The sequence below is a fragment of the Daphnia pulicaria genome, chromosome 3 (assembly GCF_021234035.1).
Source record: "Daphnia pulicaria isolate SC F1-1A chromosome 3, SC_F0-13Bv2, whole genome shotgun sequence".
NCBI lineage: Eukaryota > Metazoa > Arthropoda > Branchiopoda > Diplostraca > Daphniidae > Daphnia > Daphnia pulicaria.
The window spans coordinates 10,013,403-10,076,068 of record NC_060915.1 but is presented as its reverse complement, the minus strand read 5'-3'; the positions used below and the strand labels follow the sequence as shown (position 1 = coordinate 10,076,068).

At 43.6% G+C, this 62,666-nt stretch overlaps 1 protein-coding gene across 3 annotated transcripts; it reads left to right on the top strand.

The window, feature by feature from the left end:
• The first annotated feature begins 4,416 nt into the window (after window positions 1–4,416).
• LOC124329330 (neuronal acetylcholine receptor subunit alpha-7-like) lies at window positions 4,417–61,872 on the top strand. 3 transcript variants are annotated; one of them, XM_046788370.1, is made up of 13 exons: window positions 4,417–6,369; window positions 10,113–10,380; window positions 48,545–48,684; window positions 49,475–49,519; window positions 50,232–50,341; window positions 51,254–51,434; window positions 51,778–51,853; window positions 53,588–53,782; window positions 55,432–55,518; window positions 58,489–58,598; window positions 58,691–58,991; window positions 59,088–59,367; window positions 59,423–61,872. In XM_046788370.1, exons 2-12 carry the CDS (start codon window positions 10,305–10,307, stop codon window positions 59,330–59,332), a joined length of 1,566 nt encoding a protein of 521 aa, XP_046644326.1. In that variant the 5' UTR covers window positions 4,417–6,369; window positions 10,113–10,304; the 3' UTR covers window positions 59,333–59,367; window positions 59,423–61,872. The 3 variants fall into 3 exon arrangements, with proteins under 3 accessions (XP_046644326.1, XP_046644327.1, XP_046644325.1); XM_046788371.1 differs by lacking the exon at window positions 55,432–55,518 and adding an exon at window positions 56,304–56,387 and having other exon boundaries at window positions 59,088–61,872; XM_046788369.1 differs by having other exon boundaries at window positions 59,088–61,872.
• Window positions 61,873–62,666: the final 794 nt, after the last annotated feature.

Here is a 62,666-nt window from a genome sequence, read left to right as displayed (position 1 = left end):
ATCGAAGTCCAGGCGCGATGTAAAAAAAAAAAAGGAAAAAAAAAAAAGAGAAAAGAAATAGAGAATAGAAAAATAAATCAATGATGGAGTAGAGCAGAAAGAGAGATGCCGGCCGGGGAGGAAAACTTTTATCAGCAACAGCAAAGGGCCATTTGTCATGTGCCGAACAGCGGGGAGGCCATTTACCGTCATTATATAACACGCCAAACCATGACACGCTGCAGCGCAAATGGGTGGAGGACATCAGCAGGAGATTGGTCCTCGGGGCCTTGGAAAAGAAAAAAAAAAGAATTGCCAAAGTTGGCCTGAAGCATCGGTTGAAGATGTACATTCAAGCGGCAAGAATGAACTGCTTTATGTAGATAATAATAACTCGTCATATCAGTGTGGGGGGGGGGGGGGGGGGGGAGGGGGTATAGAACTCCGAGGACCTGGAAAAATAAAATAAAAAAATAGGCCGGGAATATATTGCAGTATTGCTCGTTGGGCGTGACATTTTTATTTTTCCTTGTTTGCCGCTGCACCGGAATATTTGAATTTTGCGCGATTATTATTTATTGCGCTTTTACAGCAGTCTGTTTCCCCGCCCTCCCTCGCGAAATTGTCAGATTCATCGTTCGCTAAATACAGCTGCTGGTCTGTGTTTGCGTAACTGGCGCAGCTTTTACGCAATATTGACAGCCGTTGGCTGTTCAACTTATTAAAACTCGACGCTTTATTTTACTTGTACATTTATACAGCATCAAAAGTTGGGTGCAAAATGTGATGTAGAGCTGCACGTGTGCCAGGAGCCACGTACTGACATCCCCCCCCCCCCCATCCCAATATGGAAAAGCGAAAAGTTGCTGTCTGTAAGTCAATTTCATTATCCGGTCGGGTGGAAACAAACGGTTCATTTCCATTGACTTCATCAAACGGATGAACGGCAACTGTGTAGTAGTCTGGCCCTTTGCTCGCTGGAGTAGATCGCGGCAGTGTGCCCTGCAGCACTGCACGGGAGGACAGGGTCAAGCGGAACGAATTGGGAATTAGGTGCAGCCAGCACGAGTTACACATATATAGTCTAGTCTGTAGCTGTGTGTTCGCCGGACGAGCCCCAGCCCATGCCCAGCCCCAGCCCAGCCCCATTTGGCCCATGTCACAGTTATATAGCTCACGCTGTAGTGCACGCGAGCGGAATGCCAATCACGAAAAAAGGGGCGCAGGAGGAACACGGACGGGCGGCGAGTATATTTCTTTTCTTTTTCTTCAGGTGGCCAGCAGCTTCGCCGGGCCTCCGTTCCAATAGCGTGGTGCAGATAACGGGCAGGATCGAGCAGACAGACGGACGGGCGAGCGAAAGGCGTAACTTGTAATCAAGGGAAAGTGAGAAAGGAGGGGGGGGGGGGGCACCACGACCAACGGATCGGGAAAGAGTCACAGTGACAAGGACCCAGACAGTCCGAGGTACTACCAAAAGACTTTTTCTTTTATTGGTTTTCTCTCGGATGGCCTTTTATTTTTATTTTATTTTTTTCGAGCTTCTTTTCTCCTTCATCCGAGCGTTGGTCGCTGCAACTGCGAGGCGAGTCCGGCTCCATCGGCAGAAAGAAGGAAGCAGCGGTCCGTGTTGGTTGGCCATTACGTTTTTCCCTTTGCGTCGTTCTCCATTGCATTTCGTCCTTTTTTTCTTTCCTTCGTGCAAAAGAGACAAGCGAGGGCATTCGTGACTTCTATCCAAGTTTTTAGAGATATATCCCGTCGAGCAGCAGTAGAGCGGCGAAAGCCATGTATGTACAGCCAAGTATTACATGTCGTTTGATGATGGATGGAAATACAAAGGACGAAAACGGAAGAGGCTGCACGGAGACCGACGGAGACTCGACCGACTAAAACAAACAGCAGCGGCGCCTTGCATGGCTACAAATCCAACTGGACCGGGTCTCTGCAAACAGAGGCAGTGCCGAGTCGAGAGGCAGAGAGCCAGTCCTCTGTGTCTCTCCACATATAACAAACACAAGATGAAGAGAGAGAGACACACACACACACAAAACAAACAAACAAAAAAAAAACAATAATAAATATATGGAACAACAAGACACACGCCGAGCAAACAGGGGAGCGGCCGGAGAAATTTCGACGACGTCGTCGCTCCCCTAGAAACAGCGCAAATACTTCGACGTATATATTGACGGATCAAGAGGAAGGAAGGAAAGAAAGCAATATATATGGGATCTCTTCCTGTGTGAGTAAAAAATAAAATTGGTAAATCAAAACATCGGAATCGAATGACGGCAGTACAAGGGAAACGGAACAGACATTCAATTCCAACGTTTCTCTGGATAGCTAAATGCAAGTGCCATGTATGTAAACAGCCTATTTCTTTTTTTCCCCCTGTCCGTCTCTGTATTTATATAGTGGAATGCATTCAACTCTCAAATGGAAATACACAAAGAAGGGAGAAATTTCCAGGCGTGTCACATCCATATTCTATTCCCAGATTCTGGACGTGTTGAAAGTCGCAGGGAACGCGAGCGGAGATGGCGAGAGGACGACGCCTGGGCACGGCACCAACTATTATGATACATTACGTCAACAGCAGCACTTGCTTGTGTAGTGCGGTATGTGTTTCATGGAATACGTATGAGGCAGCCGAGGGAAAGTGGTGTGGACGAAATCAGCGGGAAAAAATGCCCTGCGCTCTACGGCGCTCGTGAGCGAAAAACACGCGCAGGGGAGTCGCGGGTAGAAACGAAGATGGAAACATGTATGTAGGCAGCAGCAGCAGCAGCAGCACAGATCCTGAAATATTGTTGTTTTCCTGCACTGCACGACGGTATTATCGTATGGGGAGCGCTGGTACTGTTCCCAGTTGACGGGATTGTAAATGGAACAAGTACAATCGAAGAATCAATACTACTCTTCAGTCTTCACCCCCCCACCCTCGTTTCTATTATTTTGTTTGTTTTTTTTTGTTTGTTTTGTTTTTTAAACAAATAAAAATCCGAAATCCGATATCTCTTATTATGTTATCCGACAGAGATTTAACGCGCACTATACACTCTATCGTTTGAATGTATGGAGAGTTTTCACGGTTTATTTCGGGAATCCATTAAAAGGCCTCTCGGCTTGTATTTAAATGAAATAGGGGATTGAACACTGCTATAGAAGTACATCGATATTCTTCGCCATCAGCTATTGTGTCCTTTTGTGTGCGTTTATACAGCGTTCCGCTCTCAGGTTCCATCTATTGTCAAAGTCTTTTGTGTTTCGTCTGTATTCAAATATAATAAACATATCACTGCAAGGAAGTATTTTTTTTTTCGGGGGAAGGGTCTTTCTCCCATTTCACCAAGAGATCACAAAAGTAACATGACATATCCCCGGGAGTCAAAATCTGCAATAACGTCCGTCTTGTTATGACCAGCAACTCTTGTAACTTTTCTTTAGAATTTGACCAGTTCTTTTTTATTTCTATTTCTTAAACTGTAGCTAAATCTATACTAATATGATTTAATGGCCAATCAAATAGATGCTGGTGAGATGACAAGCGATGGAGGTGGAACGAAACGGAGGTGTACAAGTGGTGATGGAACAATAAGAAATAAAGAAAAAGACGACCAACTCGGAGTATATCGTGTGGAGTGACGATTGGCGTGACACATGCGCAACACTCGACGACTCTCTCGTCTTCGGTGCCGAAAAAAAAAAACTATACGGTAGCTGCTGCTGGTCTGCTATACTGGCGCCGAACAATTCCGTGCCTCATCCAGTCCCCCCCAGGAGGATCTAAATGCTGAAACTCGTGGCTCGGGTCGCGGCGCGGCGAGGAAGCAGATGCGACGGCAGCGGACGAGCGCTGCCGTCTCATGGACGTCGTCAACGATCACGCCGGTCGCTGGCTCTGACTGCCATGGTGGTCGATGCTGCTGCTGCTGCCTGATGGTGGTGGTGATGATGGAAGAAGGGTAGAGGATAAAGGAAGGAAGGAAGGAAGGAGGAAGGAAGGAAGGAAGGATAGGTATAAAGGAGATCCTGGTAAAAGGGTGTGCGAGGAAAGGAACTCGGGTGCGGCATCGATTCGTCCCGCCGTGTACGTATGTGTGTGTGTGTGTACGTGTAGATATACACGGACTCCTCCTCTTTTCACTCCCATCCATCCATCCATCCCCACCCCGAGCAGCCTCCCTATATCTTCGTCTTCCCACCGCCGCCGCCGCCGCCACCTCCTACCCGCTCCTACCCCACCCAACTCCCGTTCTCTCTCTCTCCGCCCGTCGTAGTCTGACACACGCAACTCCGCGGGAAAAGAGGAGGGAGGAGAAGAAAAAAGAGAAGGAGGAGGAGGATCTGTCCGTCAGCTGCTGCCGGTGGCTGCCTGGGCTGGTGTTATATTTTCTATAGCAGGAGCAGATCGAGACCCGAATCCGGCCAGTTCTCTCCGCTCCTCTGCGGATAGCGAACGGTCCCGAACCATCACCCGACACCAACACCGGCCCGGACGCGGTGCTTGTGGGGGGATCTTCCAACCAGTATATCTCACACAATCAAACAGAGATTTTTCCTATTTGTCATTGACAAACAAATTCATTTCCATTTGCGGCGGAATCCCCCTCCCCCCCCATTCTTCGTTTTTCTGTTTCCTGGCGGGAAAAGAACAATTTTTTTTGGGGTTTGAACTTGACGTGTGTCAACGCGATTTTGTTTTTCTTCTTTGAAACGTGCAGCTGCCCGTGATCCATTCAACACAAGAATCTTCTTCATCAACTGCTGCAGCTGCTGCCGTGGCCTCTTTTGAAATCGTTTTCAACCACTGCCACTTGCTCGAGTCGCCGTCGAAAAAAGAAGAAGACGGACGGACGGTGCGCGTTTTACACGGGGGTTGCAATTAAGAGTTGCCCAGCTCGCAACTCCTCGTTCAGCATCTAAAACCGAGAGATTAACACGTTGGTTACTTTTCGCCAGAGTTTTGATATCCATCCACCACCGCTGTGGATTTCCCTTCGGAGGGAAACTTTGATTTATTCCCTGATTGTTTGACCCACCGTCAGCTGGACATTTTCACGTGACGCGGAGCCCCTATATCCCCCCGGCTGCTGCTCCTGCTCCTGCTGCTGCCCCCGAAAAGGTGCCTTTTTTTCCATCATTTCGATTGTTATTACGGGACGTTAAGTTGGCTCTAGACTCAATTCGAGCCAACTGACAACAAATGCGAACAGTCGGCCAAAGGACGACGGGAACAATTTTGGAGAAACGAAGAAAATTGTCGGTTATTGTTGTCTGAAATAACAGCGGCAACACGCACGGAACTTGACTGCTCTTTTTCCTGCCCGCTAAAGAGGAGCGCCTCCTTGTTTTTTCGCCCCTCCACCAAACACCAATGCAAATAACCAGAAACGATGACTCGCAGCTGATTGGGAAAACAGAAAAATAAAGAAAACAAAAAAAAGGCGGAGAAAGAGAGTCTGGTCTCCCGCGTGTTGTGTGTCTGCGAGTGTCTGTGTCCGAGTGGGTGTCCGTGTGTGTGTCTGTGAGTGTTGAGTGAGTGTGTTTGGACATCAGTAGGGCGACAGGCGCATGAATCGATGATGGCCGGTCGTGCAAGATCTTGCACCTGGCGTAGCTCTAGGCACCAGCCCCACTGAGAAGAAGAGAAGAAAAATTCCTGTCTATTTTTTCTCCTCAACAACAAGCGCACTTGGCTCTCTTCTTTTTCTTCCTCTTCTTCACCTCCTTTTCCCTAGCTCTCCTTTTCAACTCGAGTCCCTGTTATAATAACCTTCAACCTCTTCTTCCTCTTCTTACACGCACACTCTCTCTCTGCCCGCTGTCTTTTTTCGCCCTCTCGCAAGGAGCGACTGAGGAGCTGCAAGTCGTTTTTCTCCAATTACGTCAACAGCAGCTCGGCCAGCGACTGCATCCAGTCCACGGCGTGAAGAAGGAGAAAACAAAAATAAGGAGCCCGAAAAATATATTTTAAAACAAGATAAACAGTAGAGTGGAGAGAAATTGCAGTTTCTGCCTGTTTTGTTTATCTTTCGGGATCATTTGGAAGCCGCCAGAAAGAGAAATCTAAATTTAGTGGGTGCCCCACGGTTCGACAGCTCTGACCTTTCGCCACCAACCAACGGAAGGAATCGAACAATAAAAAAAAAAGAGTGTCTACCACCTACGCAGAGCGAGCTTATTTCCCTTCGTCTCTGGACCGAATGACATGACATAACCGTAGCGCCTTATTGAAAGGAAGAACAAATATTGCTGCTGGCCGACTCTGGTGATCTGCGAAAAAAAAAGAAGTAGAAGAAACCGCACACAACCACTACGAGGGTCTCCCCGCTCGCCAGACGTTGGAACATTCATCGAGTTCCTATCCGCCCACACGAAGGAAAGGTGAGGGATCAATAATAACAACCCTGTAGAATCCGTTTGATTCTTTCTCGCCTTTTTCCATTGGTTTCTTTGCTCGATGATATTGCTGAATCAAAGAGTATGTCAGCCACATATTGGCTACGACTGCGAAAGTAAATCAGTCAAGAGTGATGGCGTTGAATATGACCCTGATGGGTAGTAATTCGATAGATATTTATGAAAGAATGGATGGGTAATTGATTATGCATACCTATGTATATAAGAACGGATACCAGGGTTCAATCAATATAGATTTCAAAGGGACCATGAGACTTGCTACTGGTCGTGGATCAATCCTTTTCCGTGAATCAACAGTTTTCTCCCGTTTCGATTTGATCCTTTGCGGCTCTACCCCATGGTTTTTAATGCTATCGTCAATTCTACAGTTACAACATGTAGACGGTCGGGCATTTACGGTGGATACACTATTATACTTGATTCCTTATACCGGTTGAATTGATCTTTGATCACCAAAAGGATTTATTCAAATGGTTGTTAGACGAAAGTTATAGTCAATCCCCACTTCTCTAGCTTTTCCTATACATCCATTTAGATTCCGCACTTATTCGCTGCATAAAATATAAATTACTTACCTAAAGTGATTGTTTTGACGTTAAGGCTTTGTACCTTACGTATAATATGCTCTCCTTATGATGTTTAGTTCCATTATGTAAAAAAACCTACAGACCGTGTTGAAAATTAAGTAACTCTGTAAGACCCCAACGACCACCAGAGCAGGACAAAAGAAGGAAGAGAGAGTTTGCGACGGGCCATCGATTGTGTGGACCAACCAGTCCATATATCACCTAACTACTATAGCACCTCCTCGCTCTCTTCTCCTGTATACATATATATCTACTCGATTGAATCGGCCAGCGTCTCAGACAGTCGATTGTTACTTGACCTCGCTCTCCGGCTGGAGTTGATCAGCTCCTTTTTCTTCCTCCTTCACCTCTTTCCAGGACAAGATGGAGAGTAGCTCTCCGACGTTGTTCCTCCTTCTATCTAGTGAATTTATATTTTCCCGATCGGGTGTCATGGGAGGCTAACGTTTGATTTGGCTGCTGCTGGGGTAGGGTGTCAGGATTGATCCTGGAAATCGGCTGCTATGTAGCCTAGATGGGCTGATCTTCGATTTGAATATCTAGCGGATAAAATGCGACAATTTCAAAGCGCTGAAGCCCATGGTATGCATTTAGCGAGACGTTTTCTCGTGAAATTTCATGACCCAAAAGTCAACTGAATTCTTATTTTTCTCAGTTGTTGTGTCGGCTCCGCTCGCATTTGACTCTGCAACTCGGATTGCCTTTTCTCTGTCCGACTACGCTACTCATTGGCTATATACTGTCTAGATAGGGTCGTAAATACAGGCGAGCAAACACAGTTAAGTCGACACACAAGACACTCGATTATTGGCATTGGAATCGATCCAGGGGACTCGACATTATACAACACACATAGAGACACACACATACAAAAAGGGTTGCTTTTCTTTCCCTTTTTACATTCTCATTCCTTCTCATTCATATCCCATTATATTTACATTCTATAGATCATCGTGAATGTTTCGACTGGGGACGATATCGGCTGTGTATTACTTTCTTTTTCTTCTTTTCCCTTCAGCCCCTTCAGCCCGCCAACTCTTATTCTGAATAGCACAAATCCCAGCGAACATCGCCGGGCTACGACAAGAGAATACAGAAACAGGGAATAAAAGAGTGGCCCAGGCTCCCACATATCAAAGGCTATGGGGTACACCCATAGACTTGGTGCTGAAAGAGTTGAACGTGCAAACTATGTCTATCCGTAAATAGCCAAATATTGACTCAGAGCCCCAAGCCGGGCCCTTCAGCCATCAAGCTCATGTGGCTAACGTCACTTTTTATTTAGTCGCTGATGGACGGAATGTTATATAGAGCTTCGTATATATGTACCGTGACGTCTTTTTATTTGAACATCACCCCCAACCGTACAGGGGGGAAAAAGAAACCGGAACAAAGTACGCACGTAATACACTCTACATTAATGAAGAGGTTTATAGCAGACGAGATCACGAGAAACCCAACTTGGCCGGGAGACGGAGACTGTATATATGCAATGGGCGTGTTGCTGCGCGCTGCGCTCATATCGATTGATACGTGGCATCTCTGCCGTTTGGTTTCGGTGGTGGCAGTTGGCGTTCGTAGCTCAAAAGAAAAGAAACAAAAAAGGAAAAGAAAAAAAGAGGAGAACAAAATAAATTCAGCTGACGACGACGACGACGACGACCTCGGTAGCACCACGCAATAAGCATACGGCGCAGCCAGCAGGCAAACTCTATATTGCCTATTACGGAATATTTACGAGCTTTATATACACATACAGTACATATACTTCTGCTGTGTGTGTATACTGTGTGCATGTATACTCACGGCATATATAATACACCGCAGCACACCTTTGAATAATTCATCCGGAAATGCGCTCTGTGCTGTAAATCGAATTGGCCCTATACCAGCGGCAAAAAAAGAAAGAAAGAGAAAAATAAGAAATAAAAGGAGAATATATTCATTAATAATAGATGAAAATAAGGAGAAGAGAAGATCGAAATACCGGATAATGCGAACTAACTTGCATTTAGAGTCTAAACGAATAAGCCATTGATATTTATATGTGTAATACAACAGGAGAGCTAAAACTATCTTAGAGTCTCTTGTTTTAAACTCATTTCCTCTTTCCTCCGACTGACGAGAGGAAATTTATTTGGTTTGTTACAGTAGCTGTCGCTTGACATTTGCCTTTTGGGTAGATATGGCCGGCGCCACACCTTCTTCTTCGCAGACTAAATAGAGAACGTGAGATTTAATTATGGACCTGATGCCATTTGCTACGAGAGTAAAAACAAAAACGAATTTAGGATGACTGGTGGGCTCTATGGTAGGATTTTGGAAGGAGGATGTTGGCGGTGGGTGGCAGGAAAGACACTCAATTACTTGTGGGAATTCAGAAATGCTCTGCTCTGTCTCCCACAGTCTCTGTTGCGTCTCTCGTGACGTCTCTTTACCGACCCCCCGTTTCTATATCGACCGCATCGCCAGGGCTCTATATCACCTTGTAAGGGCAACTCCCTTTTTTTTTCCCTTTCTTTATCAAATAATTATGACGTCAAGAAAATTCCAATTTTTATGGCGTCCACTGCTAAGAAATGTATTGATTTGAAAACCCCGATAAAATGGCAGAATCAACAGTCTAAAACGCGATCGGAGGGAGAAATGTCTTGGAAAAGAATGTTACAATATACATCTACCGCACATCAGTATATGGGCGTTGTGTTGGCGATCAATAGTCTGAAGAGAGAGAAAAGATAAAAGGATACCAAAAATAAAAGTTTCCTATTTTTACTATTTTTCTTTTCTCCAGTTCTTTCATTCTCAGTTGAAGGAAAGATTACTGTGCCCTGAAATAATTATTCCCGAATGACGAGTGTATAGCTTTGAAGGACGCGATGCTGTGAGAAGATTGCAAAAGAGCCGAATAACAGGTTGCCCCGGTATTTTTGGCCCAGCTAGCAGGGCAATAGCATAATTACAATTTTGATTATTTCAAATCTCCATTCCTATTTTTATCAATTGTCTAATAATGAACACATAAGCAAATGTCGTGGAGACGACAAAGAAAACAGATGAAACGTGATCATTGAGCGATTGTTTTATCTTTTGTCTGTTTCTGGGGTTAATAAATTGCAGGCAAAATAGGAGACGGAAGGAAGACGGGGAAAAAAAATTGTTACATACGTCAGAGGCCGAGGACAACGACGCCATCGGAAGCTGAGAGAAGGAGAGAGAGAGAAAAAGGAACAAAACAAAACCAAACAATAGAGGAACAAGGAGCCAAGGAGTTGCAGCAAGAAGAAGAGCATTAACGCACTAGCCGAGAAAATGGAGCAACTCGCCTCGCTGCTGTGCTGGAAAGCGCTTTACCTCTTCATGGTCGTCCTGGCTACTCTACCGCACCGTAAGTCACGTTCACGTTCTTCTTATCAATATTTTCCTGTCGAATATTCCTACCGTCGCAACGGACATTGCGGTGTCTTGTTTCGAGAAGAGAAAACCAACGATATTCAATTTTTGGTTTCGTTCATTGTTCTACAACTTGTACTGGAGAGGGTCAAGCACCTTACTGCTGGGTCGCACAGATCTATGGCCCAGCTCAATTTGTGCTGTGTATACAGGGCTCGTGCAGCATTGGTCCCGATGGTTAGCCCCTCCTATACAATTGATAGGGGCGTGTAGGGCTATAAAGCCAACGCGCCCAGCCAGGCTAACTAATCTCTCTCCTTTTCCTTCTTTTCCTGCTTTTCTTGCGTCGCCCGGCCTTTATCTCTCAAATTCCAATTTCGTTTCGGGTCTTTTCCCTTTTTCACATTTCGTTGTATAAGCCATCGACTTTGTTTTATACTGGCGTCTTCTTTTCCCTTTAGTAGACCTTCTTTTTCTTTTTCTTTTTCTTTCTGGAGAGCAAGAATAGTAAGTTCTCTTTCTCGCTCCATAGATTCCCTTATAATACGTTGCGAGTCTATATATCCAGTGCGCAATGCGTCCGCAAAAACCAGCGCCGTTCTCCTCCGCTGTGTGTGTGGAAGAGAAACCCCTTCCTTCAGTCAATTCTCTTCTTTTATTCCTTTTCCGACTGTGGGATCTTGCGGACTGGCGGGTTCTTCCGGTGGGTTAGCTTCATTTGTGTTTGCGTTGATTTTTGTTTCTCTTCATTCTCCCCCCTGCTCTTTTTTTTAAAAAATAGCTCCATTGTTTTTTTCCCTGCCGTTCCATTTCCCTGCGAGCGTGTAGTAGAGCTGCTGCACGGGCTGCACGCAGTGACACACAGAGGGAACCGAACAAACAAAATATAAAAGAGCAGCCCAGCAAAACGGAAGGAGAAGAAAAGATAAAAGGGAATGAGCACATCCACCCCAGCAGCAAAAGTGGAGAGTAGGAGGGAAAAAAAAGAATAGAAGTCGATCTATCTTTATTATTCCTTTGTCCCCTCTTTTTTTCTCTCTCTTTGTCTCTTGATGTTTATTTATTTATCCATGAAGTCGCCGTTGTTTTATTTTGTATTTTTTTTGTATTTCCCCCCTTCTTACTGGGAAATTTCCTTGGCCGGAGAAACCGAGTTGGCAGGGGTGGGATCAATCGACTCCATTAGAATATGGTCCTTTTTTCTATTATTTTCTTATTTGTATTTTTGTTTGGCTGGATCGCGACTAGATACATCGACCTTCGCATCAGTCTAGCCGTAATAGTCGGTTCCAGTGACGTCTTGAAGCTTGTTAGCATCACAGGAAGTAAAAACAGAGTAATCCAATGGAATAATGGATCGTCTTCACTCAGTCACTCGATTCGATTTGCTCTCAGAGATATCGAGTGCGACAAGACACACAGCCCAGTCCTTTCAATGACATCTGGCACACTCGATGCAGGGCCGGACCTTTTGAAATTTTTTGCTTCACTTTTTTTTTCTATTGGCAATTGGCTGATATAGATATATCTAGAGCGACAGATGATACAGTAGACTGCACAATCTGGACGCTTCATCAGGTACAGACTAGGCACACAATCATATCTACTGGACGTGAACTGCATGCGTCCGGCAGTACTGTGCAACATACACAAAGTTTTTCTTTTTTTTTTCCCCCGTTGCCCAGACGCTAATATATAATATAGTTGCACCGTGTCAAAAGTTGCCGAGCTTTCAGAGAAAGCGCTTCTCATATAAATCCAGCAACTTGATCAGAGAGACGTACACAGGACTAGGAAGAATTCAATTCAAGCGAAAAGAACTATAAAAGACTAAATTCGGATGAAATTTGATCGACCTTTTTCGTCCCAGTTTTGTCGCATCCAACAGATGATTCACTCATCCTATACAATCAATCCTCTATCTTTTTTTGTAGAGACTCCGTATTGTATAGGCTAAAGAATAAGACGGCTAAAGAAGGACCATATAAAACCGTGACCGGGTAGCGTCATTCTTTGGGGAGCAATCAGAGACGAAAGAGTAGACAGACATTTCCCCGTTGGTACATGAAGGAAGAAGCCTTCTGGGTGTGTACAATCATTTGGGGTTCCAACAAATGGACAGTGTTCAGACATTTCCGTGTAGAAATTATATCCAACTAACCAATAAATGTCGCCCGGTCAAGAGACCTCCGTACCATAATGACAATAATGCTCTGGGCTAGTGAACCACAAGATATACGTTCACCATTATTACAGTTGAAGAATTGCTGCATTGTACGAGAGTCGTCTTCCATTGATTTTGGGTTCCTTTTTTTCGAGATGCGTCTCTTCTTTATCCATCCGAGATTCCACTTTCCTTACTCTTATGCAACAATTTTGCGCAGTGTCCATAAAAGATAGATTCTGAATTATCGATACAAGGGCTCTTCCTGTCTCTCTTTACTTACCAGAGTAGAGTATGTACGTACCAAAGTAGATGGATCCGGGCGTATACACTATCCTATGCTGACCGTTCGTGTGTGCCATGGATAGCGAACTCACTGGCTCGAACTCCATCCGTCTGATTGAATAGCCCTCAGCCCTCTATGCCACACTTCCTCTCTCTCTCTCTATCTCTCTCTCTCTCAATATGGGGGATTGGATAGCATCCTTATAGAGTAGTCGTGCATATATATACTTATATAGTGAGTGAGTGTACAGCTCACTTTCTATAGAAGCAGCTCCTCACTCTTTTCTCGTATCCCTACGTATTATTCCATGCAATCGTCTTCTTTCATATCCTAGACGTTACTGCCGCATTTGGACGGTGTATACCGCACAGATGAGCTATACATCCGGCGAGGAGCGGGAAAGCCCGTGGAACTCAACGAAAAATTCCGATCCCGGCCTACGGTGCCACAACCAGAAACATTGTGTTAAAGTGGGAGTTTGATTACCGGAATTTAGCGCGAAATCATTCATCCGTTAGCTATATAGATCTGTTAATCAACGTTAATCGCTTATCATGCGTACGTCAAAACGATTTCACGATCAAACGGTTCACAAGCGATTTGTCCTTAAATTTCCAAGCAGTGCGGCATCTTCGCCGATGTTGTATCTCGTTTCTTTTCTAACCGCATCATCGCAAATAATTGATGTCTTCAAGGAGCAGCAGACCCGTTGAACTCCCCAGCTAAATGTCTACAGCGCTGACGAAGCAGACGTTATCCTATTCCCCCCAGCGCAGCCCCGAAAATCGACGAGTGCACCGGAGACGAGTTAACCCAACAGACACACTGCACCTCGCTCGACTTGATTCCTAACAAACAAACAAACAAAAAAATAATAATAATAAATAAAACAAAACAAAAAAGTCGATTCCGTATCACACATATGGGTTGTTGAAACGATGCTCGCCTTTGTAACGCGACGAGTTTCACGTTGGAAAAACTTTCCGTTTTTAATTTGTTTGCCAAGACGGAACTTGTCGCGATGACGCCAGCAGCACCTATGTAGACTCACACTCACGTTATTATTATTATTATTACGGGGTTTGTTTGCAGACTTGGACGTGGGCGGGATGACAATGACATCCTGTTGTCGCGTCGCCGTAAATCAAACTGCTGGGCGGGGGAAATTTCTCACTTGTTTCGTGGCAACTCACTCGGAATAGGAGAGAGAACAAAGATGGATCCATTAAAACGTGTACGATTCGCTCGTTCGTTGGCAGTATTCTCCGAGTGGACTTTGACTTAATTTGGAGACTCTCTTGCATCATGCAGTTTGCAACACAAGTCGAGTAAAGATGCTGCATATTTAGAGCGAGAGAAGGAGACATGATTAGACGAGCGGATGGTTTGAAGGAGAAGGACGCTCCTGATGTCTGCTGGGCGAGAAATATACAAAGGGATGTAATATTATGAAATAGTGAGGGAGAGCTATTTCTTCTTCTTCTTCTTCTTCTTCTTCTTCTCCTCCCTTCGGAGCTGTGATGAATTGATTGGGAAAATTGTCCTTCTACCCTCCCCGTCATCCACTCCTTTGACCAAAGTTATGCGCTGTTGAGCTCACGACGTCGCCAATGTGTGTGGAGAACGAACACGGCACCTCATTAGACGCCTCCGATCCGCTCCCGCTCCTCCTCATTGTGCAGCAGCTCCGCAGCAGGCTTCTCTCCAGACTCTCGTGCTCCATCGCTCTTATTCTGCCATTCTCCTCGCATAATGAACGATTGAAACACGAATAAAGAAATACGAGGAGAAATCCAAACCCCAGCCAACCGCGCAGTCTGTTAGATAATAACTTTAGCGGTATACACATTACACACCGTCCAAAGGAGAAAAAGAATTAAGGAGCCCCTTATTTGATACGAAAGAAGTCTAAAGCCACTGCCACACCCACACCCACGGCCGCAGTGCTTGTGGCGTATAGAGCGTAGCTGTTGAGCGTGTGTTTCCTTTTTGAAGTTTGGGACGCCCGTCTTTGACGCCGTATAATTTAGACGTGATGCATTGATGCCGAATGAATGATTCTTCTTCCTCCTTTTCTCTTAATGAGGCCCTATACACATCCTCTATTCGCCATTGAGTCCTCCCCCTCCCCTTCTCTGGCATATGCTATATAATAAGGAAACGGTAGCCTATACAAACAGCCGCAGTCATTCTCTTGTGTATTCATCTGGCTTCGGGAGCTGCACGGCGCCGGAGGCCGTGTTATGTTTCGCGGCATCTAAATCGAAACATTTATATATATATATACATAATACATCTAAAGAACCTGGCCCTGTCCTTCTAAAGATAATTGATCTCGATGAGAATGGGCGTCGCCTATATCCAATAAGTTTTGGTCTCGGGCAACCGGCAATCGCAGATGTCGCTCCTTCTCCTTCTCCGGTTCGGCAGTTGTATAGTAGAAATAGAGTAGATCTACGACGGTGAGGATCGTCGTCTATCGTAGGAGCAGGAGGAGTCGTGGGATTTCAGCAGCAGTGCGGATCTCGATCGAAAAGCATCCGCAGCAAACCGCCTCCAGTCCTATTATACCCTCCCGCACAACTCTCTGGGGCTCGCTGGAGCGTCATCGCCAACGGCGAATGGATGGGTGTTGGTGATGCCGGTGGTGGGATAGCAAGTTTGAAATACTTTTTGTGTCACTGACAAAACTCTAAATCCACATCTAAATCTTGTTGCGTCTCCCCCGCCGTCTTCGGTGACATTCCAGTCTGTTTTGGCCTCGCCATTTCAGATTACGTTCCTCTATTTTCAAAAATAGAACATTTTCTTTCTATCTTTGGATTTCTCTCTCGCTCACAAATTCATCTTTATTGGTATTAACATTAATATTCCCAGAAGAGATTAACGCCGATAGGCTTTGCCCACTCTTGCTGCGCTGGTATTTATTATTGAGTCAATCTATACTCTCACGGATACCACAGGAGAAAAGGCTTATAATAATAATAATAATAATAATAATAATAATAATGTACGTATTTATATGGCGCCTTTCCATTATATGCTCAAAGCGCCTTCAGTTTCCAATTTAGATGTGATTGAACCCACCACAGTATATTTAACGTCATATCCTTGAAAGCAATCAAGAATCCTGTGTTATGCATGCTGCCTCAAGGGCGCTACTTACAGTTTTATGACGGGTTCAGCTGGGGTTCGAAACCAGAGCCTCATTGCCTTTTTCCAAAGTGTTGACGCTCTAGTCCACTACACCCCACATCCCCTTTCTCCCTCTTCCGTCCAAGGGAAGAAAGAGATTTTTTGATATGGCAACACTGGTGATGGGGAATCGAGGGGAAGAAAACGGAAAACTTATAATTCGTGTTTTCATTTTTGATTTCATTACTATAAATGAAACTTAAAAAATGTGATCTTATGACCACATATAGAGCTAATGCAGCTCTTTTTTTTAAGAACTTTCCCACCCTTTAATGTTACTTATTTACCGAATAAGAGGCCTCCAAAGTAAGCCCATTTCCCTACTAGGCCTCTCGGCCGTACGGATACTTTCGCAACGCGATAAAAACCACATATCGCGTTGTTGAAAAATTCCCAAAAAAAATCAGATGAAACCCCACCCTAATCTTAACCTTACAAAAAAATTTTATTGCATTCCAACGAGAATTCAATTTATGGGAGCGTTTTGAAAAACGCGTTTTCCGTACTGCTCCTCTCAGCCGTACGGATACTTTAGGTACCCACTGTACAATACCTAATAACCTCCATGTCTGTAATTTGCTTTTGTTTCAAACAATATCCGACGACTGCCGTAATGCAATCCTCTATAAGTATGATGAGAAACCAACATAACCGACCCCATCGTGTAAATACCATTAAATTTGAAAGCGAAAACATGCCTTGTCGGCTCGGATAAGATCCGATCCCGATGAGCCTTTACTGAACTTATCTTGGCAAGGAGGGTGTAGCTCCTATAAGGTATTGATTTGTTTAGCTTGCACCTCTTGGCGTCTATCCAACATAACATTAGCTTTTTCTTATTAATTCCGAGTATGCGCCACAATTATTAGCGTGAAAAAAAAAGCTAGAAAGGACTAAGGAAGTTGTATTTCTACAAGACCAGGCATAGAGAGTAAACGCTAAAAGTATGTTGCAACATCCGACGCCAAAAGCAGCCGCACGACGTCACCTGATTATATAATAAGCGGTATTAGAAAAACTCCCGGTAGCCTATATAGTGTGTACACGTCCGTCACCTAAGTAGTGGTGATTATATATATTTATGAGGCTTTTGGGGAAGCTTATTACGTGCGGTATATCGTGTTAGTTAGAATAGGAAGCGAAGGATATTGCGACGTTAACTTTCCTCCCAATGATTTTTTTGGGTTGTTTCATATTTGATGTAATAAATAAGCTGAGTGCTAGGTGACGAGTTCCAGAGTGCAGCGGTGTGTCAACTGTCAACCCTTGTCAACCTATCAGGGGTCCCTCTATTCAGGTGGCATCGTATCGACTGCTAGCTCTCTTTCGTGGCGCAACCGCTTTAAACACAAATTGCTACTAATAAAGAAATCAATAAAATGGGAACCAAAGAAAAAACAAATAATTTATCTTTTCATTTTCTTTTTATTCACAAATTCACTTTCAACTATACATAGTTCGGGTCGTTATTTTATTTTTCAGCCTGGGAGAAAATGATGGAAAGTTTAATGTAAAAGTTAAGGCATAATGACGGCAAGCGCACCATCATTATATCGAATGGGTGAGAGTTATATACATATATGGCGTACCTTTGATTTTCCAGTCCTGCCCATTCTATTCTCTCATTATTCTTTCGTCTTGCATCGTTATTTCCCATTCTTCTAGAATTCTCTTCGTTTTCCTCTTTTTTTCCATTCTAGTTTGTTAGTCATCAATCATTTGAAACGGGTCAGTGAATGTCTGAAATAAGGCTGGGATCAGTACAGTCTGATCTCTCCGTTGTACATACACGTATGACTGCACAACTTTTAATTGTGCCGGTCTATTACTCTTAGTAGAAGAGATTGAAGTTTATTTTCATAGTCTGCTGCATACGGACAAAGAACTTATCCGGTGATTCTGTTTTGTTCAGATCCAAACAATAATAAGCTGACACGCAAAACAATTTTGTTTTGTATTATTTGCATTTCGTTGACCGGTCAGTCAGCTATATGTATATACTTGATGGATGGATTTCGTTGTGTTTTTCATTTCCTTCAATTGGAGAACTGAGTTCCGAGTGCAGTCAGTCCTGACAGAAACTGATCAAAGCAGAGCCCAATAGGATTATTGGAAGACTGGGAACCGAGAGTTTATTTCTTGCATGAGATGGTACGTGTCAGTTTGGCTTACAGGAGCAGAGCGGACAAAACTTATGACAACTTTATCGGCGGGACGGTCTATTATACGTACACAAATGCAGAGTTCATAGTGCGCCAGCCTTTCCGGGAAAATAAAGGTCTATCCATCTCAGCAACTGCGGCTGTTGGTGTGTACTTTTGTACAGTCACAACGCAAAACAGCTGCAGCACTAGTTTCCAACAAGAGGTTATTGGTTTGACTTGTAAATAAGTATCTAGAAACAAAACTCTACTGCCTGTGTAGCATATAGCATGGCAAGTTCTCCCCCCCCCCCCCCCTCACATGGATGCTGGATGAGGGTCGAGGAGTATGTGGGTGGCCGTCCACTTCACCACCAACCCAGCCATCATCGTGTAGTACTTGCCACATCCTCTCCAGTTCTTGCTATTCGCTGCTACACGTTGCAGCATCTTCTTCGTGTGTCTTAACATTTATATGCATGTATATGAAGCATCACGTTGTCCAGTCGCAGTTAGGGTCCGTGCTACATGTCGAGAGGAGAGAGCGGGGCGAGTCGGCGACAACTTTGTGCAATCAGCAGTGCATGTGACACGCGGGACATCCAAGCACTTGGCTTTTCATCGTGGCCGTCCGCTAGGCGATGACTATTCATGCGAAACGAACGTCAATACTTGGACCTTTAGACCTTGACGTCGACGTATACATTTACAGAACACACAGATGTACTTTGGGTAAAGAGGATGTTCTTGATAGATTAGTTGTTAGTTTATTTCAACTTGCCATTGCCATTGAAATAGAGAAACTGGTCAATCCAATTCTAATGATAGTCAATTCATGTTAAGGAAATCAAGTTATCTAACTGGAAACTCAACCGGAAAATGTAGTGGACAATATGTAAATGAAGGCAACTTGATGCAACTGCTCCAGCACATGTAATTATTCGCTGGATACCACACAGTTGAGTAGCATAATTAGAGCTAAGATGCAATCAATGGTATAATTTCGAGAGATAGAGATAGCGATGTTGAGGGAAAGCTTGTATATTGCCGCCAGGATCGCAATTATATCCTCCGATAGGGCCGGCAAAGCATTAATAAAGCTGAGCTATAAATACACTTTGGTCCTCATATCTACAAGACACTCCGCTTCATCTGATCGAGCTGTTTCCATCTAGCTATATTTGGATATCACTTGACAGCCGTGTCAAGGAGTAATGACGCTACTACGGCAGACAGCAGCATAATTTTCGATTGAACAAGTCGCCCTAGTTTATGTATGGACGTCGTTGTCGTGCAGTTCTCAACATATAAAGCGAAAATTTACGCCCGAAACAAATGCAGAGAATAACGACGAGGTCCCCTTGTGAATTGGATGACGAACGGAAGGAGCTTCGTAGATATTGCGCTTATTAGTCTTTAATCAATGAATGGGACCCGTAAAAGAACGGCCGATTTGTGCGGTAAATTTCAGTAGCAAACAACGAAATCCTCGACAAAAATAAATAATAATAATTTGATCGGTTAGAACAGTGAAATAGCTCGATGATATTTGCGAGTAGTATATATCCAGCTCGGCTTTACTGCCATGAGCCAACCACGTCCATATATTTCACAAGGGATCTGTTGAAAAGCCAAGAGGGTTGGCTGTCTGCTCCTGGCATCTCCTAATGTGTTATGCACTATATACGGCGGAGAAATAACATGGACGACGATTTGAAATACAAACCCACAAGAGAAAGAAAAGGACTATATAATGTTTATATACAGCACTGGCACTCCCGCCGTACCAGTATTTCATGTTATTTGCCTCGTTTTCTAACTTCTTCTCCTTTCCACTGCTGCGGTTGATTTATTCACATTTCGCTGGGTCTCCGATGACGACCGTCCGGGGGGCACGTCGCTCTGCTTTCTTCCTTCTATCTGTAGCGAATGCAGTGAATCATTCAAATCGTCAACTCACAGCACCCCCTCCTAACTCTCTATCTCTTTCACATTTTGAAAGGGGATATAAAGGATGTTGCTTTATATAGTGATGATGGCTCGGCTTCATTCTTTTTCCCCTGCTGAGCTTCCCCGGATCTTCTCTCTCAACTCGTCTACCTGATGATGAGATATTTCCGGATATTTCGCTTTAGTTGCCGTCCGTTTTTTTCTTCCGCTCCCGTTTCTTCTGTTTGCTTACTCACGCAGCCAACCCGCAGGGGAATCTAAGCCACTATCTCTCCTCATTCGGAAAGTTGCTGTAACTTTGGTATCATCATTAATCTAAATAGTTGGCGGGGTGGTGGCAGCAGTACTACCCGAAACAGTCGGAGATGAGGTCTATACGCCATTTTTTGTTTTCCCCGCTAGCTGCTGTTGTTCCAGAACACAAAGTTGCCTTAGAACAACAGTCTGGATAGAGACACTCGAGGCATACTCTCTCTTTCTTTTTTTTTAAATTTATTTATTTTCTTCCTGCGTGTTGCTGCTGTGATGTCCAAAACACGACGGCATCACTGCGAAAGGATATCATAGAGAATCCCGTGCAGTATTAGATTCCCATTTCAATGGAAAATGGAATAGCCATCTATGTCATCCTTCATTGAGTTGTGAGTCTCTCCGTTTGATGTTCCATCCTATACACGTATGTGTTTATAGATCCGCGTGTGTGTGTGTGTGTAACATGCACAATGCACATCCGAGCTCTGCATGTTGATACAATATGACTCCCTCCAGTCCAGCATCCCTCCCTAGCTCCAATATGAATGTCTCATTTCTTATCAGACATCGACTGACTGCTGTATGCTTTATACTAGACTACTATTCTAGCTGGCTGGCTGACTAGCTCTATTCACGCGGGAATACGTGTATTCCCGGGGATCGGCAGCTGCCTCCGCTTCCACATCCCCGTTTTGTGTAGGTGTGTTGTATAAACTGCATATTCGCACCACCACATATGTGCACAAAATAGCGGACGCCTTTCTCCCGCAGACACTTGTGTATTTCACAAAGAAACGAAATGTAAGAAAAGAAATCAGAAAATCCACAGAGACTACATCCAAAAGTTATAAAGTCATTTGAATATGGGGCCCCTGTAAAAGTATACGCACATTCCGCCAGTCAGGACTGCTAGAATAGAAAAAGTGATTCGAGGAAAGAGCAAAAAAAAAAAAAAGTTTTGCCACAAGGAAAGAGAGTTCTGGAAGGATTTAGTTTAGCCCATACGACTTTTAAAAAGACATGACAGAAAGGGAAGAAACGACCATAATGCAAATGTCTCTTTCCATCAATCTCCACTTATTCATTGGTCGGGATGAGCCGAACTACAACTGAGTGCCACGACAAATGATGATAAAGACACACACACACAGCGCGAGAAGACGACGAGAGAAGGATGTCGAGTGCTTCAATCAATATCACAACCGTTGGTCCGCATTTCTTAACAATCACGGGCCATCCCGTTGAACTTCTTCCCTTCTCTCCTTTATTTTTCATGATTTTTCGCCACTCACTCAGAATGAGAATTCCCAGTCACATTAATGGGAAGCGCAAATATTCCTGTCTTTTTCTTCGTAACGATACGTCTGTTGTTGTAGTCAAAAAGGAACTTGTCTTCATCCAAGTCAACCGCTTCAAAAGAAAAGAAAAACGACGAGAGGTTTCGCTGGCATCCAATATGACTTTCAGAGGAAACAGTTTAATTGCGTTGTCTAGAGGATCCCAAGATGATTGCTGGTTTTTAGTAATGCTGTTTGCACTAGACAATAGTTGGGGAAAATGGTGATGGGAGAAAGGAGCTCGTTTGAACCGCGCGTCAACTTTCCACTTTTACAACTCGAACAAACAGCGAGCACACTTGCGCTGTTTTCGCATTGTTACAATCGTTCAGCCATAGAGTTACAAGTAGGGTGTGTGACACACACACACACATGCCCGCTGGTTTCCTTTAATTATTAAGGAATTATTGAATTTTGCCGCACTACTCCGTGGGGTGAAATGGTTTGGTACGGGGCGCCCTTTTTCTTTTGAATATGGAACAAGAGTTGAGTCAATTACTATTTACATGGAAGCGCTAGTTGGTCGAGTCTTGATGGATCATATTTGACCCCAGCCAACTCGTCGAATCCGCGTTAGTTCAAACGACAGTTGTACGTATATACCACGTCGCGAGAAATGACGCATAATAATAACGACGTTGAAATTTATACCGTATACTGTGTGTTGACGGCGATCTGGCAGACTGTGCTCGTCTCCTTTCATCATTCTCCACTGCAGTTGCGGAGGAATATGCTGATGAGTCGCAGTCCATCTCTGCTGCGCAGAATTAAAAAAAAAAAAAAAAAAACATTATTAGGACCGTTAAACTTTCAAACGTCCGAAGGGATTTCTGCAAGAGCAAAAGGTGTTGTGGCGGCGACGACAAATTGCCAGAAATCCACCAGCAACATATTTACAAGGAAAGTGAAATCAGACAAGCCAAGAAACCGATCTTGACATAGCTCCGCTGCTTCCATGGAAACGGCGTGTGTGCAGTTAACTCTAGGTCGTCTCAGTCTAATTCCGGTTTCGCTAGCTTCCTTCCTTCCGCTTTCTTCTTTTGGCTTCCCTCGATGCTCTGGCCCAGCAGCACTTTGATCCTTTTACATTATATGCGCCAACCCGCCATTTGTCTATACTTGGTAGTAGCTATTAAAGTCTTTCATCAAGAGACTTTCATCTCTTCTATCTATCTATATCTATTCGTCTATAATCTAACGACCACGAAATAAAAAAAAAGGGGGAAAGGGAAGGAAGTAGACGCTTGCCCGCCGTGATTGGCGTTGAAATCCGCTAAAAAAAAAAACACTTCCGGATGGGTCTATATAATCTTTTATTTCTTGTGGTATACACGGTGGGGCGTGGGGCTATTGTGTGGTGATGCAATATATTGTTGAGATAAAAGGGCTTCGCCCCGTTTTAGTGTCGGGCGCCGTTACAAGTTGAGAAATAGTCGTCAAACGCCCCCAAATCGTTTGCCACCCAATCACCGATACTGATGCTAATTCGTACCGCCGCGCCGAGCGATTGGAACTGAACGCGTATAAATCACGGACTTTTCTTGTTTTCTTCTTTTCTTTTGTTTTCTCTTTGTGGGATCACTTCAGGAGCGGGTAGACGTACATCATCGTGATGTGTCTTTTGTTTCACTCTCGTTTCACGTCCTTTTAGGCGGTCGACTCTAATGACATCAGTTTGATGAGTGCACCGGACTAACTGTGGGTGGGAGGCCTTTTCTCTTTAGAGAGCGAAAGTTTCATTATCGATTGTCCATCCAGGATCCCCCCCTTTTTGCCTTTTGGATGCTGCTGTGGTCTCTGCTGGTTATAAGGTTGTCAGATCCTGCTCGGATGTCAGCAAGGCAAATGCATGGCCCCTACTGATTATTCCTTTAACCCGGTTGGTGCAGCCCAGCGTCGCCCTCTGCAAGGGCTGTGTCGTATAATAGATATAGCCCGAGTCGTTGCCTTTCATCAGTGGCCCGTTATTCACGCCGTTAACTCCATTTCGGCGGCTGCCGAAACGGCGTTTACCGCGCTTAGTCTTTTTCATTATGCGACTAGATGGGGCGAGGCCCAATAGAAATGAGCATTGGAGGGAGGGGGGGGGGGGACAAAAAAAAAGGAAAAATAGGTCGGCCACTCTTTTCCCTTATTCCATTTTCGTTTCTTGGCCGACGAAACGGGGAACGGATACAACAAAAAAAGGGGGAGGAAAAAACCTTGCGGGAGCGCTTGAACGATTCCCGTTGCTGGATTTAGATACTTTTTCTTCTTCTTCTTCTTCATCTTCGTCTTGTGGATGGCTTCATTGATATGGACATTATACCAGGGCAGCGCACACCCATAGTCTGATGACGACGATGGTTTACATTCTCCGCGGGGTGGCTTTCACACTCCATCGGGCCAAAACTAAAGCGAGGAACGCGCGGGGAGCTCTCCGTGATGATTTTGGCAGCAACAAACAACATACACGCACCATGGGACTTAAAAAACTAGTGAATAAATGGGGAATAGGAAGGGAGAGAGGAAATGAGTAGAAGAGCTGGGGGGAAAAAAAGGGGGCTTGGCTGTTGCCAAAGCAGATGAGAATGTTATGCAATCAAGGCAAGCGATGACACACACACACGCCCTCCCCAATCTGAAATGATACCGAATTTTATTGATCGGTTTGCGGAGCTGACATGTGCGTGAATACGCTCTAGATTACATCGGCTGAGGCATTGACATCAGACAATAACTGCATATGTTAAGGAGGCTTAGAGGGAGCAGCGTGATGTATAGACACTTATCCGATCTTGTCCTTCACGCAATCCCGAAGAATTAATTAATCAGCGACGACGATTCACAACTGAAAGGATTATCATTTGTGAATTTGATCTGTAAATAATTGGACTTTCGAGCTACATTTCCGAGTTGAGCAAATTAATTTCGAAATCCGAATTCGAATTCGAATTTCTCGTGCATTTCTTCGAGAAACTGCGTGTCTCTGCAGATGCGACGTTTCCGCCCCTATTTCGTCATCCGCTTTCTCGGTAGATAGAAATATAGATTGACTCTACATAAATATGTAGGGTGAGACATATGAACTGAAATCCGCGCCAGCAAATCTAGTTTTGCCGATGAGTGATTTTTGGAAAACAAAACAATAACAAATTGTTTTCTTTTTATTTATCTGCGACTGCGATGACCTTTAGGTATGCTTACATTGAGCGACGACGGGATGACGTGTAGATCCATGCGGATGAGATTTCCCATTCCCCTCTCAGCGACTGTAAAGGGGTGGGGTATATATCCATATCATGTGAAACCTGCCCTTCCCGTCTCTCGTGTATGTTGCGCATCTCTGGTGAAAATTGTTGAGTTGTTGCTGCTGCCCGACTAGCTCCCGCTGGCTCTTTTTTTCTTATTCTTATTCTTCGGCAACAACAAACAACGCAGACGACAAGAGTCGTCGTGGCAGCCGGAAATCCAATTTCTGGTCCGGATGACGACAACGTCGAGCCAAGCCCGTGAGGCAGCAGCAGCCAACAGCGAAACATTTTTTTTTTTTTTATTTTTTAATTTTTTTTTTTTTTTAACTGAGCGTTACCTCCTGCAGGAGTGTCGCTCGAATGTATTGTACAGTTTCATGGCAATATAGATACAACACATATGTACATTTCTTATTCCCGTGGCGCCACTCACGGATGGTGTTGGAACCAGAGGTACATGGGAGGGATTAGAGGCCAGGATAAGGGCAATATACAGGGAACATTGTGCATGGCGAAAACTAATACACGAATAAAACAACACGAATAAGACAACACGAAAAGGGAAACTGGGCCTATTTACACCACGCTGGGCGGGCGATCATCCGCGAGCTCTGCTTGGCTTTTTGGAGTCTACCCGGTTTGGTTGCACCTTCAAGACCATCAGCCGACGGCCACCGGTACAGCCTCCACCAAGCAGAGAGCGGTGAACACAGTTACAGCGGGAAAATCTCTGGCTAGCTTGAGGTTAGAGATTGGGCATAAGATCAATATGTACAATTAAATGCAAGGGCTCACACTCTCCTGACCAGCAGGGGAGCAGAGCCGCAATTTACACAAGATAAGAACCGCGAGATGACCTCCTGGGCAACCTAAGTAAATCTTAGGGCCAAGAGTGAACATCGAGAGCGGTAAGGTACAAGAATGGAGGAGAATAGAGACCAGAGCCAATATTCAAGCAATTACGGGTAACACCCTACACCTCTTTCCACATCAGGCGATTAGTTGAGCGTACAAACTGCCGAAAGGCTTCCCATAAAATGGGGTTCGATGGAATGGAATGCAATGACCTAGGCCAAGAGCCATCAATAGAGATGCAAGTCGCAGCAAAAGGAAGACGTTGCTTGGAAAAGAGCGGACAGTGAAAAATAAAATGCTCCACTGACTCCGTAGGACTGCCACAGGTGCAGACCGGAGAGTTGGCAAATTTAAAGCGGAACTGATGTTCTTTAAGTAGAGAATGGCCGGTAAGGACTTGGGCGATCTGACGGCAAAGCTGGTGAGTTGGAATATGTCTGACGGACTCAATCGTTGGGAAAAATTCCCTAGTCATTTTTCCATTTGAGCAGCTCCGCCATTCCGAATCCCACAATTCCTCGGCTATCTTTTTAATCGTGAGTCGAGCTGAAGATTTAGAAGGAAGTAATCTGGGAAGGTTATAAAGACTGTCAAGACTGTCACCAGGAAGTTGACAGCCAGCGATGGCAAGCTGAAGGCCTACAGACTTTGAGAGTTGGCAAATAAACAATCGTATGTTATCTCGGTAGGGGACAAGCATGTCTAGACAAAGACGTTGAATTGCAGAAAGTTTAGAGAAATAGCGAGTGAACGTAAAGGCAGAAGGGTCGATTGCAATTATATCGACACTGAGACCCTCTTCTAATAGACGGGAAGCCATCGTGATCGCACTCAAAACCGTAAGCTGTAAAGCAAGAAAAGCGCAGGTAGAAGGAACAGGTCCATTTACTAAATCTGTGATTTCAGCATGGCTAGTCGCCACGTAACAACCACCATACGATCCGCGTGGCACTGCTGTAGCAGCGACAAAGATGCAAACAGATTTGTCATTAGGGGCTAGCAACTCGCAACCCTCAACAAGGAGTGAAGGTTGTAAAAAGGGCTCCCAGGGAGGCAGTAATGGGTGAGAGTGCAGCATGGGCAAATCATATTTGGCGGACGTTGTAAGGCCAGGCAAACGGCTTGTTAACCACTTCGAGGACGCAAGAGAGAAGTAGCCGGTGGAGTTAGAGTAATAACGCATGTAAGTGGTTTCAAGCACTCGCAAATCGATCGGAAGGATATTGGAGAGAGCAAGACAACTCTCTGTCGAGACAGATTTGAAGGCACTGGAAAGCGGAAGGGTAACAGAACGCTGAAACGAGCGGAGTAGCTTTATGTTTTTCTTAGAGGAGAGCAAAGGAGCCCAAACGGAACAGCCATACAGCAGGAACGGTTCAACAACAGAATAGTATAAAAATTTCAGTCTATATTTGTCATAGCCCCACGTTGATTTCAATGCCGCTCTTAGAGAAAAATAAACACGTTTGGCCGCCGCAATTTTTCGATTAACGTGGACTAGCCACTTAAGGCGACAGTCAACTGTGAGGCCAAGAAAGACGGTCTCAGTGGAAGGGGATATGGACAACCCATTGATTGTCAAACTGAGGTGCGAGCAGTTTATAAATTTTTTGTTTACCAGCATGAAAACAGTTTTACTAGCATTAAGTGACATTTTTTTGCTCAAGCACCAATTGTTGACCTGATCACACATGATCTGCAAGTTGCGAGTAGCTATGGTGGGATCTTTGTGGGCCGTAGCCACAGTAAGGTCATCAGCAAACCCAACATTAAAAGAAAGGAAGGGAAAGCAGAGACGCAGCACATCATCAATTAAAACAGACCAAAGGAAGGGTGACAGAACGCCACCTTGAGGACAGCCGAGGCCAACATTTACCGTCAGAGAAGAGTCGTTTAGAGAGAAAAGCGCTGTGCGGTCTGAGAGAAAGCTCACGATTAATTGGGTCAGATAACGTGGACAATGACGACTATCAAGGGCTGAAATAATGGCAGGATGCCACGCCGCATCAAATGCACTTTTTATATCTAAAAAGGCACAGGCTGTAGTACACTTGGCTTTGTTGGAAGATTCACAAAAAGAGATCAGGGAGTGTGCTGCAGATTCAGTAGATTTACCCTGAATAAAGCCGTGTTGACTAGGACTTAGCCACTGACAGGTAGACGCCACCCACCTGACCCGGCTCAAGATCAATTTTTCCAGAACTTTCGCCAAGGTATTGACAACACTTATTGGGCGAAAACTGTTAAGAGAATCGTAGGCAGGCTTGTTGGGCTTGCCAATGACGACAACTTTAGCAGCTTTCCAACAAGTCGGAAAGTAGGAGAGGGAAAAACAAGCATTCATAATATTTAAAAGATGGTCTGTGATCAATGGAAAACAGGAGTTGATCAAGGCTGTGGAGAGACCATCAAGTCCAGGAGAAGACTTAACATTCATAGATGTGACTGCCGATGCCAGTTCTTCAGATGTTATTGGAGGGAAGATGAATGAGGGGGAATGAGATGAAAAGGAATAAGACTCTGCAAGTTTCTCGGCAGGGAGATGAACGTCTTCAGACGGGGGAGGCTCAGGAAAGAAATGTTGGGCACATTTTTCTAAAATTGCCAGGGGTTCAGATATTTCAATGCCATCGATACAGATCACGGTAGGGAGACCAATACAAGATAACTTCCCAGAGGCAGCATTCAGGGCAGAGAACAGGTCACTACTCCCTGGATTGGAACTACAGAGGAGCTTCCAAGCACCTTGTTTAGCCTTACGAATCTCACGCTGGTAAGAAGCTTTCAGGACTTTGAAGGAATTTTTATTCACCTCTGTACGCTGGGCTGACCACAACTTAAAAGCCTGACGTGTTTTGTGACGAAGACCACACAGTTCTTTGGACCACCATGGCATATTACGAGCACCAGGCTCAAGCAATTTGCTTGTTCTGGAGGAACGAGCAGCAGAGGAAATGAGCACACATAACTCTTCAATCGATAAGTCGATGCTTTGAGTCGTTACACAGGATTGCATTAAAAGAAGCTTGATAGCAGCAGAGACCTTGCCACGAAATTGTTCAACATTGATACGGGATATATGAGGAGTACGGACCTTAGTTCTTACTGAATTGAAAGGGTTAGAGGAAGTTGACCGTTGATCTATCTCAAAGTAAATGTAGGGATGATCAGACATGGAAGGAATAGATGGAAAAAACCAACGAGAGCTTTTGACAGAGCTCCCAGCAAGCGTAAGATCGAGAAATGAGGTGCCAGCAGGAACGAATGAAAGTGTGTCTAAAGGCTGATTTAAGATTTGCAGGCAGTTATCTGAAATTACAGATTCCAATTCAGTCCCTCTAGCGTTGGTACATTTGCTGTTCCAGATTTTGTTCAAGGCATTAGAATCGACTGCGACGATCGACAGCTTGTTAAGAATGCCACCGATGCCAGAGATAAACTGAGTCACTACGTCATTGATAGATGGACGAAGATAGGCTGAAATAAAACGGAAGGTACCAAATGGAGTGTACAAATCAACGGCCGCAATGTGGTTGGACTGGCTGCGACAAACTGCCCGGAAGGTAGTGGCAAGAGAGAGCCTGACAAGAACAGCCGACCCATATGCATGATCTTTGGAGAGAGAGTGAAAAGATATATAGCCAGGAGGAATATTTGAAACTGTGGGAGAATTACTGTTCTTAGCATAAGGTTCTTGAATAAGGATTACATCAAATTTGTTTTCTAAAATCACCTCCGCCAAGGAGGCAGATGCAACCTTTGAATGACGAAGATTTACTTGCAAACATCTGAAAAGGCGATTAGGATTTACAGTATTGTCAGGCATTAAGCACGCTCCATCCTAATCCTGTATCTTGCCACGGCTTTCATTTGGGAGGGACAATGTCGATCACCAGCTTGATGATCACCTTTGCAATTCACACATTTCCATACCTTGCTAGAGCAGTCTCTAGTAAGATGTGGACCAGCGCATTTACCACAGCTGGGCTTAGGATCACGACATGTCGCCAAAACATGGCCATATCCTTGACATTTAAAGCATCGGCGGACCTCTCGGTCTAAAAGAATTTCAACAATACGGGCGGTGGTGTTGAAAAAATCAACCACACCGTTAAGGATGGCAAGATCACGAGTCTCTTTACAGTTGAAAAGAATTTTGACATGGCCCTTGGAAGAGTTAGGCTTAGCAAACAGTTGTGACACCGAATCGATTTTACCCTTCAACCCAAAGTTCCTCAACATTAACTCATCCTTCAAACTTGGCAGGTAGCTCAAATCAACAAACAAGGCAACAGCAGGGTACAGTTTGGTAGGACGAGATACAGAATTAAAAATATTTACACTGTCAGGTCCAGCCTTGGATTCCAGAATAGATTTGGCACGATCAAGGTCAGCTGGGTCGTTAAGCCGGACGAAGATGTTGTTGTCCTTTTGCCTGACTGACGCTGGAACCGGGCCACCAGCGCCGGAATCAAGGAGCTTCTCCAATCCAGCCAGTGAGATTCGGTCAGGAGGCATGGCGCTGGATGAATAACTTGCTACGAGGACGGGAGCTTGCTGGCCTCGGACGGCTTGTGAGTACAGAGGTTTGCCCGAGTGAACCGGAACGGCAGGTTGAGAAGTCAAGGAAGCACGCTGGTCGACGAATCGAAGAGTCATCGCATCCGCGAAGGCGAGCTTTACATCCACCAGGTCGGATTCCAGCTTGGAGATACGTTCATGCTGGGTCTTAATAAAGTCGATAGCCGCCATTAATTTCTTGCAAATATCTTCTCTGTTGAGGGCATCAAGGTGAGAAAGCTCGGAGTCGTTGGTGAGGCTGCTGTAGTCTTCGTAACGAATTTTCTTAGGATCTGACATGGATACATCTGGGCTGGAATCCGCAGACAACAGACGTTTAGGCTTGGAGACTGTATTTGGAGTTGAGTAAACATCCTGATCACTATTGGCTAGGGTGAGAAAACTTGCGACATTGGTTGACTGCTTGCTGCTGTTTGCTTTTTGGAAATCTTGAAAGCAGTTCGTGGAGCAGAACTTTCGACTTTTCTTCCCTTTGAACGATTTTTGGCAAAAGCCACAAGTTATGGCAGAAGTTGCCGAAGTTGCCGAGCCAGGCTCAGAGATGTCGCCACCGTCGACCTGACTCATGTTGGTGGCTGGGACAGCAAGATCAAGCACACAGAATTTTACAATCAGCAGAAAAATTATTGCCCTGTTACACCGAGATCACGGGTTTTCAGTCAACAAAAGGAGACCACAGGCGAGAATGTAGGGCAAAAAGAACACTAAGAAAAGGTGATTGATTGGAGACTAAAAACTCTGACGTTTGCTAGACTAGCAGACGACGAAGAATCCCACAGCGAACAGCGAAACATCAAAAAGAAAAAGAAAAAAGGAAAAGAAAAAAGGAAAAGAAATTCCATTTCTTTATCTTTTTCTTTTGGAGTGGAGCGCGAAAAGAAGGGAAAAGATTGTGTCGATTCTGATGATGATGTCAATACATTCGCAGCGCGTATATAGTGCACACGTAGAGCATCTCGATCAAGCTGACTAGTATATATACATGTCACTAGGAAGGGTGCGTACTACTGTCACGTACTAAGAACTAGAGGACACTCACGTGTTAATGGGTTCCTCGTGTAATTCCATCCCGCGTGATCACTCCGTGCAAACCCAGGGTTAATAAGATTTCTGTTGGGCGTCAGCAAACATAAACAGTCGACAATATACGGAGAACGTATGTCGAATGCGAAATACAGGAGTAGCTAGTCGGCATTGCCAATCGAAATCCGCGCCGGTTCACACGCCTATATACCACCTATCGAACCTTCGTTTTCTCGTGAAAGTTTTCGTTGGTGGCCTGTGAATTCCCTTTAATTGAATAGCAACCGTTCGTTCCCGGTGACTTTTTATCAAGTCATCAACTCTGCGACCTCTCATATTGTGTTTGTTTTTGGGCCGCCGTTGTATTGACTTGGGTCTGATCTCCTCCACTGTGCAAACACCTTTTTTTTAACATATCAAGCTGGATGGGAAACAAAATGACAGAGGCACGTAGGTGAGTCGTGATGGATAGAGTCTTCTATTCACGCTCTAATGAATAAAAACAACCTGAAAAAAAAAAGAAGAGAACCAGCTCGATAGTATTACCGATGAGCCGGTACATAGGGGCGCACTAGATATAAGGTACTACGTGATTGTTTTGGACTGGCGTGAGTAGGAGGAGGGAGGGCGGCAAGCCAAGAAATGAGGAACGGTCGATGGGCGGAGAGGGGTTGGTATATAAGTAGTACTACAAACGGCAGTCAGGATCTCACAAAAAAAGAAAGAGGAGAAATAAAACACAATGAAATTGTCGATTCAAGACATAAAAATCCGTTCTGATTCCGTTTCGGGTGTGACACGAGCAGCAGCCAGGAGAGGCAGACACGCAATTCTGCTCCGTGTACAAGTACCCCTATACTCCCTCCCTATATGCTGTGACGTGCTGCCAGTACTGCTCGTCTGTATAGAACTGTCTCTGCACTCGGCATATCACTATACGTTTGGCATTTGACCGAAGAAATCTTTGATGTAGGGGACGATGAATTATATACTATATAGAACCTGCGACATATTCCGACCCCCCTCCCTGGACGAATATACCGAGAAATCAGAGAGAGCTAGAAGGAAAGAATCGAGGGCCGCCCGTCTTCTATATTCAATGAATCAAATCAATAAATTCTCTCGCGAGCGTAACAGGTGAAATGCGCCTGAGCTGAACGCCATGGAAACCGCCACTCCGCCAGCAACCGTCCCGGTTCTAACGAACGCAACTGCCGACGTGACGTCCAATCTAGGAGACTCTGTCCGCCAGAAGCCATTAAATTGGATGCTGAGATTGATCGAAAAGAAAAACATTAAGGACAGTGTGCGCATAAAAGGCGCAGCAGTTGAGCTAAATTCCCTCGTCTCAATGACATTCTGCGAGCCGCCCAGCGACAAGAGCAACATTCTGTTTTGTTGTATAGACTTCCGTATTACACGCACACACAAGGAGGAGGGAGGGCGAATAGCTTCAGGAGGGACTGGTTGGAAGAAAGCACCTGATGTTCGCTGCCAGCACAAGAGAGCAGAGTGTATATACTCTGCACTACTACAGTCTAATGCATAATAACATTAGCCTACGGATGTATGGAATATGTAAAAGCTGCAAGGAAGGAATGGGACTGCATATTATATTGATGCGGTTACCTAAGTTGATTCTATATCATAGCAGCAGGAGCCGGCAGGAGCCTAAAGGCCAGACTGTGTTCTGCGCTCAGACTCTTGTGTGTAATATGCTGCCGTGCTGGATATTTATATAGCCTATAGTGAGAAAACGCTAGTGTATTACATGACACCGCCCCGCAGCGCCAGACAAAAACACAGACAGTCTCTGAGCCTCTTTTCTCCTGCCGATTCATATCACATCTATAGAGATGTTTCCCTTTTTTCTATATTCGAATTCTCCGTCTCCCCCTCCGAACAATTTCTTGATTGTATTAAGAGGCGGTTGGATTGTACGAGTGGCTTGATTGCGAGTCTGAAAACAAGCCCATCAATGGGAACTAATAACAATAAATGAACGAATTGCTATGCCTTGTAACGACATATAAACCATGGCAGCGGCATAGTCTGTCTCTGGCCCTGTGCATAGTGATACATCACAAATCAATTAAACAATGCTGTGGGGAAAGAAGAGCAAAGGATACGTGGCTGCATGCCGGACATTGTGGTGGTCAGGCCATTTTTCTAGATGTATAATCTCTTCCCATTATGTTATTATTGTTTAATTTCTCTCTCTTTCTCTCTCTTTTTCCCTAATACGTCCGTGTGTATCGATCCTTTTTCCATTCATCGTTTCGACCAACATTCAGACGATCCTTGAGGCTTCAGCCCGGCAGCTTAGTCTTGACATACACAAGAGAGAATGAGAGAGTCTGTTGCCAGAGGGATATGTGGAATGGAGAGAGAGCTAGCAGTCAAAAGAAAGAGGAGAACAACCCGAAAGTATATAGCGGAGAGCAGGTCGTAGCAAGCTGTATTGACGTTAAACGATATATACGCTATATCTACGTGGCGAGAGCTATATGCTGGGCCACAAAGGGATCTGATGGAAAGAGGAAGTCCCGTGTTGCCTGGGACGTGGTGAAAAAGAAGCCATAGAAAAGAACATAGTCTGAGAATTACGACGAGGAAATAAGGCGGCGAGAAAAATGGAAGCGGAAGCGAAAAACGGCGCCCGGCATACATATATACACCCGGCCTCTCCTACATCTCTATACTGCCCACGTAGTGCAGAGTTGCTTGCTGTCCAACGCTGGCATTTCGGACAGCTATTATAGGCCAATATGAGGAGGCGAAAGAAGAAGGAGCCGAGAGGGCCGTGAGTGATGAGAGCGGGAAGATCCGTCTAGAGCGCAGCATCTTCAATTCCCGATGAAAAAAATAAAAAAATAAAAAGGAAGAAAAGCGGTGAAAACGACGTGACTCTGATGCTGGGCTGTACAACAAGCTCTGCAATCCATATCCGCTCAATGTTGGTCACATACAATATCTTATGTATATATACATATATGAGGAGGACGACGACGGCTCAACATTAGATTCCAATGTGTGCATCACGCTGGCTGCGAGATGTGTGTGGGAGGGTGGCGAGAGATATATATGTATGCTGTATATTGCGTCAACGGCCAAAAGCATTTTATTCATTGTCAGTTGCAACTGCCGACTGGCTCCTCTGTCATTCAATGGCACAGCAACGCGAAAAGGGGATTTTTTCCCCACTCTTTTATTCTTCTTTTTTTATCCTACTTTTTCCTCTGTTGAATCCAGTTGCTGTTATTTCTTGACGTCGCCATTTTTTGGGGAAAGTCACGAAAACTCGCTGTTATAGCTCATTCGCTCCTCTTTATTTTTTTTACCCCTCCTTTTTTTAATTTTCAAGTGGAGTGTGTATGTAAGAAGAAGAAAAAAGAAGGGGGGATAGAAGAGTTTTCTCTCTCATATAAGAGGGACCGAAGCAACACAATAATAGCTCGAATGTTGAGTTTTCTTATTTTCTCTTTTATTTTCTTTCTTCTATGTCAGCTGTGGTCTTATAGATCCTACAGAGACCGTCTAAGGTCTAAAACAGAGAAATATAAAGAGAAAGAGAAAAAAAAAGGGACTTTCAAGAAAGCTCAAGAAAATGGTAGAAGAAAAAAGGAAGCGGAAAGGGACAGGCGGAGGATTTCATTAGTAAGAAAGGATTTCAGGCTGCGGTCGCGGTACAGGTCGTCACTGGAATTATAGCCACTGAACTGGGCAGTGGCCGACTAGGAGGAGCTCCTACATATGAACGGCACGGATGGAAGCACAGCAGTCGGATAGAGACACACACACACACAAAAGCGAAAAAGGCGAAATTCTAAAAGATTTACAGAAGAAAAACGTATGATAAATAGGATCTTGACCCATTCAGTGCCGAACCCACACAACTATGCAACATAAAAAGAGATGGGAGGCCCAAAGTCAACTAGCGCTTGACTGTGATTATTCTCATAGAAATGAAATGTAGATTAAATACGACGATGAAAATAATATAAGGCCGAAGCGAAACGATTGCTCTGTAGACTTGTACGAGCTCTGATGTAAACGTTGCGAGTTGCAACTGATGCGATGTTCGCAGTCGAAATGTTATCCAAGTGTGGGTGCAGGGCGTGAACGAAATGATGAAATAATGATGTCAGCCAAGCAAATGAGGATCCAGCCCCAACCATTGGTTATCCAAAGGGTCTCAATAAGCCCTATCGCATATAGGCCTGGCATCAGGAGTGTATACTGTATATAGCTCTGGTTATATGTGTAGATGTACAGGGCGGGCCACGTATGGCCTACATGCTACATCCAGCTATAAACAATTGGATATAGAGGGGTATAACACTAATAGGAGCCGAGTCTCTCCTTGGCTCTCTTTATTCCTCGCACAGTCACAACGGCAAGACTTTTGAATCAATATACGGACGAACGGCGAGCGCGCGCTGTCGCGTAATAAGAGGCCAGTCTATAAACGTAAGAACTAGCCACGAGAAAATCCCAAAAGCTTCGGCCTCTAGTCTCATACAAATATACGATCTATTTCCTTATGATTCTGGAAATCGTTGTTGCACTGTAGACCTATATATACTACACAATTACACCTCCACGCACGTGTGTAACAATGTGAAGTCACTGCTGCTGTACTGCTGCTGCTGTTGGTTGACGGCCAGCGCTGGTGTGTGGGCGGATGTGTGGACGATTAGAATTGCTCGTTTGTTCCGCCCGCAATAGTCAATGCCAGACCGCATCAACTTCTTTCCAACTAGACTTCCTATAGGTTACACACATAGTTCCCCCTATATGACCGTCTCTCTATAAAGCAATTCTTGGAGCTACGCTGTCGGAGCCGCAGCTGTTTTCTATCGTATCAATCAACCGGGGACTTGGTCTTCGTCTTGCAATTTTCTTGATTACTTCTTCTTCTAATTTTCTTTGTATCAATATTTAACTCAAATGAAATGCCGGGATAAAAGTAAACCACCCAAAAATAAATAAATAAATAAATAATATAAAAACGAAACTACTCTGTTGTATAGATATAGCGCGGTAGACCGGAAGGACCGGAAGAATGGAAAAAGAGCAGGACTAGATAATATCTTGTCTGGTAAATATAGTATCTAAGTCGTTGAGAGGAGCAATATATAACGTCATCATCAGCTCTATACGAAGACGTCAGCTCAGTGATGGAAATTCAATCAGGAAACTGCCGAACTTGCCCGTCGCCCCTTCTACAGACGCGTTCCACCCTCTTCTCTTATTCTCTTCGCCTTCTCCGGGTGCTCTCTTCTTTTCTTTTTACGATGACTCGGCTGATCCTTTCGGATCCTTTCGCAGTGTTGACGACTCGTTCCTCCCCCGCTCCACGTTCTTGGCGTCTCTCTCTCGTCGTCTATAGTCTACAGTCATGTTCTGCGGGGATCAACTTCAAAGAGAAGCGAAACAGAGGCAGAAAAAGAAGAGAGAAAAGAATAGAATAGAAGAAGAAGAAGAAGAAGAGCCTGCTGCATTAGGGCGGCCAAAGACGGAGAGAGAGAGAGAGAAGCCACTTTGGATTGGGTGACGTCTTTTCATTAGGAAAGCCGCACGTTTTCGACTTCTTCTTCTTCAACTATAAGCTTTCAGCCCGCTATACCGCGAATAGACGATCCTGCGTGATGCCATCCATATATACAGCCTAGTCTGGCTGCTGCTGCTGCTGCTGGAGAGTTCTTGCTCCGCAGTCGCGAACAACATTCACAAAGGCCTCAGACTGTGTCTCTCACGTCGTCTTATATCCCCTCCATCACGCCCATTTGAGGACCCCGGTGATTTTGGCGCGTTTCTTTTCAATCGTTTTCAATCAGATCCTCGTTTCAAAGACTTTCAGCCGCATCCTCACCCTGCACTCGTTGGTGATGAGTGTAAACATTGTCTCAGATATCCGTCACGACGTCTCAAAGAGGCCGACCATCGTTGAGACGGCCGTCTAGAAAACGTCTAGAAAACAGTCTAGAAAACAGTTGAAAGGACATGTCGTACTGTCGAGAGTCGGTGAAATAAAAGAGACCTAACTTTATTTTTTTCCCCCCAAGTGATCGTGTACAATTTCAACTGGATAGGAAATGGCTTTTCATCGAATCGCGGCGGGCTGTCGACGCCCCTTTGAATTTTTCTTGACTAGGTTCGAATGTTATATAGTAGTATTTTCCTATATAGAGCAGTGCCTCTCTTCAGTTGCTGGTCCAAGTATTTATTTATTTTTTTTTTCGTTTCTTTGAGATCAAGTCAAACACAAATGTTGTCGCCCGTCAATGCGTTTACGACTGAGCAGCACGAGGCGAGTGGCGCCAGTGATGCTCTTTGCCTTTTGTAGAGATTCAGGCGTCAGCATGATTTCCTGGAATTCTATCCCTTTTTCCGAGCTTCCATTTCTTCGACGTACACATACTATATATATATACCTTTAACTCTTTCATCTATTTCCTGTCTTCTCTACTTTTTTTCCCCGTCAATTTGAGTTGTGTTTTCCTATTTTCTCTTTCTCTCTCTCACTCACGTCTTTCTCCGTATTTGCTTACATTTTACGTGCTCCATATACTTCAGTTCTCTAAGTGTGTAGATATATAGTGGATGGATTGCTCCGGCATATGGCGGCATCGCGGGGGCCGCAGTCAACTGACGCTGATGCGCCACCGTTGGTTTCAATTTGATGTCTGAACGGCCGAGATATATACATTTCCAGCGAAGGCGAAAAGGACTGAGCGGTAGGAAAGAGATACGTATATAGCAGGCATCTCCGATGAGAAGGGGAAAAAAAGGCGGCGTGAGCGTGACATGATGGACAATCTTGATATTACATACTGTAGCTACGCATAAAAATGTCTGCTTAATATACCAACAGCTATTATTCAAATCTCAGAGCCATCCTGGGCCGCTTCTTTTGATATTTTACTTTTCTAAAAAAAAAGTTCTGCGTATACTGACGGAATATCTTTTAACTCCTCGACGTTATACTTCCTAGATAAGACCCGCCCTCGCCTTAAAGCAGAAAAGATTGAAGAAATAACCAAAATTTTCCACACAGTCCCAGCTCTCAACGAAATAAAAAATGGGGCGCGGTCAAGACCGACCCCCTTGCATATATGTACATGTAGTTTGAGATTGTACAAGCATACATACCTCGGCCTGCATTAAAGCATGTCCGGCATTGAGGAGATTTGCTTCCACATATACAGTTTCTCTATGTTTATGCATAGGATTTTCCGCTTTATTGAACAAGATAATTCGCATTCGTCCCTCGTTCCCGTATGAAAAGAGAGAAAAAAAGCTTTTTTATTGACAGAAAGGCGATTGACACGTGCCGGGCATGTTAGATGTTGGGAATATGCACGTAAGCTAAAATGTGTACATCCTTTGGGGAATTGGAAAAGTCGGGGCTTCGTAGGATAAATAATAAGCCTGTAAGCGACACGAGCAAATAAATACCGTCCACGGGTGTACTATACACATTGGCCTTGCATCTCAATGTGCAGCTAAAATAAAAATCACCTCTTGCGACATCGGATTTAGTCGTGAAAACGTTATCAACGTGAATGCCTTATAAATGTTTAAATAGACTCGAATCAGACTAACATGAAGAGACTTAGAGCGTAGTATATCAGCTTAAGTTGGGTTGCGCTTATTTATTTATTTTTTATTATTTCGAAGGGGAGAAAAGAATAAAAGACGGAGTAACTAAAAGCCATGATAGAAAGAAAAGACATCAGCCACGCCCGATTGTGGCGGACTTCGCGGAAGCGAAAAGACTGACGAGGTCTGGGAGACGAACGTATTAGCTCATCCCATAAACAGCTCAAGGATATATAGTGTACTATATATGAGAGAAACACAGAAAAGAAGAAATTGAGCGCATGAAACATACATTTAATGGCATACGAGGCGGTTATCAACTACAGCGCAAGGAGGAGGACAGTGCGCACGAGGGAGAGAGAAAAAAGGAAAATGAGGCGAAAAAACATCAAAAAATCGCGAGAACATAGCGCGATCTCTACTGACGCGAGAGCTGGGCGAACGACAAAGAAGTCAAAAAGGAAAAAAAAAAAAGAAACTCGACGACCAAGAGCTATTTTATTTCTTGTGACTGCTTAACGTCCTCCTCTTCATCAGCTAGGGACTCACTCTGATGTGTAATATGTGTGTGTGTGTCTGCGCGGTCCTGTGAGAGAACGGCAAACAAGGCGATGATGGAAATGAGGGCGCGGCAGCAGAGAATCAGCGACACTTGAAGAAGAAGAAGAAGAAAAAGAAGAAGTCTGTTGGCTTGTGTATCTCAAATACTCTGCGTCTAGTCTAGCGTCATTATAAGACAAGAGCAAGCCTTTCTTCTTTTATTTTTCGCCCGCTTCTTTTACACCAACAAACGAGAACAAGTCGAGGGGCATCAGCTGCAGCCCAGAAGCAATCCAGTTTGGATGCTGCGCTGCTGTCTTAAAAGATGGAGCGTATAGGGATTGCCTCGGTCGGGCCCCGTAATTAAGAGTGTTTCTTGTTTGGATGATGGGCCTCTTGTCAAATCGAATTTGCTCTCTGTGGTCGACATCATCAATGCCGTTTTTGTTTTCGTGCGCGGCTCAACATCCCCTCGATCGCAGTCATGTAATTGCATATGATCAAATTAAAGAATTTCGACAATTTTATCATTTTTTTCCCCCCCGGGAAATATTTCAAAGTCATCTGAAATGCATTTCCAAAACATTTCGCTTTAAAGTAAAAACGCTGTACAGAGCTCTATAGTCTATAACTCTATATACCATTTGAAGTAATTGGATCTCGGATAAATTATGCTGAAGTGGAGGAAATCGACTCGGCCGTGTCAGACACGGGCGAGATGTAGGGTCGAGTCTCTTCAATAGGGGCGAGGCTGTACACAAAGTCGACCCACATCTCCATACATTGTGTACTGTATATACGGTGCAGCATACGTCTAATACAATTGATCAGGAGTGCAGCGGGATGGCGCGCTTGTTTGAACAGTTGATTGCTTATTCGATTTGATACGGATTCTTTTCTTCTTTGTTCCTGGCCCAGTCTATTGTCTGCTGCTGCCTTTCTCTCCCTCTCTCTCTCTCTGCTATTATGTTCTTCGCACACGAATATATAAGTGCGCAAGTTGCAATAAATACTGCAATAGTGCAGCGCCAGTGAATATATGTAACACCTTCCGCTGCTGGAGCTTGATATATATACCCACACACAGCTAGAATCCCACAGTTTCTGCACCGGAAAATCAATATAGGGAGTGAAGCTTCCTTATATATAACACACACACACACACACACACACAGATCCTGTCGTCCCTGACACTCTCTCTCTGTGTCGCTGGGTTTTCACGATTTCCTCTTCAACCTTCTCGCGCTCTGTTATTGTAGTCTATGCGGGAGTAGAACGTGCGCCGCAGGTTCTATAAAGTTTTCCGAGGCTATACCTACACAGATATATAAGGCGGAGCATTTCGCTCCCAGTTCCCGGACTAAATGTGTCTATTCATTCAAATATAATAGACTAAACACTAAAGTATAGATGCACAGTGGAGAGGAACCGATTCCATTTCCCTTCGTGTATTTCTCCTTGGCTCTTCCTATTTGTAGTTTAAGAACTTTTCTTTTCTCCTCTCATTGGCTTTCCTGTCCTCTCTCTCTCTCTCCCTTTTGCTCTCTTCGCAGAGTTCTTATTGTTGCTATACCGCCTCGACTGCTGGCCCCTTGTTTCAATCTCACAGTCAGCTCTAGATCTGGGGGCCCAGTCGTCTGTCTTGCTTATAACGTCCGACCGCGCCTTGCGCCTCACTCCCGTCCCGTCCCGCCTCCCGTAATGTATATATAGCGTGATGCCACTGCGGTTTTCCAAAGCCTATTTAGCCGCTACTGTATATCTAAAATGGCCTATACCGCCACCATATGCAGAGAAATGTGTATCTAACACTTTAAGACTTTGCCATACACTCCCCACCAATTTCATCACGGACTGTTGGACGCTTGCAATGCACCAGCAGCACCAGCAGCTAATAGCCGCCCCATCCGACAGACGCCCAGCAAACTTGCCAGCGTCTCCTAGATATACTGGCTGACTTGTTTTTCCTATATTAAAGGCGACACACACACAGAGACTCAGAACTTACTACAGCAGTCTTATTTCCACTTGCGCCGGCACATGTCCATAAAATCATGTCAGGCAGCCGACTGCCTAAGTCTTCGAGCGGCACAATATGGATCCGAACCAGAAGAAACGCCAACATTCTTCACTCGACATTTTTTTTTTTATCGAGTTGATTCTCGGAAACGATTGTTTCCTCGTACATGTGTGTGTGTATACAGTTCGCCTTGCACCGCAACAACTTGCAGCAGCAGCCATTGCAGTTGTTTCATCTCTCGTGGCTTCTTTTTTTTATTTTTCTCTTCCTCCGATATACGGCGCAGTCACAAAGTTGAATGTAATTCAAACTCGGCGCCAAGGCGTCTCCTGGAGAAATTCAAATTACAACTCGATCCTTTGGGCTTTCGTCTGTATAGTTTGATGCTACGCATCAAGAAGAATTCAGAATCACTAGAGCTATAGTATATATGCTCTCAGTTGCTGGGGCGACCGTCACATGAGTGAATGCCAAGATGGGATGCTGCCTGATCCTTTGAAACTGCACCCACATCTCTGCGGGTGTAGACGGCGGGACTGATTGATTCGCCCGCGTCGCTCTTGGTCGCCCTCGATTGACGACGACGCTCTCTTCATTAAACCCATAACCCAATTGAGAAAATACCGAGTCCAAGGAAAGAAAAAGAGATGCGTATAATATAGAAATAGAAACGAAATCGGCGCAGCTCAGGTTTTTTTTTCCGGAATCTAACGAAGGCGCACACTGTGATCGATCACCGACAGCCATGAGCGGAAGGCGATCTTTTATATCTATATATTTTTCTTTCGCTCCGAACAAAAAAACGTTCATCAGTGCGTAATATAAAGGCTGATAGATTTCAATGTGTCTTGCGATGTAATCCGAAAGAACTACAACGAAATGACAGGGGGGCGGGCGAACATTTAATTTGAATGATAACTTTCTCTGAAACGTTATAAATACAATGTTCCATCTACAGCAGAAAAGTAGTAGTAATAATACTGTTGAACTGGGCATTGTGTGTAGTGTACGATTCGAGTCTATATAATAGTCGGTCTTGTACAGATGCAGTGCCATTATATATCGTAGCGTTTATCTCGGAGCTGGGGGGCACTTTTAATGACAATGAAGAATTGATAAAGTCTCGACGGTGCGGATGAAGAACTTGACGCTCTCTTTTCGCTATAGATCAAGTCAAAGTAAACTTTGAGCATCAGCATAAAGGGACTGGATAGTGCGCACACATATTCTCTACTATACAACGGCCCACCACGGGCAGTATTATACGGACGAAAAAAAGTTAAATCATTTTGTTGGCAAATGTAGTATATATCTAGTCCTTATCTATAGACCTGGGCTCTTCTGGCTGCATTCTTCAAGTCTGGCCAGATAGGATAAATGAGACATAAATCTCTTTTCGGAGCTGGATTCAGCTGCGATGTAGAGAATGCTACTGCTGATGTTAGTGCTGTATTCACTTACACGCTATAACTCTGCTATAACTTGAGCGCGCAATTAAAAGCCGCGCACGATTCCTTCCGACCCATGTGTTAATTAATGACACGCGTATCAAAGCGAATGCTGAAAGAAAGTAAAAGAAAAAAGAGAAACAATTCCATAGGCGCTGGATAATATTGAGGTCTGATTTGAAGGCGCCCGGTGGTTGGCAGCGACGGCAGATCACGCCGCCAGGGACCCGTCCTATAGTGTCTTAATATCAGGGGAATGTGTGCGCGCCTTGTCAGTTTCGTTTTCTTTTCGTTTATTGGATAGACTAAATATTGCGGCGCCTGCTGATGCCGCTGCTGCCGCCGCTCTGCGTGCCACGCATTAAGTTTCATCATCACTTCTGACTCTTTTCCCCTTTTTTTGTGGCTTTTTTCGCCCGTTTTTTCATGTATAGTAGACGGCGACTGCGCGCAACCCAATTACTGAGCCCGCACCACATAGAGAAATGTGCCAAGGCTCTGTGTATACACGAGCTGGCCTGTGCGCTTTACTACGTGTACTCGGCAAGCTGTACATAGTCGTTTTATATAGTCCTCTATGTAGGAGAGCAGAACCAACCCAATCAAATCAAAAGCCCTTATCCGACGAATTCATCAAGTCTATCAAAGGAGTGCAGCAGCAATATGGGCCGCGTGCACCCGTTCTAGTATCAGCACCACTAGAGTATCTAACCGCTCATTGCGCAGTCACCAGTAGAGGCTGGCAGGCTGGCAGGCAGTGGCCACCGTACAGCTGTCCGTCCATCCAAGTGGGTTAGCGCGAATAGGACGAAACAGACCATGAAGGACTATATGGTTTGCAAGAGATGTTGCTACTCTTGCTGCTGCCCATATATACTGTTACATGTAAACAGAGCAGCAGAGAGAGAGCTCAATTTCAATTTCCATGGGCAGTGTATATCTTTTGTCTGGATGTGGCACGCCCACGAATCCATGTACACACGTATAGGACACAGCACTACTACACATTCAGTGTAATATAAATGGACTTGTGCCTACTCCAATCTGAAAGAGAGACGCCAACTCTTCGGTTTGTTGGAAACGTATCAAGCTAACAGCTATATCTCGGGCCATCCTTTTGTTCAAAAATAAGGGCCTTTCCACATGACCGGCGGCAGAGTCACGTGCGTATCCATATCGGGAACCGTATTGCTGCGACTCCGGAGGAGAGAGAGAGAGCAGAGAAGTAACTCTCATCATCGTCAATAATGATTCACATTTCGTTGGAGTGTCTATGGAAACTCCCCCAACCGAATATCTATCTGTTGCGATTTACAGCCACCCCGCCCGAGCTCATCCAGCGCGGATGACAGCGCATTATCTACATGCTAATGCCACTCTTTTATGACTTTTTTTTTTGTCTCGAGTCTCGTCCTCGGCGCCACCGAATGGTTTGAAACGGATTTCGTTAATGAAGAAAAAGAAGAAGAAGAAAGAAGCGCGTCATCTGCAGTCATTAGTGGATAGCATCAGCCGGAAGAAGAGAGAGAAATGGACGAAGTTTTTTTTTTCTTTTCGTCGTCGTGGTATAAAGATTATAAAGATCTTTACGTGTGACACATTTATACGACACTTGTCCGAGCCGGATTTATTTCCCACCCAACGGGGTTTAATTTCGGCACAATTGTTGGCACAATGGCCTCCGAGAATTTGATTTGGGCAGACCGGGGCGGACAATGCATTTTGCAGCGTTAGACAACATGGGCCAGACAGACTACCCACAAATGAAGCAATTTAGTCGAGACGAGCGGGGCGGGCGAATAATGATCCGAAAGGCAAAAAAAGAGGACGCAGACAGCGACACACAAATAATAATAATTTAAAAAGAAGAGAACAATCGCCCACGCGCTGCTGTTTCGGCGTCTTGTAGTACTCGAACACAAACTGAATATAAAAGCCAAGTGTGTGTGTCGTTGTTAGATAAGGAAAATAGCCGGCGACAGCGACACACTGCACACATCAGACACAGTGGCACCAGGCAACTCCTTTGGCTGCTTCTGCGTGTATATACCGCATCTTCTACCAGTATATAACCACCATCGTGTATATAGAGTAGAGTGTGTAATTGATTTGCACCAGCCGGAGAAGAAAAAACCCACCCGTTCTTCTTCCCGTTTGCTGTTCAGTTGTTTCCCATCCAAAAGAGTCGCCACGCACATAAGGAGGGAAGTGAGCAACGTGCGTTTATCGTTGGACACACCATCGGCCACATGCAATATTCAACCCGACGGTGCACACGTAGATGCTGCTGTTGCTGGCTGAGGGGCTCATGATGGTGCAGTCGTGCGTTGCCTATGAAATACAGCCGAGCTTTGGACTCGGACCCGAGCTCAAAGGGAGCTCGGGATGGAGCGCCAAAACAGAAAAGCACAGGCTCATAACAAATGCTTGACGTCAGAATTGATACCGCCGCTCCTGCTGCTCCTGCTGCTCCTGCGTCTATATGTTATGCTACCGAGTTTTTTTGTTTGTTTAGTTTTTGTTGTTGCGTTATTTCATTGCTTCTTCTTTATTTCTCTAGTAGACAGTCTCTACACAACACTGGGGTTTTGGGTTTCGTCTTGCTGTTTGGCTGTTCTTTATTTCTCGACGGACCCCGCCTTCTTTTCATCATTGGTCGGCAGTTGCAGCTGTGCCGAAGTGGCGAGAGCATATGAGCAGACTAAGCCGTAACACTAGCAATTAAGAAATGTATCCATCACTGCCGCCGCCTATAGAGGCCGGAAGCTTCCGCTTAATAGGAGGACGCGACCGTGTAGGAGATCTGGGTTGGAATGATCGAGCAATTATAGCTGATAGATGGCCCTATATAGAGCTCCTTTTGGCAAATGTATCTCTCTGCTAGCATTAGAAGGCAGCGGATGAGATTAGCGCCAGGCCGTGGTCTATATATACACTGAAACGTATGAGACAAGCAGAAACTTTTTTTTTCTTTTTCTTTTTTTTTTTTTTGTCTTATTTATTTGGCTGCGGGGCGCTCTCTTGTTCTGGGACCGGGTTGATGATGCCACCGCCTCTTTTGACGATAAATAATATCGCTCTTATATTATACTTACATGCACGTACATTACACACATTCACCGAGACGAGCGAGTGCTCATTTTTTTTCCCCCTCTCATTTCTTTTATTTTCTTTTATTTATTTTCTTTTTTTTTTTGCTGCTGTTCCGTCTCATCCGGGAGAGGGCAACAGCAACAACAACAAAAAAAATGGGCGATTGCTGTTGACAGCCAGAAAGTAGTACAGCGGTTGCTCTCTTTTTTAATTACCGGTTCCTATCAATCACTGCCGCTCATTTCGTCTTCGTGGGTGGTATAGTGTGTTTCTCGTCCAATGATTGGTGACTCTTTTTTTTTTTTTTCGCTGGCTCTCCAGAGCGAACGACATTGTTACTTGGCCGCGATGGCTGCAGTTGGCATTGACATAACAACATATATAAACACACAAACAGAGCAATAATATGGCAAAAGATTGAACTCGGTGCACCAATAAATTTCAATGCTATTACTATACTGCAACAAACGGAGGTTATCCGTTAACCTGTTTGTTTGTTTTTATTGTTCTACTTTTCTAGTCTTCTCTTTCTCTGAACGAAAATATTGTGAAATGACGATGCCTATATCATAAAACGTTAGCAAATAGGTTGCCATTTCGTCTGCTGGCCAGAGTTCTATTCTTTTTGTATCCAGTCACTCGCTGCAAAGGATTCCACTGGGAATGTTAGCCAAAAGACCCGACCCCTACTGATACCTGCGCACATCAGTAGGATAGATAGTGGCGAATCTAATAAAAGACAATAAATGCGGATCTTCCGTCATTACCAGACGTGAGGAGACTGCCAATGTCTTGTCGATAAATCGTGGGCAAACACTATTAGTTTTGTAAACCAAAGATGGTTGGGCAGCAGCAGCAGCGTTGGCTGGATTGCGTACGTTGACTGATTGTCAAGTGCGCGTCTCATCTCAGCATATGAAGACGTTGAAGAGCTCTTGGGCTCGTCCTTCACCTTCCTGTGATATTGAGCGCAGAAGGGCCGCAAGGAGAGGAGGCGTCCAGAAACGACACGGAGAATGTCAGCTATTATATGCCGGACATATAATATATATATTGCTGATGGTCCCTCCACGTTATTGGAGTTACACGGTCGTCATTCGGCAACTGAAGCGAGTCATATAGGCGGTGAATGCACACGTCGACGTGGACATGTAGGGGCCAGTAATGAGGTCATCATCAGAACTAGAGCTGCAGAAATCCAAAACGGATCATGAAATACGTGCCCTGTGATGGCAACTTTGACGGCAATAAGCAAAGAAGGAGGAGGGGGGGGGGTGGAAGTTGCTGCCAATGCTCGTCGTTGTCCCGTTGTTCGTCCTTGTATTACAAAAACATGACGGGACGAGAGGGGGGCAAGACCGTCTTCGTGATAGATTCCGCTCCCGGCACTCCTAGCGACAGGGAAATATGAGTCGCTCTCCCGTACTCTGCTCGACTCTGCTCAACAGTGTACAGCGCATATTAAGGTCTAGATTGTATATATATTGTAGGTTCCAACGTAGAGGATAGTGTATAGTTGTGTGTGTGTTTGTATATATACAGTATAGTGTATCGTGGAGCGAGCGCTTGATATCGCTTCTCTACGGGCATTTCGGATTTCCGTTTCCTTTCGGGTTCTCTCATCTTAGGCAATAGTGCCGGGGCAAGTAGAGCCGAGACTTTAATACACTTGCAGCAGCCAAAATGTTGCTGTTTACTCTCTACGGCTATATGCTGAATAACTGTATTAATCCATATGCCGGATGTTGAACCAAAATGCCTATGTGTGCAAGATTCGACGATGTATTATTCTCTAATAGCCGTAGTCTACACTGGCGCTAAATTTATTGCATCCTTAGAAACACTTTAAAAAATGATGGATGTTAACCAGATACAGCCCATTCGTGACCCACCCTCTCCTACTCTCAACTTTCGACGAAAGAGTAAAACAATGTAGGCGGTTATCAATCAGTGCTACAAAATTCCGGTCATTTTCTTTCCAGCTGACTTTTAATGGCCGCCTTTCGAGCCCTTTCCTTATTCTGAGAAAATGGATTGGCGGGGGTGAGAATTACTTCCGAAAACGACTTGGTGGCATTACTTGGGCGTTACCGATCCCTGACTTATTTTTCGTTTCCTTTAGTCCAAAAATATCTTCAGTGCAGTTAGATGCGTTTTATTTAAATGTCTGGTTCTCTCGAATTGTTAAAGTAAAGTGGTTTCGCGATAATGAATTTGCGATTAAAACGATATTACAGACTTAGGTAAATATGGATTGCGAAGAACAGTTTTTGGTATGATAACAATCACAGAGATGTGCCGGAAACTTATCAATTTTAATGATTGGCAGAACGAACTGTAAATGTATAGTGAAATATTAAACCTTGCTATTTCATTAGAAAATGTGTTATATGAAAACACGAATTTATAATTTGATTTTCCTTGTTCATCTGACAGGTTCGATGCAGGGGCCGTACGAGAAAAAATTGCTTCATCATCTTCTCGACAAGTACAACGTCCTGGAGAGGCCCGTTTCAAACGAATCAGACCCGATACAAATCAGCTTCGGGATTACCCTGATGCAGATCATTGATGTGGTAATAATATTTCCTACTTTCCTTCTTCGTTTTCTTGTCGAATAATCGATTGGTTTCAAAGGTAATATGCTATTAAAATTTTCAAGAGGGGAACTAATAGGATGCGAACGTTGAAACCCGAGTCGGAATTTTATTAAAAGTGAAGAGGGGAAAACAAAATGGAAAGTTAAAATGTTTTTAATTTCGGTGAACAGTAGAATTTGAATAAAGTTATTGGGTTATGCATAAGCAGGAGTCTTAACGCTTTTGATCGTTATGCGAATTTATGTTTCAAGTCAAACGAGTTTCTATTTTCCGCCTCGACTGAGTCGTATAAACTTTTACTGTGTAGTATGTTATGGCCTATAACATTTGGGCTGAAATCGTAAAACATTTTTTAAAATCCGCGGCTTAAGGGCGTATGAAAACTTTATAGGCATGACAGCTCTATACAATAAGGAAATCAAGTCCAAGTCGTAGTGGAGGGGGTGGATGAAAGAGGGAGGAATCGATTTCTGCAAGGGCGACAATTGATGACAGATAGGAGATGGGGCCAGAAGCAGAAGTTATGTGCAGCTTAGAATACTGAAAAAGGGCATTCAAATGACGTGGAGCATCTAATATTTTAATAATAACGACCGAGATTGAAAAAATTGATTTGCGGGAAGGGTTTATTTGAATTTCAAATGAATCTAATTCAAATGGGTTTGACTTACATTTGGAGCTGAGATCGGGCTAATGTGATCAACTTCGCTTCTGTGTTGCGTAATGCCTTTTTATTGATTGATTCACTTTCTTATTGCCTTTGCAGGATGAAAAGAATCAGCTGCTCATTACAAACATGTGGTTAAAAATGGTGAGTCTTGCCTCGCGTTCTTATCTTGCTGACGATGATCAATCAAAGTGGTTTGCCGACAAATGGTCTTATTTCCTCGCTCGCTGTGCCTGATATTTGTCTCTGCCTTGTGGAGCTCGTTTGATGCCAATTGCGTCTTCTTCCAATTCCCCTTATTTATAAAGTCCTCGCTGTTTAATTGATATATTTTGGACGCTGGAGGCGAAACACGCCTGACGTGCTTGACGCATTATAATATCACGGGGAGAACAAAAGCCCCAAATAATAAAATAGGAAATGAAGAATTTTCTTGTTTCCCGACCAGCGGAGATATCGATTTACCTTACATTCCCATCTGGTGGGAATTCTGCAAACCTTTTGGCTTTATCCACGTTTACTACAAGAAAATATCTCTAACTGATTTTCTAATTTTAATCAACAATGTCCGGAGGAAGTCCATGATAGTATTTTTAATTAATTTCTTATTCGTTTAAGGCTGTAATAATGAACCTGCCATTCAGTGCGTTTTTTTCCCGATAAGTTTCGTCCGCCTGGAACTGAACTGTTGCATATCGTGAACTATGTAGATGTGTCGTAAGAGCCAATCGCAATTCCTCAATCCGCTGTCGCTGGGCTATTAGGTTCCGCCCTACAAACAGTGTACTATATTTACGTTGATTCGTTGATTTTACTTCTTTCTTTTCCATCTTCTCACGCCATTTAATCCGCGCAGGACTGGAACGATTACAATCTGAGGTGGAATTCATCCGAATTCGGTGGCGTCAAGGACCTGCGGATCCCCCCCACACGCATTTGGAAGCCCGACGTTCTAATGTACAACAGGTGAGCACTTTCCCTCGGCGTTCATTTCTTCTACTCTCTTTCTCTCTTTCGTCTCGTTTCCCTATATCTTTTAAGACGCTCTCTTCTCCACCGGTTTCGTTCCTCATCATTGATTCGCTCGGCAGTGTATAGAGACAGTATAGAATGGCAGTGGGCCGTATTGATCCACTAGCTTTGCGTGAACAGTTGCCTGTTCCGGCAACCGTTGCTCTCTCCCTTTCTTTTCTTCTTTTTCCCTTTTTCCTTTTTTTTCTTCGTCTACTTTTTCTTCTTCTTTTCTTTGTTTGCTTCTTTTGTTCCATCACCATATGATGAGATCTGGAGCCCTATTTTGGCTGTCGGCTAAACATCGAGGAACCTACAGCCGAAACCCGAAAGCAATAGCGCAGAGCACACGCCCATATAGTATAGAGTGAGATCAAACCAATTTGTATGTATGAGTTCTTGCATATACCAACAGACGTGTTGGGTACGTATCGTACACGTAACGATATTTGGTTGTCTCATTCAATGTTACCTACGTGTGATGTTCTCATCTTGGTTGCTGATGATATGGTGTGTCGGTGTGTCCAAAGGAGATCCAATCAGCCCAAGAGGGCAACGATAAGAAAAAGGAAAAACACGGGAACTGAAGGGAACAATACAGAAAAGAAAAGAAAAGAAAATAGGGGACTTCTGGGATAAAATACTGGGATAATGACAACATACGTATTTTCTCATCTCTTCTCCATCCTTTCGAGCCGGATCAGCTTCTTTTACGCAATTCGATGAGCCATGCGTGTCTATTACCTTTATCCAAAAAGTAACCTAAATGCGTGATAATTCACTGGGGGAATGCGCAAAAAAAGGATGGTGTTATTCGATTATGAAACTTGAGATTGGATGTTAATAATTCATTTTTCATGATTGCAGTGCCGATGAGGAATTCGACAGCACCTATCAAACGAATGTGGTGGTTCGGAACAACGGTAGTTGCAGTTATCTCCCTCCTGGAATTTTCAAAAGTACCTGCAAGATTGACATTACGTGGTTCCCCTTCGACGATCAAAAGTGTGAACTCAAATTCGGTAGCTGGACTTACGACGGGTTTCAGGTATTGTATACCATCTTGTGTGGCCTAGTCTAACTCTGTTTCATGTTCGTTGGGAATCGCAAGTAGATTTACAGACCAATCTATAACATCAATCAGTCATAATATGGCTGCGTATAAATTAATTTAAAACTGTTGGCTGTTTGAGGGAAACATGAAAGGCGAGTTGCTTTCTTGTTTAACTCAATTAGCGTTTCCGTTTTGAAAACTTCTGGTTGTGGACGGCCATCAAACTCAAAATACATATTTGCCAACCGTGTAGAGAAAATGGGGTTTAATCATTTGTAGAAAATCGATAAAGTTTCCTTTGCAAATTGTACTCATTATTCTTTGTGTGCACTCACAGTTGGATTTGACACTTCAGTCGGAGGAAGGCGGTGACATTAGCAATTTCAACACTAACGGCGAATGGGATCTATTGGGTATGGCCACTGTAACTACTGCACGCGTTTGTCACTTATTTTTATGTTTGGACTTCTTTCTAAGCGCGCAGCACTCCTTCAATTTTTTTTTCCTGTCATTGCTCTTTACTCATACAGAATGTGTTTGCCGCTCCCAATGGGAGCCGAGCATTGGCTGATATACGTAGATTATTATTATTCTATCTGTGTGTGCGTGTGTTAGTCGAAAACTAATTAGACGACCTAGATGTTCTAGATGACAAGTCTTTTGCGAGCGAAAGATCTTGAATTCCAACGTCGCTTTTATTTCAAATTAGAACATCAGAACTTTTTATAGCCTTTGCCTCCTATATCCTGTTCCAGTAGGTTAGTGGACTTCTTCTTCAGCACGTCCAAATTGAGAATGGAGGCGAGTCCACTCGTCTGAGACTCGACCTAGTTAGATACGACAATAACAGTCGGACGTGCGCGTACTAGAAAGAGTGTCTGCCTCCCTCACTTTTTCTTGACACGGGGGGCAAAGGCAAATGAAACGTTCTGATGAAGACCTTATTGTTCTGTTGATAGTGTTGAGCTGCTCTACGAAGCAATGGGCTGGTTTGTATCTAATAGAGACGTTGCACTCGCAGGTAGAATGTGAATCCGTATAGAAGAAACTGTAACTGTATCACGTTTCTCGGCATCATGCTGTAATCAATGCACTCTACTGTTACTAATGATAAGACTATCTCGATGCAAGGAGAGGAAAAAAAAGAAAGAAAAGAAAGAAAAGGAACACGGCTGAGGTTCAAGTCCTCTTCCTCCTTATATTGACAGCCATTTGGAGATTCTCATAGTGGAGCAAAAGTATCATCCATCCTTCCTCATTAGCTACAAGGCTTATAGGAGGGAGACTGTAAGCAGTGCGCGCACAGTAAGTGCTTTGGGTAAAAAATCAAACGTGCCACTTAGGCACGTCTCACAGGAATTTAAAGTATACATTTACAACTTTTCAACCAGCGCCCACCACCATCATAGCTTTTAACAAAACACAAAGTTGCTAATTTCGTTACAGCCGGGCACTCTACTACTTCGGTAAACTCCATAACATCGATAAAGTTATCCTCCCCCAGAATCCTCGAGGGAATCTAAAATCCTGGTTCTTCCCATTTTTTTCTTTTTTTTTGTTCGTTCTCGGAATTTTCTTTCTCTAAATTCCAAGCGATGGCCGCGAGTTCGCATTTCTTTTTTTTGAAATTTTCGTGGCCAATACGAATGTTGCAAGTTAAATTTCCAGTAATCAAATTTTACCCTGTTTCTTCTTTAAAATCTGAATTTACATTTACGATCCTTTTTCAATCCGATTAAATCGTTCAAAATTACAAAGAATTAAAAAGCAAAAGGTGAAATGAATCTTCCTTATTAAAAAACAACCGCCAATTTCATTAGTTTCGTTCTGGACGATTTCTCAAAAATGAATAATTTTAATTAAAGAAGCTAACTTAAAAACTGATGTTCAAATATTAAAGAAATTAATAAATCAAATTGAAATATTTAATAATAAATTTTGCTTGCTACAATTAATATCTGGCATGTGGTTGTTGCATGTAAAAAGCTTTTAGGAGGCATGGCGGTGCTTTTAACGTGCATGACTCATTTCCTGTTTTTTATGGCTTCCTTCCGCATCTTTTATATTTTTCTTAAAGCAATAGACCCTAATTGTTTTCCCTGTAAATTGATTAATGGTGATAAATATGATGACGATGGTGAAACCAGGAGTGCCTGGTAAACGGACATGGCAATACTACCCGTGCTGCCCTGAACCCTACGTGGATATCACCTTCAGCATCGAGATCCGGAGACGGACACTCTACTATTTTTTCAACTTGATCGTTCCCTGCGTGCTCATTGCCTCCATGGCCGTCCTCGGTTTCACACTTCCTCCCGAATCCGGAGAGAAACTTTCTCTAGGTAGGCTCTGAGTTCTATACAAGTCCTGCTGGTATACCTCTTTTTTCTCTTTTTTTTTTTACTCTATGACCTTTCTTAACTTCTCCTTCTTTTTTTGTTACATTTTGAAACTTTTTACAAAATTTTTTTTTCTGTCGGGTTCATCCATTTAACATCTAAAAAAAAAAATGCCCAGGCTGTGAAACAGCCCTGCTACGCTGGAAAAAAACAAACAAATCATTACGTCGTCGTCGTAGTCTAACCAACAGATTGTTTAGCAAATTTATCTAATGGCCGGCCTCTCAATTCACACCGTGTCCCCTTCCAAAATAACTGAAAACACATCCACTGACTATTGCTAAAGGATGTGAGCAACATTTACAACCCGTCTGCCCGTGTCTGGTGATAGTATACGGACGGAAACTATGTGTGTGGACATCAAAGAGTGGCCCAAGGTGATTCGGGAGTCCGCATTCGCCCCCGGCCAACGTAACGTCGGGTCTACATTATTGCTAATCCTTAAGCAGACTGCTGTACGTCCTCCCAGTAGCAAATCCACCCCATCGAGAAACTTTTTCAGCGACATAAAACGAACAGAGCGCCAGCTGGTCGGCTCTGATAGCGAGCGAACATTTCAGAAACATGTAGGTCCGTCCATACAGAACATTTAGGTGCAATGACGCGGGTAAATTGTCCCGAATGTATCGGTACTGTCAGCCCTTTGATGGGCAATTGGGCTCGCTCACAAATCTGCAGTCAGGCGAAAAACGAGAAACGTTTCAGCTTTAGTTCCGTGTTAATTTTAGCCTTAATTTTAGGAATGATCGACCATCCATGTGCGATACTGCTGAGAAATTCGAGTGCAACGTCTACGAAAACGCCAGAGTATCGGAGAATTAGGTTTATTTGTATTAATTACTAATACATTGGAAGAGATGTAGTAAGATGGCTAGAATTTTGAGCTGCCTTCGAGAAACTTTGCATAAGGAGAGAAGTTCATGCCATGTATTGACCAGGTGTGCCAGGCAAAATATCCAGTCACTTTTACACCTGCTGTCCGGAGCCGTACATCGACGTGACGTTCACTCTGCACATCCGCCGACGACCACTCTATTACTGGTGCAACATAATTTTTCCAAGTCTCCTCATTGCATCTATGGCGCTACTCTCGTTCACATTACCCAACGATTGCGGAGCCAAATTGACGCTAGGTATAGGAAGAAGAAGAACACGGAAAAATGAAATCAGTTTTATGATCTTTATAAAAGCTATTCGTAATAGTTAGAGAGCTAGCTCATAAAATCGTTGGCCGTTATATCGAACATCTATTTTTTTATTTTTTATTTTCACTCAAACTAATGTTTTCATAACGAATATTGATTATTCACAGACACACTCGAAAATAAATTTCAGCAACTATAGGCCCACGGCATCATCTTCGCAAGCGGTCTTTTTCTTTGTTCTTATATATTCCCAATGTACTATGCACACACACCCATGCATCGTCTAAACCTTTGTCATCAAAAGTGGGTCAACGCCCCTCCCTTTTAAAACAATTTTTTTTTGTTACAATAACGTTCGTTTCCATCATCTAAAATCAAATAATTTTTGAAAATATTTGTTTTTCTATTCGTCCGTCGTGGATTAATTTTGACTTCTTGAATTCATAGGCGTTACAATTTTGCTCTCCTTAACCGTCTTCCTAAATATGGTGGCCGAGACAATGCCGGCAACGTCAGATGCAGTTCCTTTATTAGGTACTCGGTCGGTGGTAATCATTAATGATTATGACGGAGGTGATCCCTTTGGTTACCCTAAACCTCGACCGAAAAAACAAACTACCATTTCAAACCTTTCCATTCACTTTCTCACATTCTAATTGAAACCTTGATAATCATCCCGATCCTTGCCCCTTGGACCCGCATCAAAGCTCAAACTGATTAGCGACGAGGCGAAGACAAATGACCAAAGAAAAACAAAAGAGAGAGGCTGGCCTGTTACTTGATAAGGTTTTTTTTTCTTAAAAATTCTCTACTGGAGGAGGGCGAAAACTAAAAGAAGCAGATTGCGTCTTTGCCTTCCGCCTACAATCAATCTGTATTCTTATAAATCGACGAGGGACACGGTGACACGTCGTCCTCACATAATCGGCTCGCGTGTCCATAGATATTATTAATTTCATCTATTGATAATATGCCTTTTTTTTAATTCCTTGGTTTTTTCGTTGTGCCATCAGCGCCTATTGGCTCAAGGGAAACTGAGGGAGAAACTGAAATGTCTGTAGAAAAGTGTGTATCGTTTCAACGTTATTTATCATTTGTAATCATCATGAATCATGAATATTTATTTATATCTATAATTATATATCCTTAACTGGTGCTTGGGTCCAGATACTACTGCGCTACTGCAGAGAGTACTAGACCTGTTTCAACAAACGCTAGATGGCAACCCTTATTGATTTTTGTGACAAAAAAAACCCACAACTTTGTTATTTCTTTTTCGCTTTCTCTCCTCGTTTCCACCTTGCCCGATCACCTACTAGGTGTCACCGTGCTCCTGTCGCTCACCTTCCTTTTAAACAGCGTCACCTCTTCCATGCCGCCGGCATCTGCACAGCCTCTCATAGGTAAAACCCAAAACGCATTGGCACAGCGAACACCACATAGCCCACCTTATTTTGTCCTCCTATTACCGATACCTCCGTAATCCTCTAAGTTTCAATTTGGCCCTTCTATACCAAACCACCCAAATACAAATCTCTTTGTAGCCTTCACGAATGGATGCTTGTATACACTGTATAGCAAACCAGTGTTACTTGGCAGTGGAGGAGGCTATGCAACTATCGTCCATTCGATTCCTGGCCCTCTAGTCCCGCTCCAGCGTGTCATTGATTCTTCTTATCACAATCCCACACAATCTGTGTACACAGACGCATACAGTGTGCATACGTATGCACAATACTTCGTTACACCCTCGAAATCAGTACTAATTCAACGACTTTTCTTTAGATTGCCTAGGCGTCAGTACGAACGGCTTGGAAACTTCTCGGACTAATGACATGTCGCATACTACTACTACTACTCCCACTACTGAACCATTATTGAGTTTTGTAGGATGTAGGCTCTTATGAATAGCCTAGTAAGGCTTTGAAGATAGAACTAACTTATATTGTTATCGAATTTGGGCTTAGTGACTTGATATAAGAAAATTACTTCCGCGCTGGTCAGCCTGTTAAATATCCTAAGAGCTATCCACACTCAACAAATATAACCTTTTTCGATTTGATGCAGGTGTGACCATTCTGCTTTCACTAACTGTCTTTTCGCTCATGATATACGACACATTGCCCGAAAGTTCGGACGCTGTCCCGGTCTTAGGTTAGCTCAAATACATTATCACACATTGTGTGCACCCTTTGCATAAGTAACCAAAAACACCCGTGCATTATGAGACAGTGAAAACGAACGTGTTCCTTCTTGTAGAAAATATCAAGCAAACGTGTTTTGTGACTCCCTGGTCCAGTTAAGACATTTTTTTTCTTCACCTTAATAAAGCACTCTCAATCAGAACTCCTTTCAATCATATCTATATTGAAGTTTCGATAAGTAAAATATCTTCATTGGATGAATTTTGAATTTACCCGAAGGAATGCCTTTTCATACTTTTTGAAAGGATTTGAAATTTAACCTAAATGAAATAAATCCCCAATATTTGATCGCACAATTTGCAATCAACATTTCATCCCCATTCAAGTGCCCATGATAATATACTAATTAAATCCCGATTACACCATTAACTGCATGGACCACACAAATTTCGCAGCAGCATACATTAATGACATTTTAACCGAATTTCTTTCAGTATAATACCCGATGATGCCAACACACTTTTGGCGGACGAGAAGCATATTCATATTCACGCAATTTCACCTTCCATCTTCATACTTCCCCTTTCTCACATTACTTCCTCTTTTCTTTCACTTTTACTCCTCTCTCTCTCTCTCTCTCCACTTTTATCAGCTCTCTCTCTCTTTCTCTTTTCCACCCTTGTCCAGCCCTTTCAAAAATACCATTTACAATATCTATTTACCTGACCGAAAGATTTAAAGTTTATTCTAAATTACTCTATTGCGGAATTTCATAGCACTACACAGATTTTTATTTGTACTTAGAATACAAACTGCCACACGAGAAAACAGTTTGTCTTGAAAAAAAAATTTTTTAATCAAAGAAAATGATCTGAGTTTTAAAGCGAAGCACTTTAAGCACAATAAGGTTCAAGATGACCGATGATCGCGCCCTCCTCCCAGTGGCCAAGTAACACGCGGCTTTTAGAATGATGTCTAAATGGTTCATCAATGTTCGAAGAGTCCGAAGAGGCCACTTAAAAAGCAGAGCATGCAACCCAAAACCGAAATGAATTCGTGAAAAAAAAATACCCTCACCCATCCATCCTCGATCTCTCCCATCACTCAAAATCCAGAACCAATCGCCTGCTTTTAATCACCTCCTCATTATTACATATACATATATATTCCACTGTTGGTATTATTGGTGTCGTTGAATCGTTGTCGTCGTCGTTGTTATGTTCCCGTTTGTTTGTTCTGTTGAATGTTTGGTTGCACTGGTATTTGGAGCAATTCTCACGTTTTATTTTTCCTGGCTTCTTTCCATGTACACCATCGGCGCCTGCTCAAATCTAAAATAAAAACACACACACACAAACAGGAACGTATTTCAACTGTATCATGTTCATGGTGGCCTCATCCGTGGTTTCAACTGTGCTTATTCTCAATTACCACCATCGCAATTCTGACACTCACGAGATGGCATCATGGGTATAAACTATATTCTGTGAAGCGCAAATTAATTCAATTGAACTTCCTTTTTCAAAAGAATACTAATATTGCGACGATTATTATTGCCATAGGTCCGAACGGTGTTCCTGCATTGGCTGCCCTGGGTGCTGCGGATGAGCAGGCCGACAGACAAGGACGATCAAAAGCCGGCAGCAGGGCCAGCGGCCAACAGCAAGCAGATGAAAGACATTGAAATGAAAGAACGCTCGTCACGGAGCCTGCTGGCCAACGTGCTTGATATTGACGACGACTTCCGGCAACATAGTTGCACGCTCAGCTCAGTCGGTAGTGGCATGGCCCTTAGCATGGGTGTGCCTACCGGGTTCCCAAGAGTCGTCTCCACTCCTAGTGGCGGCCTGGGAACTAATCAGGGTAAGATCAAACGCGCATAGAATACAACACTAACGTCTCCTCCGTTTAGAATTTTTTTACATGCGGCTCTATAAGCGTTTTCTCTGGTCTTACTAGGTCAAGACGAGACCATATCGCTCCACAACTGTTTCGGCTCCCACCGCGAATTGTCCGGTATCCTCAAGGAGCTGCGTGTCATCACTGAAAAGATTAGGACAGACGAGGAGGATTCGCGCGTGTGCAACGACTGGAAATTTGCTGCCATGGTCGTTGACCGCATTTGCTTGATCCTCTTCACGCTCTTCACCATCATTGCAACGATTGCGGTTCTCTTCTCGGCTCCACACATCATAGTCCCTTAAAACGGGAGGAAGAAGGAGAACACGAATACTTTTTTGTAATCTCGTCTAATAACTTCATACATATACCGCTCATTCCTAGCCGTTTTCTAGTTACGAGAAAAGCAGGCAGGAATCTCGCCTAACCCCAAAATCAAGAGTTGCTCCATTTCCCAATGTTTATACTGGACTTGGAGTCAATCTCGGACAAGTGTTCATCCATCTTCGTCTGCAAGGGCTTACAGTCGGACAGGCAGCAGCGGTCATCCATGGCGGCAGTAGAAGCGCTCGCTCGGATGTACAATTTATTTATTTTGTTTATTTTTTTACATCTAATAAGAAGAAGAAGCAAACATGATGAACGTAGAATTGTGCTCCAATCGTTCTCTCAATAATCTAGAAGTATAGTAGATTAACCTTGTTACGTAGGTTTTCGATTCGCCTCAGTCTTCGTTTCCTTCCGGTTTTGTTTCATTTACTCTCCTTGTATAGTCCATCTCTTCTTCTATCTCCACCGTTGCGTCGGTTAATTTCTCTATATTCCATTCTTCACACATTTGGGAGTCTACTGTTGCCAATTTTTTTTTAATGTCCTATCCCCCTATCTCTCTACCAGTGCCACCTTAGTAGTGTTACACCGAAAACAAAATTTTAAAAAAAGTAGGCTATCAACGAAACATTGTCTCGTTTTCTCACTCTAGTCTATGTCACTCTGTTATAGAATTGGAATCAATGATTGAACCTCTCTCTCTCTCTCTCTCCTTCTCTCTCTCTCTAAATACAGGAATGATATATATAAACATTGGCAACTGCTCTTCATATTTTACTCTCCTCCCCGCCAATTAACAACGGCTCAACGATTTCCTATGAAATTATATTCATACCGTATATTGCAAAATGTCAACTCCTCTCTCAATCAGTGCTTCCTCGTTCTCCTTCTATCATCACCTTGTTTTATTTTCACTGTGGATGTTTTTTCTTGACTACGTCCTCTGTTTGTTATTTCTCTCCATCATCGATGATGAATATATGCTGCTGTCTAAGGCACTTTGTATAGCCGTACACACGTCAAAATGCCTATCTTTTTGTCCTTTGGGTGTACATTGTTGGCTGGTGGCGTATATAGAAATGTGTCATCCCTTTCACGTCTGCGAACGTAGCCGTTTTCTAACCTGTTGTACCTCCTAAAGATTGTACAGCAAATGTTGACATTATTCTTTATTCTATCGGTTTCTTTTTTTTATGTTTTTTTCCCCCTTTCATTTCTTCCCTTTTCATTGCAAGGAATCAGAATTTGAAATTGTTATTCTCTCGTCGATTATGCGTTTGGTTTTAGACAAATGGATTGTGCGAGTACAATCAGAAGTATTTTAGCCTGTAGATCAGGTTCTATTGTTGAAGATACGACTGGATGATGTGCGCCAAACACGTACGAACATGCCAAAGTTCAATCGTTTACATCGTTTACATAGTAATAATTATTTTGAGACGAGTAGTGTATTGAAAGGGAGTAGATTGTTTTGAATTATAGCTGAGAGTTTTACAGTGTATTCAGAAATTTAGAGTAGATGTCTTCACCTCTTTTGGTTGGTCTTCTGCGCATATATTTCAATTTCCCTTAAAACTTACTCTTTTCTTGTTCGTTTCTGTTCCTTTCCATTCTCATCTTCGTCCTCTATACGCCTTGTTTTGTCTGTTATTTCAATCAAATATAATATTGAATATATTGTACAATATTTTGCGATTGCAATTTGAGGCCAAACTGCCCAGACCGTTCATCGTTATTGAACATTTCAAGCAAAACAAAACAAACAAGAAAAAAAAAGAATAAGATAAGATGTAGGATTTATAGGTACTAATGTGTGGGGAATCATCGAGCACTTCAAGTCACAAAACTGAATGGATGGCTCAAACAATTTTTGGTAGATGGAGAAGCGAACATGTTTTTTTTTTTGTTTTTTGTTTTTTCCTATTTCAACGATATCCCCCTTTTTCTTCTTATTCCAGCAAGTAACAAACCCACTTTCTTCTCATTGTTCAGTTGGCCATAAGCCATCTATGCAAACCAAAGAAATCAATCAGAAAATAAAGTAGGCATTCTCCAAAAGAACGAGGAAACTGCATTAGTTTTATTCTTTATTGCCGGTCTAAAGCACCGAGTCGCAATCGACTTGTTAGATTTATCAGACATTTTTAGACCATTCACAATTAGACACATCATTTTTCTAACCAACTTCTCAAATAATCGAACATCTAGGAACCTATACAACTAATACCCTTCTTTCTCCCGTGTCGAATCCACCCAAAAGACGGTTCATAAGAAGCTGCAGTTTCCTTCAATATCTTCTAACAAAAAAAACCCCCAAAAAACCCAATACCTTATTTGACTTTTTGATTACATATATACAATAATCCCCTGTTGTTGCCTTTCTCTTGTACATGAAACCTCTTGTGTTTTCTTTTAGTTTGGTGATCAATTTTATTTTGTGGGTGGGGATGATGGGGAGATAAACGCGTGTCAATAATATTGTTGTTGAAATACAGTCGGTATTAGCCAATGTTCATCCGCGTTTGTTGTTACTTCTCGGTCAAATCGGATGTTATAAATTATTATTATGAAGAATGTTTTTTCCACCGAGTTTTCGGGGGGGGGGGATTTGTTTGTACATCAAGCGTGTGCGTTGCGTAAGACTGAAATGAAGCACGACACGCTTTTCATCTCCCCTAAGTTTGAACGTCCATCTTTCTCAACTCAAAAAACGCGATATGAGTAATAACTGGGCAAGTTTTGCTCAATTTCAAAAGTCCTTCAATCTTTCCCGTTGTTTGCCCTTTTGCCAGAAACCCTTCTCCCCCCCCCCTTTTCTCCCTTCAAAAAGACTAGGACTATACTGTATATATGGGCGCGGTCGCATTGATCGAAGAGCCCTCACGCTTCTACTCTTCTTTTTTTATATATTCCTCTCCTCTTTCTCCCCTTTCTTCTTCTCCTTCTTCTTCTACTACATTACTTTATTCCCTACTTTCATCTTTTCCTCCTTCCATTCTTCGCCTCCTTTATTACAGACGGGTCGAGAAGACCCTTCTATCTATTTCTCTCGATTTTGCAACAGTATCTCCTCTCGGTTACATCACGAATAACACGATCAATAATTTTTAAATGTGCCGATCATTAGCATGTGCGAGGTCAACAGCTTTCCTGTATATTCAACCCAAAAAATCAATTCCGCTTCCGGCGGTCAGCTCAAAGCTATACACGCAGATTTAATGGTGCAGATATAAAACGAAAAAGAAAAAAATAACCCAAACAAATCCTAGATGTATGTATAGTATAGAGTCGATTATATTCCACGGGGCA

Coding starts and splice junctions, on each gene's coding strand:
- LOC124329330 (XM_046788370.1), top strand. CDS start 10,305: ATGGAGCAACTCGCCTCGCTGCTGTGCTGGAAAGCGCTTTACCTCTTC. Junction 51,435..51,777: donor GGACTTACGACGGGTTTCAG/GTATTGTATACC, acceptor GTGCACTCACAG/TTGGATTTGACACTTCAGTC. Junction 58,992..59,087: donor CGGCCTGGGAACTAATCAGG/GTAAGATCAAAC, acceptor TGGTCTTACTAG/GTCAAGACGAGACCATATCG.